Source organism: Triticum aestivum, chromosome 4D (genome assembly GCF_018294505.1).
Source record: "Triticum aestivum cultivar Chinese Spring chromosome 4D, IWGSC CS RefSeq v2.1, whole genome shotgun sequence".
Lineage (NCBI taxonomy): Eukaryota > Viridiplantae > Streptophyta > Magnoliopsida > Poales > Poaceae > Triticum > Triticum aestivum.
Window position 1 is genome coordinate 455006765 of NC_057805.1, and position 72089 is coordinate 455078853.

A 72089-nucleotide genomic window follows, 5' to 3' on the forward strand; every position below is an offset into this window, starting at 1 on the left:
TCCATACCGCTCAGCGACGGACATGATGACCTATATATAAGGGAGACCCTCCATTGCTGTCTAAATACTAGAACCTCACAAAGGCTAGTGATATAAGCGTGCACACATATGGCTCCTACGCCAGCGTGTATATTCGCGAGTAGACTTATGACTGGCAACGGTCGATGTTACTAACTTTTTTTCGTATCCTGTAGCTTATTTTGAAAAGGTAGAGCAGAGTCATTTTGGCGTTCTCGAATGGAAAGATTCTGGGGTTCCTGCGTCTTCGTTTTTTTGGGAGAAGAGACGATGAATGCATATTGTTCATGACCATGGGGCTCCCTTGTATACCACAGTAATATAAACTCGCTGTAACATGTCAGCCACTTTTCATTAATTAATTATAAAATAAATAAGGGAGCATGCTAATGGTTGGTGACAAGAACCTTGAAAATATTTTGTTGTATTTATGTAAACTTAATCATAAAATATAAACCGATATCACGATATCTGTGAGAACATACACTTTAGAGATCTCTACCAAGATATTTTAAGCATTTGTTCAGAGATATATACACTCTATTCATAAGAGTATCACAAATTATTTTGCTAAAGCATGTGATGTAGATTTTTCTTATTTTGTCGTATTTGTAGTGATTTCTTTCAAATATCTCTTTATGCACAGTGTGTAAAAAAACAAATGTAACTTCTAAAAAACACATGACTCAAAGCTAGCACATGGCTGGCTGGCGCGACTGAGGCAGCGCGTGCACGTCTCGGGCGAGCAACCCAACCTGCCCGGGCCGGTGGACGCTAACAGGCAGATAAGGCTTTAGCTTGGACGCTGACAGGCAGATAAGGCTCCGGTCGCGCGTGGAGTGGCACACAAGGCTTTAGCTGGGACGTTGTCTTTATCGACTCTCGATCATATCTCGGATAGGTCCTCAGCCGCCAAGGATAGCTTCTGCTCGGGCCTCAATGCAAGGGCTGCGGTTTCGTCCTCAGTTCTCAGCGACCGATCTGGTTCTCGACCATCTGGGTTTCCTTTATATTGACAGCATCTGCTCAATCTGGATTGCTCGTAGCTGATGATTTTGATTTCAAGTGTTGTCTCTTTGACTGAATCGCAAGTTCTGGTTCCGAGATTGTGCCAACTTGTTGGATTGAACTCAAGAACTTGTGTTCAAGCTGAAGATTTGAAGGCGGCCTAATCCTTCCACCAAGCAAGGATAAGGGATCCGAAAGAAACTTCTCATTCCATATGTACCCAATGTGTGTTTTCCTCTCTTTTTTAGTTTTGAGTTTGTCATGGCGTGCTCGATTTTCTCCTAGCCCAGTTCAGTGTTCATGAATAAGAGAGCATGCTAATGGTTGGTGACAAGAACCTTGAAAATATTTTGTCATATTTATGTAAACTTAATCATAAAATATAAACCGCTATCACGATATCTGTGAGAGCATACACTTAGAGATCTCTACCAAGATATTTTAAGCATTTGTTCAGAGATATATACACTCTATTCATAAGAGTATCACAAATTATTTTGCTAAAGTATGTGATGTAGATTTTCTTGTTTTGTCGTATTTGTAGTGATTTCTTTCAAATATCTCTTTATGCACAATGTGTAAAAAAATAAATGTAACTTCTAAAAAACACATGACTCTTAGCACATGGCTGGCGGGCGCGACCGAGGCAGCGTGCCCGTCTCGGGCGAGCAACCCAACCTTCCTGGGGCCGGTGGACGCTGACAGGCAAATAAGGCTTTAGCTCGGACGCTGACGAGCAGATAAGGCTCCCGTCGTGCGTGGAGTGGCACACAAGGCTTTAGCTGGGACGTTGTGTTTATCGACTCTCGATCATAGCTCGGATAGCTCCTCAGCTGCCAAGGCTAGCTTCTGCTTGGGCCTGAATGCAAGGGCAGCGGTTTCGTCCTCGGTTCTCAGTGACCGATCTGGTTCTCGACCAATCTGGTTTCCTTTATATTGACAGCATCTGCTTTTTTTAGAAAAGGAGGAGGACCCCCGGCGTCTGCATCTGGAAAATGCATGCAGCCACTTTATTAATTATTCACACAAGACCTTACAAAGTCATACATACAACAGTAAGACTAAAGCCACTGTCTAGGCAACATCTGTCGCTACTCCTATCCAATTGATGTAGGGATGTTGATAGTTTGGGCCGAATACCAAACAGACCTCGCAGTCAAGCCTAACATCTAAGACCTGAGATCCCAACCAGGACGCCTGCCGGGTATGGGGCACCCACCAGTCCGGCGCACTCCTCAACCAGGACGCTTGCCGGGTATGAGGCCGCCGCAGCCACCTGCCACCAATACATCTTCAGTGTTGTACTGTTGCATCTACCTTGCCCGGTCTAGCTGCTGTCGACGCCACCATGACGCCAGACAACTTCGTCCTCCTGCGCAAGTCCATCCCCAAACATCGGAGACCAAATCTACACTGCGCCACGCCGTCAAGATCCGTCGCCATCAATGTGTAGGATGAAGCACCACTCTACTAAAGATGCGGTCCGCTGGTCCCTCGAGCTCGTGTACACCTCCAAGAATGACGCCTCCAAGGGGGAAACGACACAGGCGCGCCGTCGTCTTCCGATCTACCGATCTAGTGTTTCCCCCGGAGGTAGCACATAGTGGTCTAGAACTTCTCCACTGCGATGCCTTCAAGAAGGGAACGACACCGAAGAGCGCCGCCATCGCCGGCCTTGGCATCTAGCCAAGAGCAGGTTTTCACCCAGATCTGTTCAAAGAACTCAATCAAGCTTCCTATGCACGGATCGCTGCCTTCTCTGCCGGAGACTAGATCTGGGCCAGGGGTCCGAGATCCGCCGCCGCCCGCCGCCACAACCGGCTCCCACGCTGCCCTTGCAACCGTGGTGGCACATCCTCCGCCGGAATTCCCCGGGCCACGCATCGGTGACCAGGGACACGCCAGCCACCGCCGCCGATCAGGCCAAGTCAAGCCGGCTACAGCATTGACGCCATCGCGCCGAGCTACAACACCGTCGCTGGGCCGCACCACCATCTCCCGGCCTCGCGGCCACCGGATCCACGGGCGCCCGCCACCAGGAGCCCCGCCGATCCCGTGTCCCCCACATGGAGCAGTCACCCCGCGCTGCTGAGATCCCGTGCAGGGGAAGGAGAGAAGAAGCCCCGCCGCCGCCAGCGCCGCGCACGGGCTTCGCCCGGCGGACGCCGTCCGGCGGCAGCGAGGAGGGGGCTGGGACGAGGAGATCTAGAGGACCAGCGGCGGATCTGCATGGTCTCCCGTGACGCATGCGGGGAGCGCGTCGCGGGAGCAGAGGTGTACGTCCCAGTTGACTACGTCGATGGTTGTAGTCAGACAGCATCTGCTGAATCTGGATTGCTTGTAGCTGATGATTTTGATTTCAAGTGTTGTCTCTTTGACTGAATCGCAAGTTCTGGTTCCAAGATTGTGCCAACTTGTTGGATTGAACTCAAGAACTTGTGTTCAAGCTGAAGATTTGCAGGCGGCCTAATCCTTCCACCAAGCAAGGACAAGGGATCCGAAATATGTTTGGCCTGTGAGACGTAGTAGTGCTCAATTGACTCGTAGAAAAACATAACAGCGGGAACTCATACACAAAGATAATTCTATTAATTGCCCCGGATGGAGCGACTTTCCCAGCCAATGATATGAGAATGGTGAGCCAAAGAGTGAGTGCGCTTGGTACCAGGGGAAACGGCGGGAACAATGTCCGTGGCACCAAGGGCGCCGTTGTCGGCTACAGTAAGAGCCATGGTTGGTCACTGGTCATCGGCTTTCTGTTCACCACTGTCCACTGGCATTGATTGGGTGCACCCTGCCGCAACAAAATCAAAATTAGTATGTAAGAGACATGACACAATCACATTAGGTTAACGCATGCATGTGGCATTTCTGACGATAAGTTTCCAAAGTTCACATTTTAAACAATGAGCTAATGACAACAAAACCAACATTAGTAAGAGACATAATACAATCACATTAGGTTCATGCATGCATGTGGTGTTTGTGACGATAAGTTTGTGAAGTTCACATTTTAATCAATGAGCCGAGGACGTTCCTCTTCTTTATCACAATTCTACAGAAGAGAATATACTCAGTGCCTGATAAATAGATTATGTTTGGTTCCAACTTTCAAGCAAATATTGCATAAACTTTTGATTTACATATAAGCTGGATGATCTTTGTAATTACTAGGAAATCTTCATAACTAAGTTAATGGTTTCTCTTAATCGTTTGACACATCAGAACATGGTGCGGTGCTCGAAGTAGGCGAGGAAGAACCCGACAGGGTGACAAAAACCGACACGGACGGTGGCGTTCCCGCGTCAAGGGAGACGGCGCAACGCCGTGGAGGTCGACGTGTGGGGTCGGCGGAGTATATATAGAGGATTACAATGACTAATTTGGAAATTGGTTATGTATGTAAGTGTAGAAAAGAATAGAAAAGAAATTGCCAAAGTTTATAGTGAGCATACCAAGTTGTTTTGAGCAATGCTGTCCGAAGAATGATGATAGTTATGTGCCCCACTGGGTGCACGTTTGACTTCATGAGCACATCACGTGAAGCTACTCATGACGCTCATCTTCTTTATCACGTATTCTACAGAAGATAATACATTCAGTTTTACTACAGTGCTTGATAAAAATATTATATTTCGTTCCACCTTTAATTCAAGGAAAGATGGCATAAACCTTCAATTGATTATATATGTAAGTTGGATAGTCTTTATAATAAGTAAGAAATCGGAATAATGTCTTTGGAGGCTGAGCTCCATGGAGCTCGGTTTTGAAAAATTCGAATTTCGTCAAATTTCATATTTTCTACATTTCAAAAAAATCTGAAAAAACAAAGATATACATGAAGGAATAACATACATGTGTGTAAATTTTCAGGGCAAAATACATCAAAATGGTAACTGTGCAAACATAAAAAACCAATATGGGGCTTTTTAACACATGATACTATTTATCCTCCCAGACCATGAATTTGTCTTTTTTGTACATGTCGCATTTCAACGTTTTTCGTCCTGAAATTTTACACACGTACTCATAACATCCTTGTTTACTTCCATTTGTTTCAGATTTTTTCTAAACCAAAAAGGTAGAACCTTGATTTTTTTTAAAGGCCTCCATGGAGGCTGAGAGCCAAACGTCTGTTCTCGTAAGAAATCCTCATACTTTAGTTAGCGACTTCTCTTATTTATTGCACATATCAAAACAGAACATTTTGCTAGCTACTTGAATACTATCTCAATCCCCGTTTCCCAAAAGAAGGTATTACATTGTCGAATATCCAATTCTGAGCCCGGGCTCATCTGCACCTGGTCAAGAAAACATTCATAGAGAATAAAAAAATCAAAAAAAATCCAATTTTTTTATGGAAGTTGGTGCGTGAGGTTCGCTCCAAATTTCAAAGCATTTGCACATCTGAGTAGCTCTCAGCAAAAAAGACTAATTGGGTCAGAACAGTATATGAACAGTACACTTTTTATCAGACCCCAAATTTGTCTTTTTTCCAAGAGCTACTCAGATGTCCAAATGATTTAAAATTTGGAGCGGACATCACCCACCAAATTATCTACCATGCCAAAAAAAAATTGAAATTTTTTGAATTTTTTTAGTATTTGTTTTGAATTTTTTATTCAGCGTGGGTGCAGAGCCTGGGAGCCAAAACGCCTCACTCTTACATTGTATGTTTTTTGCTAACTACTTAAATACTATATGCCAATCCCAGTTTGATAGTGGTGCCCAAAATAATAACATGGATATGGTCAGTTCTTGGTATGATTTTCAATAATATGAACTGTTCAAGAAGGAAGTCGAAGCTGCTAATGTTTTTCCAGCCGATGTACAATCTGCGGACCATGTTTCTTCTATAAAGTCTGACTCGAAACCGAGGACGGTTTCGCTTAAAGGGAGGGAGGATGATACGGCCACGAGTCTCTCTGATATTACCATTGTTACTGCTGCTCAAGAAAATATATTCGTTGTTGCCGTGCATCAAGAAAAGATGGAAGAAAATGTTGCTCTAGTTGAAGGTACGTACATGCATACCATCTCCTTCATGGAGATGCACTCACATAAGAAAGAGGGGGTGTTTAACATGCATGCATGGTCTAAGGAGAGGTGCATGTGCGTGCATGTAGGAGGCGACCTGTACACTAGTACGTTTGAGCCAGAAAACAAAAGAGATAAGCCGGATATACAGAGTCCGGGCTGGTTTAAAGAAGTGGCGGTGCATATTGATTTTCTGTTTCTGTTCTTACCTCGTAAGGAAAATATTACTGTTGTAATTAGGCTTGCCGGATCATGGGATTATCTTTGTTTATGTGCGTTAGGTTGGGGGCTACCGAACGGAGCAAAGTCACAGCGGAAAAGGTGGCACGCACAGAATCCATCGTATCTATAGTTTAGGTTGTTTTGGTAGTTCAGATATTTGCCCAGATGTAAAAGGCAATATCCATTATAAAGAGTCCAGGTTAGTTTATTTTCATTATTTGATTTCCAAGTTAGTTTAGGGTCCGGCCACCATATAAGGCAAGTCAATACATGATTAAAGGGGAGGTTATTTTGAGATGAATTAGACACCGTGTGTGTTTTGGCCGCCGGCCATTATCGAGTTTTGAGAAATCTTGTTAAAAGTCTCTACTGGCATGTGAGTTCCTGCGACGCGACACGTAGGAGATTACAAAGATCGAGGGGTTGGCGTGTTGTTTCCTTGGGATTTGCGAACATCTTCGTAAACCCGCGACTTGTTCTTGCTGCGATGGAGGTTTGTGCCGTGAAAGATCGGGCCAACAACGAATCGACCCTCGTCTCGAGGTTCGCTCCTCATCAGTATAAATGGTAGTCTTCAAAGCAAGAAGCGCAAACCTCCACTCTTGTGTCATATTATTCTAAGAGCATGTCCTTGCATCATGGAACACCGCTATCATACAAATGATGCACTTCCATGCAGCAGATAAAGCTAGAAGTCTATTGTCACAGCTCATACATCCCAATATGACTTGCTTGTCAGACTTACTAGAACATCAGCAACAATTTTTAACAGAGTAATAACATTGTGCTTGACCAAGATCAAAATTTGACTAATAAACGTGGACGAGTATCTATTGTGTTTAGTATTGGTAGTTGGTAAATATTCCCTTTCTGAATAGAAAATCAAGAGTTTTGGCATTATTTAAGACGGTTAAAGGAGATGCTTATGATGGACAATTTTAGTTTGTCTAATCTTCAGACTCGTGTGTTTTTTGATACAATATCATAGCTTTCTTTTGAAGAAAAAAAGAGCGCTCCCCTCTCTGGTTTCCTTTATATAAAACCAATGTCTTACTAGTTGCTACAGAGAAGGGAAAAAACATCTAAAGAACTCTGGAGTGTTTCGGTTTATTTAACAGTAGAGCAAGTCTAAGGCCCTGTTTGGTACATAAGACCTAAGACTTTTTTTAGTCCCAACTTATAAGTCCCAAGTCCCTAAAAAGTCCCTACCTGTTTGGTTCATGGGACTTAACATGGACTAGAAGACCATATTACAACTATAAGTTCCTATAAGTCCCTCCTTGAGAGTCTTATTTCATAAGTCCCAAATGCCCACTTTAAGTCCCTATAAGTCCCTCCTGTTTGGTTTAGATGGGACTTATAAGGACTTTTTTAAGTCCCTAAATCAATAAGTCCCTGGAAACAAACACCCTCTAAATAACCCCTACACTGGGTAAGCTCAAATTTACATCACTTCCGCTGATTGGAAAGCAGTTCAACAGTGATACACCAAGCTTGTCATCAGCCAGTAGCAATACACATTACCACAACTAAATCATGCACTAATCAACATGCTATTGCTGATTCTCAAAAAAAAAAACATGCTATTGCTGGATCCGGAACGTATAGATCAAGCATAGACACTCAGACAGGAAGTTAACAATTGAAAATCTAAAAAATGTTATAAAATAGGAATTCAACAACATAAGCACATCCCATAATGAGTCCCTCACTGTGGGGGTCGAGGAAGAAGACCTGGCACGTGCGGCCGTCGATCCGCGTCATCGCGAACACGTCCGTGCTGCGGATCTTCCGACCAGTCACCAAACCGTCATAGTCCAGCACGGTGAAGGTCGGGTGGTGCTCCTGTGGAGCAGAACGTGGCGGAGATGGATGTGCCCGAGCAGATGATGTGCAGCGCGACGTCGGGGTGCCCGGAGGTGGATCCAGACGGCCTGGGTGGCGGAGTAGTTGGGGGAGGGGCCACGCACGGCGGCGGCCTCCCGCCGGATCTGGATCGCCGCCACAGTCGGTAAAGAGGACGGAGATGTGCCAGAGGGTTCAGCCGTTCACACAAAAATATTCAGAATCGGGGGACCTTTTGCACAAAATTTTGTGACTGTGAGTACAGATCCTACACCCCATAATATGTGCCATCGATTTCTAATCCGACGGCCTAGGTTACTTTTTTCTATTTTTGCATTGTAAGCTCAGATTCTATACTAGTCGCTCCTGGAAAAAGAGCTCAGAATCGTGGATGATATCGACACTGTCATGATTATCCTCTCTTGTCTTGCTGCTCTTTTGAGTAATAAGCTCCAGCTCGACAAACTTGATATAACCATTGGAGCAGGTGACATCCCGGACGAACCACGGGCCACTTATCCGTTGCTCGTTAGAGTATGCAAGCATGGGTATCGGGATGAAACTTAGAGCCGGGTTCTTGTCAAAGACATTGCAGGTGACAATGCCAAGCCAGAGGTCGATCCAGCCGACAGCACCTCCTCCTAGCGCGACCGCCTTGTCAAAAATATGGCCCGGCAGGTCTTCTTTCCTCACCCCGGGATATGCGCTATGTGTTTGCAACCGCAACGTCGTAGTGGCCCACTTGCCTGTCCTGAAAGAGAAGACGTGGAGCTCGTAGTCTGATGGGGGCACTGTCATGGAGAGATCTGCCAGGACAAATCCCCCAACATCATCGTCGATTGGCAAGACGCACACATGGAACAAGTTTGTGGTGCCCGGAGGAGCACGTGGGATCAGTGTGAGTGACGGCTTGCCGTGGTTGGCCTTGTAGACGAAGTACTCCAGGAGGCGAGATCCCGGACCGCTTCTCCGGGAACTGAAACAGAGGAGCACGAAGTCCTTGACCGAGGAGACGACCAGGGGCTCAGTCGCTAAGTCGTCGCGCTGGAACTCGGGGCCGTGGACGCAGAAGTGGGAGATGGCCGGCGGGTCGGCCAGGCAGAAGGTGACCTTGAAGGCGTTGCCGGTGCTGGTAACGGCTTCGACGGTTGTGGCGTTCTCGCGGACGGCGAAGTAGGCCTTCTTGTCGAGGAGAACCCGGGGGGCCTAGCGGGCGCTGGCACGAGTGACAACGGGTGGCTGGAAGGAGCAGGCGAGGAAGTATCCCTCCATTGTTGCCAGTACTTGCCAGTCGCGGCGGCGGGCGGAAGGCGCAGATTGGATTTTGGAAAGAACCTTGCTTTCGTTTTGGAAACCAATGTATGTACTCCCTCCATTTGGAATTATTTGTTGTAGAAATGGATGTATCTAGACGTATTTTAGTTTTAGATACATTCATTTCTGAGACAAGTAATTCCGAACGAAGGGAGTACCTCATATACTACCTCCGTTCCTTTATATAAGGTGTATTTGTTTTTTGATAAAATTCTACAATGTAAGGTGCATTTGTTCTAATTTTTCGTAATTTTGATCTTGGCCCTCCAGAAAAAGGAAAGTACTTTCCTCCTGATTGCATATATCTCCTTGTAGAGAAAGAAAAGGAAACTATCTCTCTCCCGATTGTGTGTATCTTTTTCTTTTCTAGCCTAAATGATTTATTTGCCGCTAATTTACAAATTAAAGAAGGGCAATTTTGTACATAATTATGTGCCTTGGTCACCGTGCTGAAAATAATACAGCTTAGATAAAGGAATGAAGGGAGTATAACAGAAGGACATCAGATCATGGCGACAAGTTCTCTGGAAAATTCAAAGGGTGGAAGCCGAAGATGCTAGCCACGGCGGGCCGCCTCTCCCTTACACGATCGGTGCTGATGGCGCTGCCGATCCATTTTATGGCTGTGCTACCACTCCCGATGTGGGCCATTAAAATCATCAACAGAAAATGCAGAGGGTTCATTTGGAAAGGAGAAGAGCAAGTTAGTGGGGGGCACTGCCTCATGCCTTGGGCAAGGGTTTGCATGCCAAGGGAATTTGGAGGACTAGGGATCATTAACCTTAAGTGCTTTGGGATGGCCCTGCGCTGCAAATGGTCGTGGCTGAGGCGGAACTTGGAAGAGCGGCCGTGGCATTGGCTTCCGGATAGCACAGAAAAGGAAGTGCAGGCCATGTTTGCTGCTGCTTGCCATATGACATTGGGGGATGGAGCGAGGGCCAAGTTTTGGACCGACAATTGGCTTCCGGACAGACGCTCAATCGCGACCATGGCGCCGGCCCTCTACTCTTTTGTCAGGGACAAGGGCAGATCGGTCAGAGAGGCTCTCCACAACAGATCTTGGATCAGGGACATCACTGGAGGGATTTCCCTCGTTGCCATAGCACAATACCTTCAAGTCTGGGACTTGGTTCAGGAAACAGCCCTGGCTCCAGACTCCCATGATCACCTTGTATGGAAACTCACTTCGGATGGCCAGTTCTCCGTCCAGAGTGCATATCAACTCTTCTTCATGGGCAACACACGGTTTGCCTGCTCCAGACCAATATGGAGATCCAAGGCACCTCCAAGATGCAAGTTCTTTATGTGGTTGGCGGTCCACCGGAAGTGTCTCACGGCGGACAATCTTGAGCGAAGGGGTTGGCCATCCAACGACATTTGCCCCCTTTGTGCGCAGGAGCCGGAAAACTGCTCGCATTTGTTTGTAAATTGCAGATTTACACAGCAGCTCTGGTGGAGCTTCAGAACCTGGACGGGGGCTAATTTCCAGGTGCCCAGCGAGCATTTTGGCACGACGGAAGACTGGTGGCTTTAGGCGAGGTCGGCAATCCCGAAACCGTTACGGAGGAATTTCGACACGATCGCTATCCTGATACACTGGAGGATATGGAAGGAGAGAAACGCGAGAATTTTTGATAATGTAGCCAGCACCGTAGACAGGGTGCTGGAGTTAATTAAGGAAGACATTAGAATGTGGCGGGCTGCAGGTTGCATCTGCGACCTGCCGGCGAACGCCTAATTTTGTGTTGGGTCCCAGCTCTAGTCCGCCTAGACTGCTTCCCGGCTGTACTATTGACTTCTCTTCCTATCTAATATAATTCGGCCACCGGCCCTTCGAGAGTATAACAGAAGGAAAACCCTTTGCGCCGGCAGACCGGTCGAGCGTTCGACCGGTCCCTCTCGCTGGCTTCCTTCTTTTCACGCGGAGACAGGCTGGCACTAGGTGGGCCTCAAGCTAGACGTCATTTTCACGTTTTTTTTTCTTCTTTCTTCTCTGCTTCTTCTTCCTCTCGCCTCCTGGTGATTCCATCTCGTCTCCCGCGCTACGAGTTCGCCAGCGTCAACAGTGTGCCCCCTTGCTGCTTGCACAAGCACCTCCTCCCCCTCCGCTGCAAGCATCTCCTCTCCCCCATGAAACCTAAAAGCTACTCCTCCATGGTGCTGCAACCGACGACCCAAAAGCTACAACCGGGGAGGAGAAAAGCTTCAACCAAAAGACGACCAAAATCTGCGGTTAGCCATTGCTCAAAACACTAAAAGCTGCATGGGGTGATCGAGGAAGTTACAACCAGCGTCACCAAAAGCTTCAATCGATGGAACAAATTTTTTGGGGTGCTGGCACTACGCAAACACGAAAGCTTCAACTGACGACGATAAAAGCTTCAACCGGCGACGAGAAAAGCTTCAACCGGCGACGAAATAAGTTTCAACGGTAGACGACGCAAATTACGGATGACCAAGAAAGCTGCAACTGTTGGTGACAAAAGCTACATACGGCAATGGAAAAAGCTTCAACCATTCATGTCGCAGCTTTGACCTACGATGGCGGCGATGCCATTTTTGTTGCATCCATCATCGGTTTTTTGCTACTACCCGCGTTGACATATGCTGCAACCATTCATGACGACGATCCCAACCTGTGACAGCGGCGACGACATTTTGCTGGATCCATCACCGTTTTTCGCCATGACCAGCGTTGATGATTGCTCCGACGGGGGCTCATCATGGGAGGTGGAGCTGCAAGCATTTTGGGAGGTGGAGCTGTGAGGCTACTGGACAAGTTCTTCCTATGACAGCGACGGACAGATAAGATACATCGACGGCCTCCACGCTTTTTGCGGCGACGACCTTGGGTGCGGGCGCGGCGAGCAGCGGTGCTGCAAGCGGCCGGCGATGGGGTCGTGCACCGTCGTTTGCTACGAAAGGTGAGCCCCGAGGTGCTACAAGCTGGAGGACACGAGGTGATTTCAGGCGTCTTCTGCCATGCGCGTGGGAAGGAAGCTTCGCTCGGGGGAATTGTTTTCAGATTGGGGGAAGAAGATAAGGCCTAAACGGTTCAGATGGTACCAATCCGACGGCTGCTAGACGACCGGCCGTAACGTTGGGCCGGCGCACCGGCGCCCGGTACTGCCCATAACAGAAACATAACCGTATATCCACAGACCATACATGACCTCAGATTCGTTTCCGTCGTGGACCCATAAGTCCCAGCGCCCCTCCCTCCAGGATTCGAGTGTCGCCGCTGGCTATGGCACTCCGGGATGCCATGATCAATTTCCATTGCATGGGGCATGTCGACTGACTTGCAAACTAGCATGAGAAGCCAGGATAAGAAGGAAACCCTAAGGCAGAAGATCTATGGTTGTCATGTTTATTCATTTTCATCCTTATTACTACTTTTATTTCCAAAAACACATGCTAATATCCACTATATTGAACATATTTAATATGAAAATATATACATTTTACGATGAATCTCATGAAATTGATTTGATGTTGTAGATGTTGTTATATTTCTCTAGAGATTTTCTTAAACTGGAAGAAGGTTATTTTTTTGCGGAAGAAGTTTGACTTAGGATAAACCTTCAACTTTAAGTAAGTTGAAACAAAGGGAATAGTTAAATATTATCCCTAGTTATCACAATGCTAAAGGTGTCAAAAAGAAGGTATAATTTTTTCACATAAAATATAAACCGCCATGACGGCATTTCCCTAAAAAAAGAAGGTATAATTTTTTCAGATTGATTGATGAAAAGAGCTATTGGAATCATAACATGGAAATCACCTCTTCATCACACATATTCTTTTCATATGGTAAATTTCTGATGCGATAAAAATGTTAGGTAACAACAAAAAGGAACAATTCAATATATGCCACTGCAGAGGTAGCCGGAGCTTGGGTGTGAAGCATCTGCATATCCATATAAACTCTTATTGTACCCTCTCAGTTCCAAACCAGAAGGTGCAATAATTCTTTTTTAAAGTCAAAAGGATCCTATGTATGACCAAGTTTATAGAATATTATATCAACATTTATAATACCAAATAAATATAATATGAAATTGGCAAAAGCTAAATTCCTGTCGACTGTCTGTTTGCAACAGATCCGCACGATTCAAACGCCATTAGATTCGGATTCGGATCGAACGGATAATCTGCATGCTTCGATTTTTAACGTAATTCCCGCTCCCGCTCCCGATCGGGACTTGTTTTTCCCTCTTCCCCTTTTCCTTTCTGAAGGTAGTAAAAGTTTGGGAGAAAATGGAATCGAACCCAATACCTCATTGGTATCCCGCAGTGCCCCTAACCACCAGGACTAGATTAAGGCTATATTCAGATTAGGTATTTTTGTACCTTTAAAAAACGTGGCGCGATAATAAAGTGTCCTTTTCTTCTTTCCTTTTTTTACACCGAATTTTCCTTCTTTTTCCTACTATTTTTTCTTCAATTTAATAGCCAAATGGCTCGGCTGCTCTGTTTGTATTTTTAAGTTGATGCCTTTTTAACCCCAAATTCTTGCGTTTAGTATGAAGAACACTTACAAGAAAACAAATGCATAATATTGGGTATAAAAGCTATTAGTTCATCATGATTTTTTGCTACATTTCTCCATTGTATCATTCGCATGGTACATACACTTTGTTGTACCCCTTTGAACACTACAATGATAAGAAGGACAATTTCTCGATGAGCCAATGAGGCGTACGAACACCATGATAACTTTTGACCCGGGGAAAAAATTGTTGATGTATACCCTCGTAATTTCTGTGGAAGTAGCATTATAATATAGGAACCGCGGACCTGATAACATACGTACAAATACCGCGGTAACTTCGACTGCGGGGGAAAAGTTAGTTGAAACCTACCCCTGATTGGGGGGGGGGGGTTGAAAACATATCCCTGATAACTTCTGTGTGAAGAGCATGATAATTTACGCATCACACATCTGATAACTTATGTACTAACACTATGATAACTTTGGCAAGGGTGGGGGTTGTTCTAATTCATCCCCGATAACTTCTGTGTGAATAACGTTCCACCCCTTCACTTCTTTAACCATGAGTCATTAACGTGCCAACCGCCGCCTACACAAAAAACTAGGGTTTCTCTGCCTCCCGCCGGCGCCGGTGTCGGTCCGTCCCATCTACCATGGCCTTAGGGCCATGGGGACGGAGTGGATCCCGGCCCTTGCCGGTGGGAGGGCTCCGTTTTTAGATCTTTTTTCGAGATTTGTTAGGGTTTGTGTCCTGCTCAGGAAGGCGAGACGGCGGCGACTCCCTGAAGATGGAATCAAGGTCTCCCCGCCTAGTCCCCGTTCCGGTGATGCGTCTAGCATCGTCGGTGGGCGTGTGGAGGTGTGTCTCCGGTGGATCTGTCTCTAGTGGATTTGCTCGGATCTGTTCGTCGTTCGCCTTTGTTCGTATGTCTTCAGGTTTGATCCTTCTTTTCTACACTCTTCATCGGGCGACGGTTGCTGTTCTGGTGCGTTTGTTCTACGGGGCCTTAGCACGACGACTTCCCGACTGTCTACTACAACAAAGTTTGCCCGGCTCCGGCGAGGGAGGGGCGATGATAGCGGCGCGCCTTCGGCTCGCTTCAGTGCTTGTAGTCGTCGCTAGGTGGTCTACGGATCTGGATGTAATTTTTATTATTTCTAGTGTTCGCCGTACTACCATGATTGAAGATGAATAGATCGGAAGTTTATCCCGCAAAAAGAATAAAAAACTTCTGTGTGAATAGTATGGTAATTATGCACCGTAGACCTGATAACTTTTGTGCAACACGTTTGATAACTTTTGACCTGTGAAAACAAAGTTGAAGAAACATGTCCCCGATAATTTTTGTGTGAATAACATGGTAATTTATGCACCGCAGACCTGATAACTTGCATACAACCACGGTGATAACTTTGACCCATAACTCATGATTAAATAACATTATAATATATGCACAACTGACTTGATAACTTACTTAGTCTAGGTGTGATAACTTTTGACCGGAGGGGGGCTTGTTGAAAAACACCCTTCGGCAACTCGTGTGTGAATAGCATGGGAATACACACACAACAGAGCTGATGACTTAGTTAACCCAGGCTTGATAACTTTTTGACTGAAAGAAGTTGTCGAAACATATCAACATGAGATCTAGTTCGAAGGGCTCGTCGCAACAAATTTTTATGTGAAAATGATTTTTGTATCAGAGCGACTGTTTGAGTTATAAAACCTTTTTTTTCGAGTTCTGGTGGGATCCTCCATGACATTAGCATTTTTTGTTCCCTGGGGCACATGAATGTGCTTTTGTGGAGAATGTTGAAGAAATCATTTTTTATGCCCGGGTAATTTATGTGTAAACAACATGATAACTTACGTTCAACTAGCATGGTAACTTGTGTTGCACATGCGTGGTAATTTTTTATCTGGAAAAAGTCGTTGGAACATACCAACGTAGGATCTAGTTTCGAAATTCTCGTTGCGACGAATATTTTATGTGAAAAACAATTTTTTGATCAAAGCGACGGTTTGAGCTATAGAACATTTTGAAATTTTGAAATAAGAAGAATCTAGAATGGCATCATAGTTTCGTCATCTAGTGCATATATGCATGTGCACATGGAAAGAAAAGCTGAAAGACCATCTTTTCGTACCCGGTAATTACTATGAAAACAGCTTGGTAACTTATATGTCACAGTCGTGATAACTTACATAGTACATGTCTGGTAACTTTTTACCCAAAAAAAGTCGTCGAAACATACCAACATGGGATCTAGTTTCGAAGGTCTCATCGCGACAAATCTTTTATGTGAAAACAGTTTTTTGATCAGAGCAACGGTTTGAGCTAGAAATTTAATGGAATCTTTGCTGATGCCAGCAATTCTGTCCTACATGCATGCATTTTCTGAGGCATAAGAATGCAGTATGCGCTTATTTTTTCATCTACATGAGCCACATTTAAGAAAAGAAAGGAGGTCTTATCAGCAAGGGAGATCAATGAAATATTATAATCATGCGGATCTGTTACTAACGACCGCACGGTAGGACGTTAGTCGCGTCCTATGAAATTACTAGTAAGACGCCCGTGTGTTGCCACGGGCTTTTTATTTATTCTTTTTTATTATGCATATAATGTATGACCTCCGTCTAGAAAAATTTGTCGGAGAAACAGATAAAAATAGATGTATCTAGAATTAAAATACGTCTAAACACATAATTTTCTCTGACAAGTATTTTTGGACAGAAAAATTATGTCATATTTCGCATGCATAGAAATTATAGCGTATAACAATTGGAAAATAACTAAAGTCCACTTCACCTACAAGGTAACTTGATGATATACACAAAGAGACATGATGCGCTTAAGATATTATATATTACAAACTAAGATTTACTTACAAGGTAGGAATGTTGTCTTTAGGTTCATGTGCACAGTACTTCGACAAGTATAATAAAAATCTATTATATAATTAAGACAGGCAAACAAGCCATCACGACGGTGCCACTGGAAGGTGGTGACGCCCAACACGATGGTGGCCATGGCGTTCGGCCCTCTGGCCGCGCGACGATACGGCCCGGACATGACGCTGCGGGAGGCGCTCGACGGCCGCGATGACCCCTATCGGACGCTCCTCCGAGAGGCCACGGCGGCGCTCCTCAATGCCTACTACAACGTGCCGGGGTCGCCCTTCCTGTACCCGAGCACCGCCAGTGTCATCGACCACCTCATCGATGCGGCTGACGTCGGCGTCCATGTGCGGGCGGCGCTTGCGCGCGAGGATGGCGTGGGAGGGGGCGCAGGCGTCGAGGCCGTAAAGGCGGACGCGCAGGCTGGCGGTGGCGGTGGCGAGGGCGAGGGGGCGGCGGCCGGGTGCAGAGGGTGGAGCTGGCGGTGGAGGAGGGATGTGGATCTTTATCGGGAGATTAGGAAGGGAAAATGAGAGATGGGGCCGGGACTCGGGATGAGATTGACTTCCTTCGACGGTGGGGGATTTCCTTTCGATCGACTCGCGGCTTCGATCAATGTAGCGAAACGAAATGACTACGGACTGTTTCATTAGGAGTCTCTCAGCCTCTATTGGAGCCTAGCCAGCTGCCGTAGTATGCATATGTGGAGAGTGGTGGTCCAGGCATGGTCGACACGCGCTCACTCTCGCTCAGGCCTTTGGAGGTGTGGTTCCTATGGCTGATGAAATTGTTGTGGCCGGAGTGTTGTTGCCTAATCTTGGGCACCTTTTAGCCACCAAGATTTGTGAGTTCCTTGCGAACTTTAACTCTGAGAATTCTGGAAAAGACGATTGGATGCATATTGCAGGAAAAAGCTTTTGTGGGAGAAGCACAAAAAGAATGACTCTTAACCCTAGATCAGATATGATCAGAGACGGGGAACGAAGGATCGACAACATGGAAGGATGGTGTGTTAGGAAGGAGTGTCGGGTTTAGGAAGTTGATCCCAGGCTGATTAAGTTAGCTGTCCTGGTCAGCATTTCGTTCTATTGTTCCACCTATATCAGTAAACATACTGTAGAAAATTATTGATTAAATACTTCAATTGATCTAAATTTCTTGATTACCAAAGTTTTCTTTGTAAAATATGTTTCTTAGTTTTTTTACCAAAGAAATATGAGTTTCTTTGGTAGATGAAAATGTTTCTTAGTTGGCTTACCAAACAAATCTGAGTACTTTTGCTTACCAAAGATTGCCGTGATATTGCTCCTTAGTTACAGATATTATTTTTTTGAGATCAAAACGTTTCTTAGTTGGCTTACCAAAACCAGTCCAATAATAATGGGTTAAATGCATGAAGACTTAAAACCTAAGGAATGTTACACCATTTGGTTGTTGTTGATGGGAGCGACAGGCTCAGAGTTCGTCACGGGGCTTTTGATGGCTGCACATCCGACTCCTCATTAGATTCTCCTTCACTGAATCTGAGTAAAGTTATATAGAAATCATTTTAGATGTGGTCAAAAACACATTTCACCACACATGTAGCAAGTCACTCATCTACATAGAAATCATTTTAGATGTGGTCGAAACTCAAATCTCGTATAAAGGTTTGCAAACCTGTCATTCAAGAAACCAAGAAACCATTCGAATTGGTATCCTCGAAACATACATGTTCATCAGGAATGGACTGTAAGAGCAATTTGTCTTGCTGAATACTCATTTTTATTTCAAATTAAAGAAGCTTGCATGAGTAAACTGTAAATAAGGTAGAACATTCAAATTGTCTTGTCATCACAGTACATGACACACGACATCAAAGTACTTGTACGGTTCTAGTTCTACCTCTACTTTAACTTCATATGCTGCTAGAATATGTCAGTTATTTAAGTATCGATTTATCCTTCAAGAAATAGAGTAGTGACCATACTGTAGCTTGGGAGAAATCAAATTAGTTATGAATGTGATATTACCAGTATTTAAGTGAGCATCAAGCTTGCAAAAACTTAAGTCCAATTTCATCCAAATATCTCATCTTGGGTTAAGTAATTAGTTACTACTTTGTCGTGTGCGATGAAAGAAAATGAATTGCATAACCAAAAGGAAGATTTATACAGAAGGCCCGTGCGTTGCTACGGGCTTTAAAAATAATAAGATACTATTCATGAAGCTAAAATAATATAGAACAATGTCACTTCAACTAATACACATCTTTTTTTTACAATCAGCATCATAGCATTCCCTAACAGAAAACACCCAGTTCTCTCTACATCGTATCAAATATATTATTGACAAATAAAAAATGTTATTAAAACCAACCAGTAGTCGAATGGTTATGCTACTGATGGTACCCATCCATGTAGGGACGGAGTCAACCCAGCAGGACGCCTTCATAAAATGTCACATGTATAATGTATAGCCTCATGCCGCAGGCCTTGGCCCTATCTCCGCCACTGCATCCATGTGTGAGTGCGCAGAGACTGTTATCTGTATTTCTTTAAATTTTATCCAGACATAGAACAATTTTAATTATCTCACCCTTTTCTTAATTTAAATACAAACACATCACATAAATTTGGAATTCGTGTCGCTATTCTCATTCTCTAGCCGGTCAATTTTCCGTGGGGAGAACTAATGCATGCTTCCTAATATATCAACGTTCCAACTTTCTAGACTGGAGACTGCCCAAAGAAATTATTATTTTCTACCACCAACTTCTTCATATGGTAGAAAATGCCATCTTTTTACAGCATTATGACATAAACTTTAAAACACATACAATGGTATTATTTTCATTTTGCATAATGCATTTGTACGTCAAGTCATACAAGTTTGATTGCACACTCGTGGACCATCCAATGAATTCTCTAAATTCAGTTTAAAACCCAGGCATGACATGATTTCTTATTGTGCATCTTTCACCATGTAGTGACCCCTATAAAAGAATCAAACAAATACCATGCTTATTTTGACATAAGCTCACCTACTATTTGACCCACCTAAACTGGCAACCTTCAAATACTCCGGACGACATTCCATCATGGAAATCCATGTGTTGCCATAGAACAACACAATATCACTCAAGTTGTATTTATCATGCTTACCGTCCTTAACTGGTTCTATATATTATTTCTGAATATGCACCTATTTCACACCACCACCAGACGAACATTGCTCTTCGTTCTTCATTATTTATCTCAGCACACCCTTTGACATGATAAGTTACTTCTTACAATACTTTTCATTGTTTTTCCATGGATTGGCAACACTCATGTTTAGGTGTATCTTTCTCCAAACAATCCGAATTTGGACTAATGGGATATTCAAATAAATGATTACTGTGATTTGCCCAATTCATTTACTATGCTCTCTTGTGCTCCTCGTTGGCTTTACCTGAACTCATTGCCATCGTTTCTGATCAAATCACCTAGCAAAAGCAAATTAAGTTGTTAAGATAGAAATAAAAAAAGAGAAAGTCTTTACTAAAATAGAAATCGAATACAATTCGACCAGTACATGCTTGCTCACTTAGCATAATTTGAACCACAAAGGGACATGTGAAAATAATTCAAATGCATGATGGATGCTAACTTATTTGAATTACTTAATTTGAGGGCTGATATCAATGGACTAATTACTAATTAAACTTGCAAAACATATCACACTAAAAAGTATGTATAATATTTGATTTTACCAAAGAGGTATGGGAATATCTATAATCAATGTGTTTGCTAGCTAGACAATGTCACCGCTTCAACCTAAACTAATGAAAAGGCACCAGCCTGGTCCTGGCTAGATTATTTAACAGGTACTATCAACTGAGGTATGATACTAAGGCATTGCCACTGAAAAATGAAAATAAATTATTATCATGAGTACTCAAGGCTCAGCACAGATTGAGATGGAGATCGGAGGAGGCACACAGGTGGTGGATGATGGAGTGGCCCAGTGGAAGAACGGCCACGTTGTCGCCAGAGCAGGAACACGCGGAGGCTCGCATCCCGTTGGGCGGTTCTGGAGAAGGATCCGCCCTCGAGCATCTTCTCGCGGTGGCGGCGAACGGATCCACGATGAGGTCCGCAATGAAGGCGGCGGCGGCTCCTCTCGTACCTCCGCGTGGACGAACGGCTCCGCGATGAGGTCTGGCAGCGGGTCCTCTCGGATGTCAGCGGTGGCGATCTCGTACCTCGGCGGCGGGCGAGTGGCTCCATGATCGACCTAGCAAATAGATAGATCGAGGGCAGTCGTGTTGTATACCTAGAATACTTTAATATTCACATAAGAAGTGTCCTTGTAGGCTGTTAGCTGAGTCAATCTTGACCCTTTAATAAACTCAGTTATATTCTTCATTTACACCCAGTTTAGTTAGAAGTACTGGCAAACAATTCAGTATGCTATCGTCTGATAATATACTGAAATTGTAGATACGTAGGCACCTAACGATTGAACTACTTTATTTATTTTTCCACACTACAGAGACAGGTGCTTGTAGAAATTCCAAACTATACGCCAAAAAAATTCTTTATGAAAACATTGGACAGCTATGCTGCAAGGTAGCAAGTAATCTCACGACAATTTCAGAAGCAAAACAAGGGAAAAGGATGTGCAAACCTCTTAAGGATTTGAGAAAGCTCATAGCTCCTCAATCAAGTCAACCATTAATTTCACATAGCGCATAGGAATCAGCCGCCTCAGCAATCTCCTCCCCGTTGGATCTGGTACCAGCAAGGTCCTCGAGGCTGAAAAAAACCATCATCCATATGGGCAACTACAATGACTAAAAAATATCTGGTCATTAATATGGGCAGCAAGAAAACATGCACAGAACTGGAAGGCTAACTCTAAAACCAAACTTAAAATGGGAGCTAATTATTTATGTGCTCTAAATCCATATAAAAACTAATGATCATTCTCTGTCTGAAAAGAAGTAACTTCCATGAATGGGGGAGGGGGTCTGTACCTGAATGAAATCATTGCACACAACAGAGCAAAGTTGATATTGTTATAAAAAAGTACTTCTTGCTACAAGGACAAAACCAAGAAAGACCATGTGCAAAATAAACTTTCTCGTCAATCTAGCCAGGGGCCTGTTCATATGAACAAGAGAAGGATCAGCAAAGGAAATAACATATCAAGAAAACAAAACAAAAAATATTAGAATGTAAATATGTTTGCTCATCTATTACACCTTCTGCCTTTTTGATAAACATAATTATATTTTAATTTTCTCCATTGTTTTCTTATTTTGTTACCAAATTGCCATATATGGTACACGACGAAGCATTTACCTGAAGGCATTAATATCTTTTTCAGCTTTTTAGTCTTACTGAATACTCCTGAAGGAGTCAAGGACTTGTTTGCTACTGTATATTAATAGGAGTAGGTAAAAGGCCAGTGTGGGCGAAAATATTATAAGGACACATACATTAAATTCAATGACAAAATCAAGCTTTCAAATGATACTTATGTGGTATTGCAACTAACTCCGACATCCAAATGTACTTTAAAATAAAACAATTTAACATCTGCTGTGAGCGAGCACAAGTATTGATCAATTTTACAATTGTTGATTTAGATCCCAAGTCTAACACCCCAAAATTTTGACCTTGTTTTATTAATTAAAATTTTGCCAGGAAATCAAATTTTTTATTTTCTGGATTTATCTTTTGATTTCAGAACCCCTCTTCTCTTTAATATTGTGGGTTTTTACCTCTAGTGGAAACTTTTCAAAAATATTATTGGACTTATATACCCTCTCATGAAAACATTTCTGTTATCAGTGGAGTTGTTTGCATAATTATTTCTTCTGAGCTTTATTTCCTTAAAAGGGATTTGTCATGAGTCTCAGAGCTCTATTTGCACTACAACCCTTTCAGAAAATTCTTGAAAATTTTCACCAAAATTTGGGGATCTCATGTGATGTTTCCACATCACTTTTATGCAAAAATATCTTTTGGTTATTGGAGATTTTGAGCTCTACATCAACTTTTCAAATCTGGTCCAGTAGGTATTTTTGCACTACGACCTATTTAAAGATTCCTTTAAAAATTCTCCCAAGTGTTTGGAGATGTCAGTAGATGCATATAATTCAACTTTATGCAAAAAGCCATTGGTGTTCTTTGAAAAATTTGACAAAATCATCATCATCTTCATTCTGGTCCAGTTTGGTGATTTGTACTGCAACCATATTTTATCTTGCTCTTGTTGCCTTGGGACTTATCCTTCTTATTGACCACCCTACCAAACCCTTAAGTCCAGGAGAGTGGACCCATTGGAGTATTTTTGGTTCATGAGATCATAGCCTTTAGTTTCTGCCCAAAATTGGCTTTCTCAAAAACTTGCACTAACAAGTTTCTGTTTTTGCCAAACTAACCTTACCACCTTCTTTAGCACCTTAAGAGACTAGGATCTGGAGTTTTTGGCCACTCCAAGAGTTGCCTAGATGCACTTAGAAATCTGTCGAGCACCTTGTGTGCATGGTCAGTTTTGACATGACTTTTGCCTTTGCACTGTGACCTTGCACCTCTGGGCAAAATAGCATGTCCACTAAGCTCCTAGAAGACTCTAACCTAAACCTGCTACTTGCCAGCCTCAGCCAAGCCCTATGGCATGCATTGGCATTTCGTCGAGCAGCTAGCGTGCGTGCTCTGGGTGCGCCCAGAGCGCACGTTTTGCACGCGCACGCACCAAGCCGTCGCGTCCCTCTGCCATCGCCTCGCGCTCGTTCTGGCCCTCCCCTACCCGCAACCAGCACGCTCGCCCCTTCCCTCGCCGTAGAGCCGCCCCTGGAGCCCCACAGTGCCGCCGTCAGGTCGGCCACGGCGGCTAGCGGCCGGCCACAGCAGGCTCTGCCATGGACGGCGCCGCCCAAGCCACCAGCGCGCGCCAGCTGCCCCCTAGAACAGCCCGGGCTCATCCACAAGCTCGTCGGCACGCGCTCGTCGCCCCCACGTCGTCCTGCAGCTACAGAACGGCGGTCGCCGGCGTTCTTATCCACGGCCGCCGCGGGAACCGACCTCGACCCCTATAAATAGGAGCTCCCGAGCCCGTCCCTGCACTCAGGCAACCTCCTTTGCACCCCAGCAGTGCCCCCACGGCCAGCAAGCGATGGTGGGAAGCCTTCTTCCCCGTCTCCGGCCAGTTCGGCCGCCGCCGCCCTCCGGTCCCGCTCGTCGCAAACAGAGCCTCCCCCATCCTTCCAGCGCCACCGTTCAACTCCCCATGATCTTGCGGAGCTGCCCCGCACCTCAGCCTCGATCGGAAACCACCGGAGTCCAAACCCCCTATCACTCCCGAAACGCCGTCCGCCGCGAAGCTCACCGCCGGCGTCTCTCTCCGTCCCCACCTGCCTAGCGACCACCAGGAGGACCACCCTGGAACCACGGATCCATCCCTGCCCTCCGGAGCCCGCGAAGAGCCACCGTTCGCCGGCGTCGATCACCGGAGTCCCGCCTCCGCTCGGGCAGAGGAAGAGGAGGGAGAAGCGACTGGTCAAACCTGACCAATGGGCCCCCTGGACCCACTGTCAGTGACCCCGAGCCGGCCCGCACTGTTTTAAGTGAAAGCGTAAAGTCTCGAGTACGTATCCCCTACCCCGAAAGCGTATTCTGTATCGAAGCGTTTTCCTTTTTCTGTTTTATTTCAAAAACAGAACTTTGACTGGCTATATCTTTTTAAATACAGCTCCAAATGAATTAATTCTTTTTCCTACCTCTCTCAAATTTCATCTAGTTTATTTTGAGATTTATTTCAAAAATATTTAGGACAACTTTTTGTACTATTTTTGAAGTGTATGTTATTTGAATTTTTTTTTAAATAGGAAATGGAGAGAGAAGAAAACTTTCAAAAGTTTTGGAATGCACCCTTCCTCTCCGCAACCTGAAGGCAAGCATTCTGAACCCTGGCATAATATTTTTGTGTGTTGTTTGATACGGTCACAACACCACCTTGGCATGGAGCATTCGTTATTTTATGTGACGATACGATCATACACGTGAGTGCATAATGAGATTCTTTGCTGTTGGGAATGGATATGCTGGTGATAGTAATCATCCTCGTGAGCTTTTCATGCATACCGGAAGGAAGCCGGGAAAGTCGCTGTCTTGCGTAGACACGAGCTTGTCCCTAGTTCCTCGTCGAGACGAGTGTGTCCGGTATGGCATGATGAGGTGTGATGAGCGGTGATTCTGTCTGTTAGTTGAAATATATTTGTTATGCTAATCATACAGGGAATACTTGAACCTCCTGAGTCGGCCTTAGATCGAGTCTTGTTCCAGTAACCCCCATACTTGTTTCGTACTACCATTTGTCCCTGCCGCAGGTAGGGTACGGTTCAGTAAGTTGTCAACCCCTTCCTAGCACACACCGTACAGAGAGGCCATGGTGGAAGATACCGGATGCATCCGGTAGGCATGCCACCTGGTCCGGGGGCATGGGTGTTTCCGGTTGGGACCGAGAGGGGGGCACCCCTTAGAGCGCGCGATATAAATTTGATCCCATGCTAAGTCGAGGTTGTAGCCTCCCCACTTAGAGTTTTGCTTGACAGGTGTCGTGGGTGATTCCAGACGCCGGTAAGTTAAGCTGGTGTGTGCGGGTCAGGTGTGTTATCGATTAAAAGACCGTAGACGGAATTAGTCCCGATGGACTAAAGAAATCCGTTACTCGTGGGTAAAGAGTACACCCTCTGCAGAGGTTAAATCTATTCGTATAGCCGTGTCCATGGGTAAGGACTACAATCTGAGATGGTCTTAGTGTCGGTCTTCGGAGGAAGAACTGCTAAACCAGAACATTGATTATGACCTATGACATATGAGGATTATGATCATTATTATTGTGGACTAACCATTTACATTATTTGAATTATTAAGTATCCCTGGGACGGTTCTACCTCCTGGATACTCACTGCGATTATTCTCTTATAAGCCCTTTATGTGGTGTCGCATAGACGCCCGACTGTGGCATGCTTGCTATTCCTTTTACATTATAAGCCCTTTATGTGGTGTCGCTCAGACGCCCGACTGTGGCATGCTTGTTATTTCTATTATTTATAAGCCCTTTTTGTGGTGTCGCATAGACGCCCGACTAGGGCATGCTTGTTATTTCTTTTATCTATAAGCCCTTTATGTGGTGTTGCTCAGAGGCCCGACTGAGGCATGATTTATCTTTTATCCTTCCGAGGCGTCGCTTCAGACACTCGATCGGTGCATTCTAATTCTACTCCTGTATTGCATATTCATATTTTATATGAACAACCTGCATGCGTGCATCAAGGATTGTGTTCATTCCATGACGGACGTTATGATCATAAAATATTTCGGAGCATGATTATCCCTTGTCATATTATACCCGTGTTCATAATGTTTGCGAGTATACATTCAAAAGTACTCACTGGCTTGTCCCTGGCTATTGTCTTGGCTAGATCTCTTGCGTGGAGAGGAACGTTGCGATGATAGCCCCTGAACCTACGCAATGGAGATAGCAGCCTTGCGAAGATAGGAGTTATCCTGGTCAGCTGTTCTTGTGGGAAACGGAGTCCCATAGACGCAGATGAACCACAAACCGCTTCCGCCATCAACCACTAGAAACCATTTGTTGCACTCATAGGCCACAATGGTCTTGTACTACATATTTTGTACTTTGCTTGGAATTTCTGTATCAAGTTGGTGCCTCATCAGCTAACAGTAATCCTGGGGCTGGTGAGCACAAGGGCCATTTTGCGGGAAATTAATATCCCAAAAACCGGTCCTGACACCAAGAGGCTATATTTCTTTATTCAACTGCTAGAAATAAACTAAATAAGATGAGAGTGAGACTACATACATAAAGCTGAATGTGCAAGATCGACATCATCCCCTAAGTGCTTCTCTTCTCAACTGCTTCCTTCTGGATGTTTTGAATGTTCAATGGAAAACAAAATTCAAAAATACATGGTCAGATAAGTGCAACCTCAGTTTATAGAAGAATGTTATTGAAAGAACTGCATCCCACCAAAAACAAACCTTAATTTGAGACATATAGTTTGATGCCTTACCTATAGTTGTAACCTTCTGAGCAAGTATGCCAATCTGCATGTTCGAACAGAAATTTCTATCGGAGAGCAAGCAGAGGTTTATACATCAGAATCTTCTATGAGAAGCAAGCAGAGGTTATACATTATATAGAGGAGACTAATAGAAGTACCAACTCGATATTTCTTGCTGGTCCATACTTCCATTGTCGGCATGAAAATGAAGCACTGCCACCGTTGCCGGCTCCTCCAAATGCCCATCGGTGTAGGCATGCTGGAGAAAATACAGTACTGCACGAGTCAAACCGAAGAAGCAAAGAGCGTAGGAAAATAGACAATTGAATACTGAAAGAAAGGAGAAGATAACCACCATATGCATAGTTCATTACATGAGTCAAATTACAATGGTTATATTCCAAGGCCATCTCACAGTCCCTATTTTACAAAGCATGGCTTTGATGAACATACCAATCAGCTACTCTTAACGTTCCACATCACCTAAGCTAGCAATGATTGCAGAAAACTTACAATATTATTTAGAGGTGCTAGTTCAAACTATGACGAATTATTTGCATGGCTTATCATCAGCAGTTATGTTTTTACTGCCTTTAGTATTTTAATTAGGCTTCATTCAGAACTGTTGCTGCACATTAAGTATGAGAAGGTAACAGCAGGCAAAATATCACTCTAGGCACTGGTCAAGTTTCAGTTGAGAATTCACACATCATATAAGAAGTATATTTGATGATAGATTTGAATCTGAAACGAGATCAGCATATGTATACCTTGTAAGAACATCGTCTGCCAAAGGGGCAAGAGTATCCCTTCTAAAGTCAAAGTACCTACAATCAGTCGATGTGAAATAACATGTGTGGCTGAGACAAATGTTTCATGAATCAACCTCTACTCTGAAGAACATACAAATGAAAAGTACCTACTATTAACCTAATGATCATATAGTGAGATGCATGCAACCATTAGATTTATTGTTACTGGCCTAAGAATTTCTGTATTTCCGTCTCAAAAAGTAAAAATTCAGTCCTGAATCCGCCCGCCACCCACGCATCTATCACAAACCTCATCCCCTGCTGCTCCTTGATGGTGCAACTCCTCCCCTGCTGCTCCTCGATGCTGCAACTCCTCCCCTGCGGCACCTCGATAGTGCACCTCCACCCACGACGGCGCAACCAGCAGCCCTTGCTCCATGACACCGGACCGACCAGTAGTGATGGATATGGGTTTTGGTGACCTCCAACCTGAACTGCTGCGGCTCAAAAAATCAACAAAACAAGATTAGCACGTTGGAAAGAAAATCAAAGAAGAAATCACACGCATCAGTACATACAGCCAGCGTAGTACAAGCAACAAGCGCAGCTAGCAAGGCCGGCAACCGTACGCGCAGCTTGCAAGCAGTCAGCGCAGCACCCGCGCATGGGGCGCACAGCATGCGCACCTGCCGAGGAGAAGCAGGGCCGGCGCAGCACGCGCAGCACCTGCGGACGCGGCGAACAGCACGCGCACCGGCCGGAGAAAAGCAGGGCCAGCGCCGCCATCCACACGCCGCGACGCCCCAGCACGGCGCCACGAAGGACGGTTGTGCCATGAAGGATGGTTTCCTTCTCCGCCCCAGCACGGCGCCACCGCTGCCCTTGCTTCTCCACCCACGCCGCGACGCCCCAGCCGCTCCACCCACTCAGCGACACGCCCGCCTCGCTCCGCTCCTCATTGCCTGCAGCACAACTCGGCGGCTAGGGTTAGCCGCAGGGGCGCGCGTAGGGACTTAACGAGAGATGACGGCGGCACCGTTTAATCGAGGGGATGGAGAGCCGACGGCGGCGCCGCTTACTCGAGGGATCGAGAGCTGAGGGCGGCGGCACCGCTTACTCGAGGGATCGAGAGCTGAGGGCGGCGGCGACGGGAGGGATGGAGAGGAACGGTGTTTCCTGCGGGGTGCGGGATGGTTTTTTTGCGTGCGTGCGTGGGATAGGTTTTTTTATCGCTGGTTAATCGTCGTAGTTTTTTTTCTTCGTCGTGATCGATGGTTACGACCTGAAGAGCGAGGGGCTGCTGGAGGACTCGGTACCTGGTTTTTTCGGTTTGTGGCAGATCAGCGTGAGGTGGGAGGAGGTGGGAGGTACCAAAATAGGTACAAAAAAAACCTGGTGAGGTGGGACGAAAATAAACCTGGAACGGAGACTACCAACTGAGACATTAGGAGTAGAGATATGTCATGGTGAATCTAATCATATTGATTTCAAGTTGTAGTTATTGATATCTTGCTCTCTAAACTTGGTGAATTTTCCAAAAATGAATGCACCTTATATTAGAATGAATAGAGTAGTATCTACTGGTACACATAGTTTAGTTTAGCACTGTAGAAAAGAAATGCGTCAACGTTTATAATTAGCATAGAACAATGCCCGTGCGTTGCAATGGTATATAAATATTCTAGTACGTTAGCTTGTGATTTACCTGCCCATAATATGTGATTGTGTAAATAAATGCATCATTAAATTATGTTCATGATTTAAATTATATTTTGATCATAAGTGATTTACCTGCTCATAATATGCGATTGTGTAAAAAAATGTTCATCAAATCTACCCGTGATCTACCTTATATTTTGATCAGAAGTTTGGAAAGTAAATTAAAAAGAAATTGGTTCGGAAGGTAAGAAATTAAGATGATTGATTATTATACGGGGAAGTTTGGACAAATGGGTGGTGGGAAGAAATGTGAAATGGGAACCTTACGTTCTTATTAAGTATATAATACTAAAACAATGCCCGTGCGTTGCAATAGGATATAAATCATTTAGTATGCCGGCTTGTGATTTACCTGTCTATAATAATGTGATTGTGTAAATAAATGAGTATCAAATTCTGCCCATGAATTACCTTATATTTTGATCTGAAGTCTGGTCAGTAAATTAAAGTAGAACTGGTCCAGGTGGTAAGTAAATTATGTTGATTTATTATCATACTAGGAAGGTTGGACGAAGGAGTGGTGGGAAGAAAGATGAAATTGGAACCTTACGTTTTTTTTTAAGTAGTAGAGATAACAAGTTGTTTTGAGCAATGCATTCTGCAGAAAGATAGTTATGTGCCCCATTGGGTGCACGTTTGACTTCATCAGTACATGAAGCTCGTGACGCTCGTCTTCTTTATCACGTATTCTACAGAAGATAATAGATTCAGCTTTACTATAGTGCTTGATAAACATATTATATTTCCATGCAAAAAAATAATTATATTTGCCACCTTTAAAGGAAAGATGGCATACACCTTCAATTGATTATTAAGAAATCCTCATACTTAGTTAAAGATTTCTCTTATTCATTTGACACATCAGAGCATTGTGCAGTTCTGAACGAAACTTTTTGCTAGCTACTTGAATATTATCCCAATCCCGGCTGATAATGGTGCCCAAAAGAAGCTACAATATAAGGTTTTTGCTATCCACTTGAATACTATCCTAATCCCCGTTGATAATCTATATACCTAATACCTAATACCTAATAATATTAAAAGGAGGATTGTTTCTCCATTTTTTTGGTCTATAAATATGTTTCGTACATTATAACCTAACCAACCCATCTAAGCGTTATTCCTGTGAAAAAAGAAATGCAGGCAGGTTAAAAAGAAGGCGACCTATACCCCGCCACCATTGGGCTGGCCCTTGACCTGGCTGGGACACCCCCCTCATTTTTCATTTCGTTTTTTTTCCTCTTTTGCTTTTCTTATGTTTTTTACTTCTTTAAAATAATTCTTGATTTAAAAAAAGTTCCATTTAAAAAAATCAGATTTTCCCCCGGAAAGCCTAAAATATTTGCGGATTAAAACAAGATCATGATTTTGGAAAAATGTTCTCATATTGAAAAAATATTTGTGGATTTGAATTTGCGAATTCAGAAAATGTCCATGTTTTTTTAAATGTTCAAGGAAATGAAATAAATGATTGTCAATTACAAAAAAAAGTTCAACGATTAAAAAACTGTTCATGCATTTCAAGAAAATATTCGTTAAACAAAAAATGTCATTTATTTCAATAAAATGTTCGTCCAAACAAAAACTGTTCGTGAATTTCAGAAAAATGTTCGTTGATACAAAAAAAGTTCACTGATTCAAAAAATGTTCATCGATTCAAGAAATGTTCATCAATTGATAAAAAGTTTGCTGATTCAAGAAAAAATTGCCTATTTAAAAAATATAGTTTCCTAAAATTCTCGCCAATTTAAAAAATGTATACAATTTCATAGAAAATCGTTGTGAATTCAATTCATGTGTTAAAAAAATCTCAAATTTGAAAAATATACCAGTTTAAAAAAATATTTTTGTGAATTTCAAAAAATGTTCAAGAATTTGAAAATATGTTCGCGGCACGAAAAAGAGAAAAATATAAAAATATAAAAGAAAGTTAAAACTAAAAATAAAAAACAGAAAGGAAAAACGGAAGAAAAGACAATAGAAAAAGATGTTCCCTAAACTGGTATGGGGAAGCACCCGGAATGGGCCGGCCCAGAAGAGGACCTACAAGCGACCTACACACAAAATTGGATTCCCCAGAAAGAAGAATTGGTCTGCCAACATTCGCCCGATTCGTACATTCGTATGTGGTCTCAAGTAATCAAATAACTCGCTCTGTCGATACAGTTTAGGCCACTCACAGGCATGTTCTATTGGACTCCAGCTTTGCATTGGGCCTCGGGCAACCTTTAATTATATTATATCAGACAAAAATAGGTGTGGGTCGTGCCAAGCTAGCTCCCATGTGTACGTCGTTCCTGATGGGAAGACTGGATTTGTTTGATCGGGTCGGCCTCCTATGTTTTTTTACTGATCACTCCTCCTTCCGATCCCAAGGGTTAAGAAACACCACTTCTTTCTAGGCATATATGTTTTTTGTGTGAAATAATTCTTTATTACTTAAAATCAAATGTTACAATCATGATGGATAATATCAATGAATTTTTTTGACAATCCGATAATATCAATGACTTCCTCTTTTGCGGGGGACCATGTCTTCATTGTTGATGACCATGTCGACCAGCTAGTGTCCATCATTGTGTACTCACCTCATGAGCACCCGATGATTGAAGACCACCCGACACCATATGCATGACAAGTTGCGCTCATATGTATTTCATAGCAAAACACAAGTGTTGTCCATAGAATTACAAGTCGGTGTGTTAACGACGAAGCTTGTCATCTTGAAATTGACCACATTCATCGCAAATAGGTGCACAACCTAACAACTATCAACGATGGTATTGAAGATGAGAAGTGGCACTTCTCATTACGGATGGATCGATCTGGAAGTGCGAGGATTTTGTTTTCAACCAGTGCAATGCATGGGCATATTTGCTAGTGGTACCCAAAAGAAGCTACAATATAAGTTTTTTTGCTAGCTACAATATAAGTTACAGATTGATTGGTGAAAAGACCTACCTGAATCATAACATGGAAGTCATCCTTCGTCATCGTACATGACATATTCATATGGTCAGTTCTTGATATTATTTTCAATAATATGTACATCACTATAGGCTTATCCATAGCCTGTGCAACATTAGCATATCTATAGGTAATCATTTTTTTTTTCAGAAACACTGATTACAACGTAGACGCACACGCTCACATCACCCCCTGACCCACCCACCCCACACACACATCGCCTATTGAAGACTGACAAAGTCACCATGGGTGTCTCGCTATCCATAGGAACGTCATCTCCCACTGAAAGGATAATCTGCATTTATGAGTCAAATGTCCTGATGAGCTGCAGGTACCACCATCCTACTAACAATCCAACCAGCGGTTCATTCTCATAGGAACTCTGATTGTAGTAGCTACTGTTCCAAGGTACAAGCACACAGTTAAAATTGCACTGCTTCAAATATGGGAAATTAACCCACAGCAGAAATTATGATGACCATAGTGTACCAGATTGTTTTCAGTAATACCGTCTGATCAAAATTGACAATTATGTTCCGCATCTGGCACACGTTTGACTTCACCGGTACTTGAACTGAAGCAAATAAGAAAGGAACATATATGTCAAGTGTAGAAATAGGGAATTACAATTAATTTTTACAATCTTGTATTGTTGTGTAACCAGCAGGAAACATGTTACGTATAATAAAGATAACCAAAGAAATTTACCTTGGAGTTGCATTTAGATATTCAGAGAATTCACAGATGAGGAGCTCCAGATTGAAATAGCGGACTCTCGCACCAGAAACTCGTACACGCACGTCCGTCGTCTTCTTTCCAAGGTTAACACCAACCATCCATGCCTTCTTATCATCATGTGACAGTTTCGACATCATGTAAACAACATCCTCACTGTCCATGCCTAGGGTGGTGGGGCAAGCCGAACACTGATTTCTTGGTGTCGATCTTCCAGCCACAGCATTCCAGAGCTGTGGGAGCAACATAAAACGAATAGGGTTGCCAGCCGGGATGCCACCTATATCAATAGGTTGCCCCTTGCACCAGTAGTTCCAGGTGGTATGCCTAGTACATGTCCGGAGCTTCCAACCAACACAAGCGTCAATTAGGCACTTTTTTTTGTTGGTGCGGGCATTCTCATTGTGGAAGAACAGCTCAGAATCGTGGATGATATCAACACTGTCAAGATTATCATCTCTTGTCTCGCTGCTCTTTTGAGTAATAAGTTCCAGCTCGACAAACTTGATGTAACCATTGGAGCAGGTGACATTAGTCCTGGCCATCTCCGGCCCGACCCTGTCGGCCCACCCAGGCCCGGCCCTAAAATTGAGGGCCTAGGCCCAATGGGCTTGACTGTGGGCCGGGCTTGGGCCTGAGTTTTGAGCCCACCAGCAGGGCCTGGACGGGCTTGAGCTTGGCATATTGGCATTTTAAGGAAGAGGCCCGGCCCACGGCCCTAAGCCCTAAGGGCTTTTCAGGGCTTTTTACCAGATGGGCCGGGCTTGGGCTTGAAAAGCAGGCCCGATGGTAGGGCCTGGGCCTTAGTTATCTACTGTGGGCTTTTTTAGGCCCGGCCCATGGCCAGGTATAGGTGACATCCCGGATGAGCCAGGGGCCACTTATCCGTTGCTTGTCACAGTATGAAAGCATGGGTATCGGGATGAAACTTAGAACGGGGTTCTTGTCAAACACATTGCAGGTGAGAATGCCACGCCAGAGGTCGGTCCAGCCGACGGCACCTCCTCCGAGCGCGACCACCTTGTTGGAAAAATGGCCCGGCAGGTCCTCTTTCCTCACCCTAGCATATGTTTGCAACCGCAAAGGCGTAGTGGCCCACTTGCCTGTTCTGGAAGAGAAGACGTGGAGCTTGTAGTCTGACGGGGACACTAGTGTCTTGCAGAGATCTGCGACGACAAATCCCCATCATCATCGTCGAATGGCAGGACGCACAAGCTTAACGAGTTTCTGGTGCTTGGAGGAGTACGCGGGATCAGTGTGAGCGACGGCTTGCCGTGGTCGGCCTTGTAGACGAAGTACTCCTCGACTCGAGTCGAGATCCCGGACGGGTTCTCCCGGAAATAAAGCGGAGGAGCACGAAGTCCTTGGCAGAGAAGACGACCACGGGCTCGGTCGTTAAGTCGTCGCGCTGGAACTCGGGCCCGTGGACGCAGAAGTGGGAGATGGCCGGCGGGTCGGCCAGGCAGAAGGTGACCTTGAATGCGTTGCCGGTGCTGGTCACAGCTTCGGCGGTCGTGGCGTTCTCACGGACCGCGAAGTAGGCCTTCGTGTCGAGGAGAACCCAGGGGGCGTAGCAGGCGCTGGCGCGAGTGACGACAGAGTGACGACGGGGGCCTGGAAGGAGGAGGCGACGAAGTATCTCTCCATGGTTGCTAATCGGCAGGCTGGAAGGAGGATAACCCTGATCTTTAGGTTTTGTTCCGCTGCAAGGCGGCTGGGGATTTTAAACCTGCCCCGCAGGGATCGGACCCCAATCCTGCGCCAGAGTCCCCGTGCGTGGGTTTGACACTTTGACCTCACTCGGATATGATCCGTGATCTATGGTAGGTAATCTTGTGCCAATAATTAGGATAGGCCGATTAGTAGTACGTGTTCTAGCAGTGCAAGGTTAGATCAGGAGATAAATTACTGTTCTAGGCAGGTGTGCTTTACAAGGTTGGCTTGCATGCCATGCGTGGCGCTTGAGTTAAACTAGGAAAGCAACAACATGTTGTGTCCATATAGGCTAGGCAGCTTCGGTAGGCTTGTTTTTTTATGGTAATACATGGCTCATTTATATACGCCGTGCCAGGTCTTGTGAATTTCTCCCCCCTCCTCGATAATTTCTGGGGATTTAAACGGCAACAAACCGCACGCCGGCGGCCTCTCCGTGGCCCTCCCTCCTGGTTGGGCGCGCAGGGCCTGGGCATGGACCGAGGGCCACGTGCAGGGACATCCAGCTCTATATGTCCATGGTTTTACGTGGCGACGGCGTGGATTGGAATTTTTGCCATTAACCCCTAGAATGTACTATAAATGCACTAAATTTATACCACCAACTTCGTGCAGCCACCGGGTTAACAAGTATTCCCACAATTTTTTTATTTCTAAAAAAATGCATGTATATGCCGAGTTCTTCACCGCAGAACACTCGGTACCATTCTGACTGGTGGGTCCAGCGAGGACGTGTCAACGGTTACTTGACTGTTCGCCTTCATATGCCGAGTTCCGAAACTCGGGAACTAGTAGACCATTCGTCTCCCCCGCCTTCATAACTGTGCGCGCGCACACTGAAACCGCAAAAACCCTCCTCGCGAAGTAGGCCTTCTTGTCGAGGAGAACCCAGGGGGCGTAGAGGGCGCTGGCGCAAGTGACGACGGGTGGCTGGAAGGAGGAGGCGAGGAAGTATCCCTCCGTGGTTGCCAGTACTTGCTAGTTGCGGCCGCGGGCGGAGGGCGCAGATTGGATTTCAGAAACTACTGTAGGTACCTAATACTATATATAGTAACAGAAACATTAACTATCTATCCGCAGACTGTACATGACCTCATGTTCGTTTCCGTCGTGGACCCATCGGAGCCAGCGCCCCTCTCTCCAGGATTCGAGTGTCGCCGCTCCCCCCGCGAGGCCTGGCCCCGCCATTGCTGGCACCTCAAGCTTGTGGAACCTGTTGCCGCTGGCTATGGCACTCCAGATTCTAAGAAAAAAAGGCTATGACACTCCGGGATGCCATGATCAATTTCCATTGCACGGGGCACGTCGACTGACTTAGCAGACTAGATTGAGAAGCCAAGATGAGAAGGAAACCCAAAGACAGAAGATCTATGGCTGTCATGTTTATTCATTTTCATTCTTTTTTTCAGCGGGAAAACTTATGATCTATTCATCTTCAATCATAGTAGTACAACGAATACTAGAAATAATAAAATTAGAGATAATATCACTGGGCATAGAACTTGCGTTGCATGTTCACTTTGGTGCTAAAACTATGAAAATACGGAATTACAGTCATTTAACTTGTCTCCAGGGTGCAAATACGGCCATTTCTCCTGTATTCAACGTATCCCGAGCTTACGTGGCGTGAGAGCGTGGCAGAGGCCCACTGTCAGTGACCGGAACCACTTGGTGTGACACATGCATTTTTTTGCACAAATATCCTTCACTTTGTATTTTGCAAAAGCCGCTGACTGGGCTCCACTTGTCAGCACAGCACGGGCGGGAGAAATGGGAACGAAAAAAGGCGCCTAATGGGATTCGAGCTACCGACTAGCTTGAGAAGCCAGGATGAGAAGGAAACCCAAAGGTAGAAGATCTATGGCTGTCATGTTTATTCATTTTCATTCTTTTTTTTCAGCGGGAAAACTTATGATCTATTCATCTTCAATCATAGTAGTACAACGAATACTAGAAATAATAAAATTAGAGGTAATATCACTGGGTCATAGAACTTGCGTTGCATGTTCACTTTGGTGCTAAAACTATGAAAATACGGAATTACAATCATTTAACTTGTCTCCAGGGTGCAGATATGGTCATTTCTCCCGTATTCAACGTATCCCGAGCTTACGTGGCGTGAGAGCGTGGCAGAGGCCCACTGTCAGTGACCGGAACCACTTGGTGTGACGCATGCATTTTTTGCGGGAAAAGCTTCCCTTCACCCGGCTGATTACAGCCTGTACGTCAACCGCTTGGGCTGTTTGACGCGTGTCCACATATCTTCGTTGCTCAACCTTATCCCCCCAGGTCTTCATATCCAGGAAATCTCTCTCAGGAGCAAGCGCCACCGACCTCTCTCCCTTCACTCCCTCCCTCGCAACTCCCATCTAGCGCCGCTGGAGGACGCAGCCTCCAGCCCCTTTCTCCTTCCTCCTCCTTCTCCTCTCTCTCTCCTGGCCGAACTCCCATGGCGCTCCACCGCCAACCCCTTTTTCTTTCCCTCCTCTCTCTCCTTACCCCTTTCTTTCTCTCCACAAACAAGCTTCCATGGCGTTCTCTCCTTGGGTGCTTTTCTGCAACAAGATCTATGTTGCAAAGTATTTCTGCAACAAGTGATATGTTGCGAAAAATTGTAAAAAAAGTTCTACAATGAGACCTCTGTTGCATAAAAAAAATTGCAACAAGATCTCTATTGCAAAAAAAAAAATCGCAACAAGATCTCTGTTGCAAAACTTTTCTATAACGACCACTGATTGCAAGGGGATTTTTTTGTTTCTGCAACAAGCTTCTTGTTGCAGAGGAAGCGAGCACAACACTACGTTTGTTGCAAAGGGGCCAACAACGAAGTATTTATTTTTTTCCGCAACAAAGGTCTTGTTTCTGAAATATAGGCTTTGTTTCAAAAAAAAGGTTTCAGCAAGAGCGCAACAAGGCTCATGTTACAAAGCGCCAAGTGCAACACAAGCCTTGTTGCAAAGATTGATGCATGCGCATAGAAAGAAGATCAGACGGTTGTCGAGCTCGGGATCCTACGGCTACCGACGCCTAGCAAGCCCCTTTTTTGCACAAATATCTTTCACTTTGTATTTTATTTTGCAAAAGCCACTGACTGGGCCCCACTTGTCAGCACAGCATGGGCGGGAGAAATGGGAACGAAAAAAGACGCCTAATGGGATTCGAGCTACCGACCTCATGCACGCATACGCATGATCACTACAACGAACACAAGTTGATGTAAGTTAATGGACACATTTTTTTATATAGTTTGGCAACTACGACGACCGGGGGAAACTCAAAAATCTTAAGCACACACTTGCAGGAGCTAACCGCTGCACTAAACACAACTCTTTTTTTTCAGGATAAACTTCCGATCTATTACTAAACAGTAAAACACAGCTAGCTACGGCCTCACACAGTGATTAGGTGTCTTAAGCCGTTCGTTTCACTAATGGGCGGACTAGATCACCCGGGTCATTCTGTGCCACTAGCTCGGCTTCACGCCATCTATATCAATAGGTTGCCCCTTGCACCAATAGTTCCAGGTGGTATGTATAGTACACGTCCGGAGCTTCCAACCAACACAGGCATCAATTAGGCACTTTTCTTTGTTGGTGCGGGCATTCTCATTGTGGAAGAACAGCTCAGAATCGTGGATGATATCAACACTATCAAGATTATCCTCTCTTGTCTCGCTGCTCTTTTGAGTAATAAGTTCCAGCTTGACAAACTTGATGTAACCATTGGAGCAGGTGACATCCCGGACGAACCATGGGCCACTTATCCGTTGCTCGTTACAGTATGCAAGCATGGGTATTGAGATGAAACTTAGAACGGGGTTCTTGTCAAACACATTGCAGGTGACAATGCTAAGCCAGAGGTTGATCCAGCCAACAGCACCTCCTCCGAGCGCGACTGCCTTGTCGAAAATATGGCCCGGCAGGTCCTCTTTCCTCACCCGGGGATACGTTTGCAACCGCAACGTCGTAGTGGCCCACTTGCCCGTTCTGGAAGAGAAGACGTGGAGCTCGTAGTCTGATGGGGGCACTGTGATGGAGAGATCTGCCAGGACAAATCCCCCATCATCATCGTCGATTGGCAAGACGCACACGTGGAACAAGTTTGTGGTGCCCGGAGAAGAACGCGGGATCAGTGTGAGTGACGACTTGCCGTGGTTGGCCTTGTAGACGAAGTACTCCAGGAGGCGAGATCCCCGACTGCTTTTCCGGGGACTGAAGCAGAGGAGCACGAAGTCCTTGACCGAGGAGACGACCAGGGGCTCGGTCGGCGAGGCTGAATAAACCCAGGGCGACCGAGGAGACGACCAGGGGCTCGGTCGGCGAGGCTGAATAAACTCGGGGCCGTGGACGCAGAAGTGGAAAGAACCTTGCTTTCGTGTTGGAAACCACTGTACGTACCTGATATACTCGAGAAACATAACCATCTATCCGCAGACCGTACATGACCTCAGATTCGTTTCGGTCGTGGACCCATCGGACCCAGCGCCCCTCTCTCCAGGATTCGAGTGTCGCCGCTGCCCCGCGAGGCCCGGCCCCGCCGTTGATGGCACCACGAGCTTGTACGCGGGATCAATTTGATTGTATGGGGCACGTCGACTAACTTAGAGCAACTCTAGCAGACCCCGTAAAACGCCCCGGCCCACAAAATAACCGCCAAATTGCGGGTCGGGGCTAGAAAATCTCAACAATCAGACCCCGCATCCCGCCCCGGCCCTCAAATTTTTTTGCGGGGCGCGGCAAATCTTCTCCCCCAACCTTTATATTCACGAGCTGGGAGGCCGACCCGAGCTCAACCCCTATCCGGCGCGAGATTTGGCGGGAGGGACATTTCCGCGCGCCCTTTCCCGCTCCCCGCACCCTCCGCCACCATTGCCCCCCCTCCGCAAGCTCCGGCTGCTCCTTCCCGGCCGTCCCTCGCCGCCATGGACGACCCCATGCTGTTCCCCGTCGCCGTCGAGGTCGCTCACGCCCCTTCCCCTTGGGCAGATCTCGTCGCCGGCCATGGTGGCCCCGCCGCTGTCGCCCAAGCACATGCCGCACCTGCCCGCAAGCGGCAGGGCAACGTGGTTGTGCAGGACGGGAATCCGGCTGCCCCCGCCGCGATGGCCCGCGCTCCGGACGCCAACGCCGCATTGCGATCCCGGCCGGCGGCGGAGAAGGCCGGCAAGGCCGCGGGCGCAAAGCAGAGGAAGGTTCCGGCTTCAAGGAAGCCACCTTCTTCAACCTCTCACTCCACCCCCCCCCCCCACAAGGAGGTGCTCCGGCGATGTCGTTCAACGGTGCCGCTCCCCCCGCGAGCGAGGTGTTCGACGAAATGGCCGGAAGGTATATCTCTTCAGTCTTGGCGATTCCCTTTCATTTTTCGCCATTATTGTCGATAGCTCGTGACTTGTTATCGTTCGCTATAGCGGTGGTTCGAACAATGCAACAACCGAGTTCGTGAACTTGTTGGACACGAACGCGGTTGACATTGATCAAGCCCCTTTCGAACCATTCGACTACAATGAAACGGAGGGCGGCGTGGACGATCATGGTTGTGCGGACGAGTTGGAGGAGATCGAAGCGGAAGCGTTTGAGCAATCACAAGCAAAAACTGGGAAAAGCCAAAGATCGAAGAACTACACGATCTTGGAAGATCAAGCTTTGATGAAAGCATGGAGTGCGGTGTCTCTTGATGCATGCACGGGTACTTCTCAAACCGCCAAGAGATATTGGCAAAGGATCGAAGATCAATACTTCTGCATTATGAAAACTACCCCAATAGGACTCCACACACATTTCGGTCGCTGCAAGGTCGTTGGGAGAATATCAAGCCTATGCGCAGCCGTTGGGCAGCTTGCTTGGAGCAAGTACGCAATGCACCTCCAAGTGGCACCGTGGAGTCCGACTATGTGAGTTTGTTTTGCCTTTGTTCAAGTTGTGCATCATCATAATGTATCATGAGAAATGATTGCATCACTTTGTTCACATTGTGTAGGACAAGATTGCTCAACATAGATACAAGGACATGGAAGCTTCGGAAGGCAGATTCTTTAAATTAGAGCATTGTTGGGAGTTGCTCCAAAAGTGCGAGAAGTGGAAGTTGATCGACAAAGAATCCCCACCAAAGAGAGGCTCACTTACAAACATGGATGAAGATGAGGATGATGATGGCCCAAGAAATTTGCACAAGCCCGATGGCGATAAGAAGACTAAAGAGAAGATGAAGAGAGAGAGCAAGACGCATCGAGCTTGAGGGAGAAGATTGATGCCATGGTGCAATCAAATGAGTTGATGTTGTTGAAGTCGTTGGAGATCAAGAAAGAGTTGGCCGAGAAGAAGGCAAAAGAGAAGCAAGAAAAATGGCAAATGCTCAAGGAAGAGGGGCTCCGCAAAGCTGCCATTGAGGAGAGAAAAGCACGCGCCTCTAAAAACAAATCGATGTCATTGTTGCTCGCCGAAGAGAACAAGATCATGTCAATGAACCGCAATGACATGGACGACGTCACCAAAACATGGCCTGATATGGCAAGGAGAGAGATCTTGAAGAGGAGAATGGTCGCCTCGGCCGGTCCGTGTTCCAGTTCCGGTGATGTTTTCTCTGCTCCATATGGTGGCAATGTGGATGATTTCGGTGCGGGAGTTGGAACAAGCGACGGAGGTGGCTACGGTGGCGCCGATGAACTTCAAGATGGACTCCATGGCGCGGAGTGAAGATCGACCCCCAAGATGATGCCGGACATGGGCGCAAACCTTTGCATGCCCTCTTTTGCGTAATGAACTTCGCTTTTATTTGCGCGCAAACTGTTTATGTCATTTGAATTTGAACTTGTTTGTGAAACCCTATGTCAAATTCCAGATTTGCAGTTTTTCTGTTTGCGAGTCGTTGCGCTGGTGCCCGAGCAGAACCCGCATAGCCGACCCGTAAAAAAGCATATTCTGCGAATATACTTTTTTACGGATCCGTTTGGGGGGTCTGCATCTGTGCGAGCCCGCGCCGGCCCGCAAAAGCGGTTTTGCGCGAATTGCAAACGCGTTTTGCGGGCCGGCGTTTTGCGGGGTCTGCTAGAGTTTCTCTTAGCACTTTAGCAGACTAGCATGAGAAGAGAAGCCAGGATAAGAAGGAAACCCAAAGGCAGAAGACCTATGGCTGTCATGTTTATTCATTTTTATCCTTATTACTGCTTTTACTTCCAAAAACACATGCTAATATCCACTATATTGAACATATTTAATATGAAAATATATACATTTTACGATGAATCTCATGAAATTGATTTGATGTTGTAGATGTTGTTATATTTCTCTAGAGATTTTCTTAAGCTGGAAGAAGGTTATTTTTTTTCCGAAAGAAGTTTAACTTAGGATAAACCTTCAATTTTAAGTAAGTTGAATCCCTAGCTATCACATTGATAAAGGTGTCAAAAAGAAGGTATAATTTTTTCACATGAAATATAAACAACCATGATGGCATTTCCCTAAAAAAAGAAGGTATAATTTTTTCAGATTGATTGATGAAAATAGCTATCGGAATCATAACGTGGAAATCACCGCTTCATCACACATATTCTTTTCATATGGTAAATTTTTGATGCGATAAAAATGTTAGGTAACAACAAAAAGGAACAATTCAATATATGCCACTGCAGAGGTAGCCGGAGCTTGGGTGTGCAGCATCTGCATATCCATATAAACTCTTATTGTACCCTCTCAGTTCCAAACCAGAAGGTGCAATAATTCCTTTTTAAAGTCAAAACGTTCCTATGTATGACCAAGTTTATAAAATATTATATCAACATTTATAATACCAAATAAATATAATATGAAATTACATGTCATGGTGAATCTAATCATATTGATGTCATGTTGTAGTTATTGATATCTTGCTCTCTAAACTTGGTGAATTTTCCAAAAATTAATGCACCTTATATTAGAATGAATAGAGTAGTATCTACTTGTACACATAGTTTAGTTTAGCAGTGTAGAAAAGAAATGCATCAACGTTTATAACTAGCATTTTTTAGAAAAGGAGGATGTACCCCCGGCCTCTGTATTTGGACGATTCATGCAGCCATATTATTAATTATTCACAAAGACCATACTATGTGATACATCAATAAGCCTGAAGCCACCATCTTGGCAACATTGTTGCTACTCTTATCCCCTTGATGAAGGCGTGCCGAATGTCCGGGCCTAATACCAAACAGACATCGCAACAAAGTCTAACATCTAAAGCCGGGTGTCCCATCCAAGCCACTACCTGGATTGGGTCCCACACCGGTCTGGCACACTCCCAGTGAGCACCGCACGCTGCAAGGTCCGTCACCTTCATCTTCCCTCGGTCCATCCTCAGAGCAGAACTGATGCACCGACCTTGCCAGGCCTCTCTTCCATCAACGCCACCATGACGCCAGACAACTTCCTCCTCCTGCACGAGTCCATCTCCAATACGTGCCCATCGCCGAACATCCGCGGCGCCAATGCCGCCGGGATCCGCCGTCGGCCTTGCAGTAGATGTAACTGTTGGGGAACGTAGTATTTCAAAACAATTCCTACGATCACGCAAGATCTATCTAGGAGAAGCATAGCAACGAGCGGGAGAGTGTGTCCACGTACCCTCGTAGACCGAAAGCAAAAGCGTTAAGTAACGCGGTTGATGTAGTCGAACGTCTTCGCGATCCAACAGATCAAGTACCGAATGCACGGCACCTCCGCGATCTGCACACGTTCATCTCGGTGACGTCCCTCGAACTCTAGATCCAGCTGAGGTCGAAGGAGAGTTTCATCAGCACGACGGCATGGTGACGGTGATGATGAAGTTACCGACGCAGGGCTTCGCCTAAGCACTACGACAACATGACCGAGGTGTGTTTCTGTGGAGGGGGGCACCGCACACGGCTAAAACAATTGTCAACTTGTGTGTTCTAGGGTGCCCCCTGCCCCCGTATATAAAGGAGCAAGGGGGAGGCCGGCCGGCCCTATAGGGCACGCCCAAGGGGGGCAATCCTACTCCTAGTAGGAGTTGGATCCCCCCTTTCCTAGTCCTACTAGGAGAACAAGGAAGGAGAGGGGAAGGAGAAGGAAGGAGGGGGCGCCGCCCCTCCCCCTAGTCCAATTCAGACTAGGCCCATGGGGGGGGGGGGCGCGGCCAGCCCTTGGCTGCTCCCTCTCTCTCCCTTAAGGCCCAATAAGGCCCATAACTTCCCCGGTGGTTCCGATAACCCTTCCGGCACTCCGATAAATACCCGATTCATCTCGGAACCATTCCGGTGTCCGAATATAGTCATCCAATATATCAATCTTTATGTCTCGACCATTTCGAGACTCCTCATCATGTCCGTGATCTCATCCGGGACTCGGAGCTACCTTCGGTACATCAGAACACATAAACTCATAATACCGATCGTCATCGAACGTTAAGCGTGCGAACCCTACGGGTTCGAGAACTATGTAGACATGACCGAGACTCATCTCCGATCAATAACCAATAGCGAAACCTGGATGCTCATATTGGTTCCTACATATTCTACGAAGATCTTTATCGGTCAAACCGCATAACAACATACGTTGTTCCCTTTGTCATCGGTATGTTACTTGCCCGAGATTTGATCGTCGGTATCATCATACCTAGTTCAATCTCGTTACCGGCAAGTCTCTTTACTCGTTCCGTAATGCATCATCCCGCAACTAACTCATTAGTCACATTGCTTGCAAGGCTTATAATGATGTGCATTACCGAGAGGGCCCACAGATACCTCTCCGATACACGGAGTGACAAATCCTAATCTCGATCTATGCCAACCCAACAAACACCTTCGAGAACACCTATAGAGCACCTTTATAATCACCCAGTTACGTTTGATGTTTGATAGCACACAAGGTGTTCCTCCGGTATTCGGGAGTTGCATAATCTCATACTCAGAGGAACATGTATAAGTCATGAAGAAAGCAATAGCAATAAAACTCAACGATCATAATGCTAAGCTAACGGATGGGTCTTGTCCATCACATCATTCTCTAATGATGTGATTCCGTTCATCAAATGACAACACATGTCTATGGTTAGGAAGCATAAATATCTTTGATTAACGAGCTAGTCAAGTAGAGGCATACTAGGGACACTCTGTTTTGTCTATGTATTCACACATGTACTAAGTTTCCGGTTAATACAATTCTAGCATGAATAATAAACATTTATCATGATATAAGGAAATATAAATAACAACTTTATTATTGCCTCTAAGGCATATTTCCTTCAGTCTCCCACTTGCACTAGAGTCAATAATCTAGTTCACATTGCCATGTGATTTAACACCAATAGTTCACATCACCATGTGATTAGTTCACATCTCCATGTGACTAATACCCAAAGGGTTTTACTAGAGTCAATAATCTAGTTCACATCGCTATGTGATTAACACCCAAAGAGTACTAAGGTGTGATCATGTTTTGCTTGTGAGTGAAGCTTACTCAATGGTTCTGTCACATTCAGAGCCGTATGTATTTTGCAAATTTTCTATGTCTACAATGCTCTGCATGGAGCTACTCTAGCTAATTGCTCCCACTTTCAATATGTATCCAGATTGAGACTCAGAGTCATCCGGATCGGTGTAAAAGCTTGCATCAGCGTAACTCTTTACGGCGAACTCTTTATCACCTCCATAACCGAGAAATATCTCCTTAGTCTTCTAAGGATAATTTTGACCGCTGTCAAGTGATACACTCCTGGCTCAATATCGTACCCCCTTGCCAAACTCATGGCAAGGTACACAAAAAGATTTGGTACACAACATAGCATACTTTATAGAACCTATGGCTGAGGCATAGGGAATGACTTTCATTCTCTTTCTATTTTCTGCCGTGGTCGTGTTTTGAGTCTTACTCAACTTTACACATTGCAACACAGGCAAGAACTCCTTCTTTGACTGTTCCATTTTGAACTACTTCAAAATCTTGTCAAGGTATGTACTCATTGAAAAAACGTATCAAGCGTCTTGTTCCATCTCTACAGATCTTGATGCTCAATATGTAAGCAGCTTCACCCAGGTCTTTCTTTGAAAAACTCCTTTATGCTTTCCAAAAAAATTCTACATTATTTCTGATCAACAATATGTCATTCACATATACTTATCAGAAATGTTGTAGTGCTCCCACTCACTTTCTTGTAAATACAGGCTTCACCGCAAGTCTGTATAAAACCATATGCTTTGATCACCTTATCAAAGCGTATATTCCAACTCCGCGATGCTTGCACCAGTCCATAGATGGATCGCTGGAGCTTGCACACTTTGTTAGCACCTTTAGGATTGAAAAAACCTTCTTGTTGCATCATATACAACTCTTCTTTAAGAAATCCATTAAGGAATGTAGTTTTGATATCCATTTGCTAGATTTCATGAAATGTGGCAATTGCTAACATGATTCAGATAGACTTTAAGCATTGATACGAGTAAGAAAATCTCATCGTAGTCAACATCTTGAACTTGTCAAAAACCCTTTTAGACAAGTCGAGATTTGTATATAGTAACACTACTATCAGCGCCTGTCTTCCTCTTGAAGATCCATTTTATTCTTTATGGCTTGCCGATCATCGGGCAAGTCAACCAAAGTCTACACTTTGTTCTCATACATGGATCCTATCTCAGATTTCATGGCCTCAAGCCATTTTGCGGAATCTGGGCTCATCATGGCTTCCTTATAGTTCATAGGTTTATCATGGTCAAGTAACATGACTTCCAGAACAGGATTACCGTACCACTCTGGTGCGGATCTTACTCTGATTGACCTACGAGGTTCGGTAGTAACTTGATCAGTAGTTTCATGATCATCATCATTAGCTTCCTCACTAAATGGTGTAGGAATCACTGGAACTGATTTCTGTGATGTACTACTTTCCAATAAGGGAGCAGGTACAATTACCTCATCAAGTTCTACTTTCCTCCCACTCACTTCTTTTGAGAGAAACTCCTTCTCTAGAAAGGATCCATTCTTGGCAACGAATATCTTGTCTTCGGATCTGTGATAGAAGGTGTACCCAACAGTCTCCTTTGGGTATCCTATGAAGACACATTTCTCCGATTTGGGTTCAAGCTTATCAGGTTGAAGCTTTTTCTCATAAGCATCGCAACCCCGAATTTAAGAAACGACAGCTTAGGTTTCTTGCCAAACCACAGTTCATATAGTGTCGTCTCAACGGATTTAGATGGTGCCCTATTTAACGTGAATGCAACTGTCTCTAATGCATAACCCTAAAATGGTAGTGGTAATTCGGTAAGAGACATCATAGATCGCACCATATCTAATAAAGTACGGTTACGACGTTCGGACACACCATTACGCTGTGGTGTTCCAGGTGGTGTGAGTTGCGGAACTATTCCACATTGTTTCAAATGAAGACCAAACTCATAACTCAAATATTTGTCTCCGCAATTAGATCGTAGAAACTTTATTTTCTTGTTACGATGATTTCCACTTCACTCTGAAATTCTTTGAACTTTTCAAATGTTCCAGACTTATGTTTCATCAAGGAGATATACCCATATCTGCTCTAATCATCCATGAAGGTCAGAAAATAACGATACCCGCCGCGAGTCTCAACACTCATCGGACCGCATACATCGGTATGTATTATTTCCAATAAGTCAGTGGCTCGCTCCATTGTTCCGGAGAATGGAGTCTTAGTCATCTTGCCCATGAGGCATGGTTCGCAAGCATCAAGTGATTCATAATCAAGTGATTCCAAAAGCCCATCAACATGGAGTTTCTTCATGCGCTTTACACCAATATGACCTAAACGGCAGTGCCACAAATATGTTGCACTATCATTATCAACTTTGCATCTTTTGGCATCAATATTATGAATATGTGTATCACTACGATCGAGATTCAATAAACCATTCACCTTGGATGTATGACCACAGAAGGTTTTATTCATGTAAACAGAATAACAATTATTCTTTGACTTAAATGAATAACCATATTGCAATAAACATGATCCAATCATATTATGCTCAACGCAAACACCAAATAACATTTATTTTAGGTTCAACACTAATCCTGAAGGTAAAGGGAGTGTGCGATGGTGATCTTATCAACTTTGGAATCACTTCCAATACACATCATCACCTTGCCCTCAACTAGTCTTTGTTCATTTTGTAACTCCTTTTTCGAGTTACTAATCATAGCAACTGAACCAGTATCAAATACCCAGGGGCTTACTATGAACACTAGTAAAGTACACATCAATAACATGTATATCATATATACTTTTGTTCACTTTGCCATCCTTCTTATCCGCCAAGTATTTGGGGCAGTTCCGCTTCTAGTGACCATTTCCTTCGTAGTAGAAGCACTCAGTTCCAGGCTTGGTTCTAGATTTGGGCTTCTTCATGGGAGTAGCAACTTGCTTGATATTCTTCTTTGAAGTTCCTATTTCTTTCCCTTTGCCCTTTTCTTGAAACTAGTGGTCTTGTTAACCATCAACATTTGATGTTATTTCTTGATTTCTACCTTCGCCAATTTTAGCATCGCGAAGAGCTTGGGAATTACTTTCTTCATCCCTTGCATTTTATAGTTCATCACTAAGTTCTAGTAACTTGGTGATAGTGACTAGAGAACTTTGTCAAGTACTATCTTATCTGGAAGATTAACTCCCACTTGATTCAAGCAATTGTAGTACCCAGACAATCTGAGCACATGCTCACTGGTTGAGCTATTCTCCTCCATCTTGTAGGCAAAGTACTGTCAGAGGTCTCATACCTCTCGACACGGGCATGAGTATGAAATACCAATTTCAACTCTTAGAACATCTTATATGCTCCGTGGCATTCAAAACATTTTTTAATCCCGGTTCTAAGCCGTAAAGCATGGTGCACTAAACTATTAAGTAGTCATCATACCGAGCTTTGTCAAAAGTTCATAACGTGTGCATCTGCTCCCGCAATAGGTCTGTCACTTAGCGGTGCATCACGGACATAATTCTTCTGTGCAGCAATGAGGATAATCCTCAGATCACGGACCAAGTCCGCATCATTGCTACTATCATCTTTCAACTTATTTTCTCTAGGAGCATATCAAAAATATACTGGAAGCTACATCGCAAGCTATTGATCTACAACATAGATATGCAACTACTATCAGGTACTAAGTTCATGATAAATTAAAGTTCAATTAATCATATTACTTAAGAACTCCCACTTAGATAGACATCCCTCTAATCATCTAAGTGATCACGTGATCCATATCAACTAAACCATGTCTGATCATCACGTGAGATGGAGTAGTTTTCAATGGTGAACATCACTATATTGATCATATCTACTATATGATTCACGCTCGACCTTTCGGTCTCAGTGTTCCGAGGCCATATCTGCATATGCTAGGCTCGTCAAGTTTAACCCGAGTATTCTGCGTGTGCAAAACTAGTTTGCATCCGTTGTATGTGAACGTAGAGCTTGTCACACCCGATCATCACGTGGTGTCTCGGCACGACGAACTGTCGCAACGGTGCATACTCAGGGAGAACACTTGTACCTTGAAATTTAGTGAGAGATCATCTTATAATGCTACCGCCGTACTAAGCAAAATAAGATGCATAAAGGATAAACATCACATGCAATCAATATAGGTGATATGATATGGCCATCATCATCTTGTGCCTTTGATCTCCATCTCCAAAGCACCATCATGATCACCATCGTCACCGGCTTGACACCTTGATCTCCATCGAAGCATCATTGTCGTCTTGCCAACTATTTCTACTACGACTATCGCTACCGCTTAGTGATAAAGTAAAGCAATTACAGGGCGATTGCATTTCATACAATAAAGCGACAACCATATGGCTCCTGCCAGTTGCCGATAACTGTGTTACAAAACATGATCATCTCATACAACAATTTATATAATCACGTCTTGACCATATCACATCACAACATGCCCTGCAAAAACAAGTTAGACGTCCTCTACTTTGTTGTTGCAAGTTTTATGTGGCTGCTATGGGCTTAGCAAGAACCGTTCTTACCTACGCATCAAAACCACAACGATTTTTCGTCAAGTTTGTTGTTTTAACCTTCAACAAGGACCAGGCGTAGTCACACTCGATTCAACTAAAGTTGGAGAAACAGACACCCACTAGCCACCTGTGTGTGAAGCATGATCGTAGAACCAAACTCATAAACACGGTCATGTAATGTCGGTCTGGGCCGCTTCATCCAACAATACCGCCGAATGAAATTATGACATGCTGGTAAGCAGTATGACTATTACCGCCCACAACTCTTTGAAAGAAATATGCCCTAGAGGCAATAATAAAGTTGTTATTTATATTTCCTTATATCATGATAAATGTTTATTATTCATGCTAGAATTGTATTAACTGGAAACTTAGTACATGTGTGAATACATAGACAAACAAAGTGTCACTAGTATGCCTCTACTTGACTAGCTCGTTAATAAAAGATGGTTAAGTTTCCTAGCCATGGACAAAGAGTTGTCATTTCATGAATGGGATCACATCATTAGAGAATGATGTGATTGACTTGACCATAAACAAGGTTTATTGCTATTGCTTTCTTCATAGCTTATACATGTTCCTATGACTATGAGATTATGCAACTCCCGGATAGCGGAGGAACACTTAGTGTGCTATCAAACATCACAACGTAACTGGGTGACTATAAAGATGCTCTACAGGTGTCTCCGATGGTGTTTGTTGAGTTGGCATAGACCGAGATTAGGATTTGTCACTCCGATTGTCAGAGAGGTATCTATGGGCCCTCTCGGTAATGCACATCACTATAAGCCTTGCAAGCAATGTGACTAATGAGTTAGTTGCGGGATGATGCATTACGGAACGAGTAAAGAGACTTGCCGGTAACGAGATTGAACTAGGTATTGAGATACTGACAATCGAATCTCGGGCAAGTAAGATACCGATGACAAAGGGAACATACGTTGTTATGCGGTTTGACCGATAAAGATCTTCGAAGAATATGTAGGAACCAATATGAGCATCCAAGTTCCGCTATTGGTTATTGACCGGAGATGAGTCCCGGTCATGTCTACATAGTTCTTGAACCCGTAGGGTCCGCACGCTTAACGTTCGGCGACGATAGGTATTATGAGTTTATTTGTTTAGATGTACCGAAGGTAGTTCGGAGTCCCGGATATGATCACGGACAAGACGAGGAGTCTCGAAATGGTCGAGAAATAAAGATCGATATATTGGAAGGCTATGTTTGGACATCGGAAGGGTTTCGGGTGAGTTCGGGCATTTACCGGAGTACCGAGGGGTTACCGGAACCCCCCGGGGAGTAATTGGGCCCTAATGGGCTTTAGTAGAGAGAGAGGGGGGCGGCCAGGGCAGGCCGCGCGCCCCCTCCCCCTTGGGTCCGAATTGGACTACGGTAGGGGGGTGGCGCCCCCATTTCCTTCTCCCTCTCTCCTCCTTCCCTCTTCTCCTACTCCAACAAGGGAAAGGGGGAATCCTACTCCCACCGGGAGTAGGACTCCACCCTTGGGCGCACCATAGAGGGCCGGCCCTCCCCGCCCTCCACTCCTTTATATACGGGGGAGGGGGCACCCCATAGACACAAGTTGATTGTTTAGCCGTGTGCGGTGCCCCCCTCCACAGATTTCCACCTCGGTCATATTGTTGCAGTGCTTAGGCGAAGCCCTGTGCCAGTAGCTTCATCATAACCGTCATCACGCCCTCGTGCCGACAGAACTCTCCCTTGACCTCAGCTGGATCTAGAGTTCATGGGACGTTACCGAGCTGAACGTGTGCAGATCGCGGAGGTGTCGTACCTTCGGTGCTAGGATCGGTCGGATCGTGAAGACGTACGACTACATCAACCGCGTTGTCATAACGCTTCCGCTTTCGGTCTATGAGGGTACGTGGACAACACTCTCCCCTCTCGTTGCTATGCATCACCTAGATGGATCTTGCGTGTGCGTAGGAAAATTTTGAAATTACTACATTACCCAATAGTGGCATGCGAGCCAGGTCTATGCGTAGATGTTATATGCACGAGTAGAACACAAAGAGTTGTGGGCGATAATAGTCATACTGCTTACCAGCATGTCATACTTTGATTCGGTGGTATTGTTGGATGAAGCGGCCCAGACCGACATTACGCATATGCTTACGCGGGACTAGTTCTACCGACGTGCTTTGCACATAGGTGGCTGGCGGGTGTCAGTTTCTCCAACTTTAGTTGAATCGACAGTGACTACGCCCGGTCCTTGTTGAAGGTTAAAACATCACACTTGACGAAAAATCATTGTGGTTTTGATGCGTATGTAAGAACGGTTCTTGCTCAGCCCGTAGCAGCCACGTAAAACTTGCAACAACAAAGTAGAGGACATCTAACTTGTTTTTGCAGGGCATGTTGTGATGTGATATGGTCAAGACATGATGCTAAATTTTATTGTATGAGATGATCATGTTTTGTAACAGAGTTATCGGCAACTGGCAGGAGCCATATGGTTTTCGCTTTATTGTATGAAATGCAATCGCCATGTAATTGCTTTACTTTATCACTAAGAGGTAGCGATAGTCGTAGAAGCAATAGTTTGCGAGATGACAACGATGCTACGATGGAGATCAAGGTGTCGCGCCGGCGACGATGGTGATCATGAAGGTGCTTTGGAGATGGAGATCAAAGGCACAAGACGATGATGGCCATATCATATCACTTGTATTGATTGCATGTGATGTTTATCCTTTATGCATCTTATTTTGCTTAGTTCGACGGTAGCATTATAAGATGATCTCTCACTGAATTTCAAGGTATAAGTGGTCTCCCTGAGTATGCACTGTTGCTACAGTTAAATCTGAGAATGGGTGGGTAACCAAACCAAACCTGAACCAAACCCACGTGATGACATTTTGGAAACTGAACCAAACTAACCCCACGTAATTGGCATTGGCACCCAGCCCAAACTAAATCACATGACAAATTCCCCAAAACCAAACTAACCCATTCTAGGAACTATGGTTTTAGCCTATGGTTCTATATCAGTTCCCCGCCCATACATGTACAGCTCAATATATGAACGATCCTGCACTTGGATAGCTAAAAACATAGCACCAGCTTAATAACAACTTACATATTCTACACTACCAATACTTAAATTGATGAACACTTGACAGCTTCATAACATGTACTAGTACAAAACACAGATTCTGAAGCACAAATATCACACTTGACAGCTTACATATTCTGCACAACCAACACTTGAAGTCCAGAGGTAATAACAAACGGAGCTGAATTAAGGGTGATAATTGATTCCAAGCCGGGATTGTGTTACGCCATCTGTTGATGATGGATGTCACCGAGTTCTCTTGGCGGTAGTAGTCAGCTTGTACCTTGATCTGAAAAGACAAATTTTTTAGAACTTGTAACCATGATATATCTTTACGTTGACACCGAGTTCTCATTCACAATATGGCAAGTCATCTCTAGCCAATTTCAAAAACTGTTCTTAATAATTTTAATCAAACAGGTTTCCCCTAAGAAGAGGCCTAAACAAATTTTAAAAACTATTAGAAAATGGAAGTTTTATTACCCCTGAACATTTGCATCATAGATGCATATAGCCACAATTAACATGGTTCAAAAAAAGGGGGCAGTATTGCTGCATCTTTCCATGCAAGATTCAGACACTCTATCATGCAAGATTCAGACATTGTATCATCCAATGCTCATATACATTTACTTTTAGTCTGAAGATTATTTGCATAGATGGGTCACTTGTTTCTACTACTGCACATACCCCGAACACCACAACAACTGCTACTGCCGGAGGTAATTCTTTGCGGGTCTGATTTCTACCAGCGCCAAAAATATACAGTGTCTAATGGATTGATGGGTTGGATCGAGGAAAAAATGGGGGCGAGGGGGAAGATGGATCGATGGCTCTGTACCTGCGGCGGCTGCGGCTGGAGGACGGCACCGTTGACGAACTCGAGGGCGGTGGCACCGGATGCTCCTCTCATTTATGGGGGAGCGAAGGGGCTGGACGCGAACCTAGTCGCCAAGCGCATGAGTGCTGCGGCTAGGTGGAGTAACCTCTGCCGGAGACGACGGAGCAGGTGGCCGACGTCGTGGTTGGTGAGGAGATAGGATGTGCAGTCGAGGGAACCAGCCAGGCCCGCGAGGCAGAGCGCGAGGAAGAGCGCCCCGTGCGCGATGACGGGCCGCTTGCGTCGGCAAGGCGGCGTTGCCTCTGAGGCTTTGCCTCCGAGGAGGTGGTTAGTGCCTTGGCGGCCGGCGACGGCGGAGGCCTGGAGGATGGAGGGACCGGGGGAGAGAGGGTATGCGTGATTGGGCTTGCTCTAGGGCGAGGAACCGGTTGGACCTATGGTTTACACCCGTGTTAGACCAAACTTATTAAGCCCATAACCAACTGTACCCGAATTAGTTTTTCTACGTACCCAAAACCAAACCGAACTAAGAAAAGTTCAGCCCCCAAAAAACTGAACCGATCAAAACCAGAAGAAAAACCAAACCATTTTACCCGGTTATCTAAAAATTGTTCTCAGATTTAGCTACAGTTCGTCGTGCCGAGACACCACGTGATGATCGGTTGTGATAAGCTCTACGTCACATACAACGGGTGCAAGCCAGTTTTCCACACGCAGAATACTCGGATTAAACTTGATGAGCCTAGCATATGTAGATATGGCCTCGGAATACTGAGACCGAAAGGTCGAGCGTGAATCATATAGTAGATATGATCAACATAGTGATGTTCACCATTGAAAACTAATTCATCTCACGTGATGATCGGACATGGTTTAGTTGATATGGATCACGTGATCACTTAGATGATTAGAGGGATGTCTATCTAAGTGGGAGTTTGATACGTCTCCAACGTATCTATAATTTATGAAGTATTCATGCTATTATATTATCTGTTTTGGATGTTTATGGGCTTTATTAAACACTTTTATATTATTTTTGGGACTAACCTATTGACCCAGAGCCAAGTGCCAGTTCCTGTTTTTTCCCTTGTTTCAGTGTTTCGCAGAAAAGGAATATCAAACGGAGTCCAAATGGAATGAAACCTTTAGGAGAGTTATTTCTGGAACGGAAGCAATCCAGAAGACTTGGAGTATACGTAAGGGAAGCAACGAGGAAGGCACGAGGCAGGGGGCGCGCCCACCCCCCTGGGCGCGCCCTCCACCCTCGTGGGCCCCTCGTGGCTCCCCTGACCGACTTCTTTCGCCTATATATATCCATATACCCTAAAACCGTCAGGGAACAGAATAGACCGGGAGTTCCGCCGCCGCAAGCCTCTGTAGCCACCAAAAACCAATTCGGGCCCTGTTCCGGCACCCTGCCGGAGGGGGGATCCATCACTGGTGGCCATCTTCATCATCCCGGCACTCTCCATGACGAGGAGGGAGTAGTTCACCCTTGGGGCTGAGGGTATGTACCAGTAGCTATGTGTTTGATCTCTCTCTCTCTCTCGTGTTCTTGAGGTGATACGATCTTGATGTATCGCGAGCTTTTCTATTATAGTTGGATCTTATGATGTTTCTCCCCCTCTACTCTCTTATAATGGATTGAGTTTTCCCTTTGAAGTTATCTTATCGGATTGAGTCTTTAAGGATTTGAGAACACTTGATGTATGTCTTGCATGTGTGTATCTGTGGTGACAATGGGATATCACGTGATTCACTTGATGTATGTTTTGGTGATCAACTTGCGGGTTCCGTTCATGAACTTATGCATAGGGGTTGGCACACGTTTTCGTCTTGACTCTCCGGTAGAAACTTTGGGGCACTCTTTGAAGTACTTTGTGTTGGTTTAAATAGATGAATCTGAGATTGTGTGATGCATATCGTATAATCATACCCACGGATACTTGAGGTGACATTGGAGTATCTAGGTGACATTAGGGTTTTGGTTGATTTGTGTCTTAGGGTGTTATTCTAGTACGAACTCTTGAATAGATCGATCCGAAAAAATAACTTTGAGGTGGTTTCATACCCTACCATAATCTCTTCGTTTGTTCTCCGCTATTAGTGACTTTGGAGTGACTCTTTGTTGCATGTTGAGGGATAGTTATATGATCCAATTATGTTATTATTGTTGAGAGAACTTGCACTATTGAAAGTATGAACCCTAGGCCTTGTTTCCTAGCATTACAATACCGTTTACGCTCACTTTTATCATTAGTTACCTTGCTGTTTTTATATTTTCAGATTACAAAAACCTATATCTACTATCCATATTGCACTTGTATCACCATCTCTTCGCCGAACTAGTGCACCTATACAATTTACCATTGTATTGGGTGTGTTGGGGACACAAGATACTCTTTGCTATTTGGTTGCAGGGTTGTTTGAGAGAGACCATCTTCATCCTACGCCTCCGACGGATTGATAAACCTTAGGTCATCCGCTTGAGGGAAATTTGCTATTGTCCTACAAACCTCTGCACTTGGAGGCCCAACAACGTCTACAAGAAGAAGGTTGTGTAGTAGACATCAAGCTCTTTTCTGGCGCCGTTGCCGGGGAGGTGAGTGCTTCTAGGTATATCTTTAGATCTTGCAATCGAATCTTTTAGTTTCTCGTTTTATCACTAGTTTAGTTTATAAAAGAAAACTACAAAAAAATGGAATTAAGGGTGCCTCATATGCTTCATCTTTCTAATGTCTTTCGTGAAAATGATGGGAAGGCAAATTGTGCTCAAGTACTAGAAGAAGAATTGCATACAATGCTTGGCATAAAATATGTGAATGATGAGCATGATTGCAATGTTGATAGTATGAATTCTTTGAATACCCATCATGGTAATGATATGCAAAGCCACAAGCTTGGGGATGCTATGTTTGATGAAGATGATATGTTTAGTCCCCCAAGTTTTGATGAGCAAATTTATTGTGATGAAAGCATGCCTCCTATTTATGATGATTATTGTGATGACATGTATGCTATAAAGAATAAACATAACCATGAAACTTGTCATCATGATTTTAATTTTCAATTGGATTATGCTTCACATGATAGTTATTTTGTTGAGTTTGCTCCCACTACTATTGATGAGAATAAATTTGCTTATGTGGAGAGTAGTAAAATTTCTATGCAAGTAGATCATGAAAAGAATGTTTTCTGTGCTGGTTATATGTTTGAATTCATTCATGATGCTACTTAAAATTATTATGAGAGAGGATCATATGCTTCTACATATTGCAATAATATCAAGTTTCCTCTCTATGTGCTTAAAGTTTTAAAGTTATGCCTGTTTTGCCTTCCTATGCTAGTTGACTATTGTTCCCATAAGTTGTTTGCTCACAAAATCCCTATGCATAGGAAGTGGGTTAGACTTAAATGTGCTAGTCATATTCTTCATGATGCTATCTTTATGTTTCAATTCTTTTTTTGTGTGAGCATCATTGAAATCATCATGCCTAGCTAGGGGCGTTAAACGATAGCGCTTGTTGGGAGGCAACCCAATTTTATTTTAGTTTCTTGCCTTTTGGTTCTGTTTAGTAATAAATAATTCATCTAGCTTCTGTTTAGATGTGGTTTTGTGTTTTAATTAGTGTTTGTGCCAAGTAAGACCTATAGGATCTTCTTGGATGATAGTTATTTGATCTTGCTGAAAATTCCAAAAACTTTCTGTTCACGAAAACAATTGTTAAAAATCACCAGAACGTGATAAAACTGATTCCAATTGCACCATATCAATAAACAAATTATCTAGGTCGTCCTATTTTGGTAGAATTTTTGAGTTCCAGAAGTTTGCGTTAGTTACAGATTACTTCAGACTGTTCTGTTTTTCGTGTGTTGTTTGCTTATTTTGATGAATCTATGGCTAGTAAAAGAGTTTATAAACCATAGAGAAGTTGGAATACAGTAGGTTTAACACCAATATAAATAAATAATGAGTTCATTACAGTACCTTGAAGTGGTGTTTTGTTTTCTTTCGCTAACGGAGCTTACGAGTTTTCTGTTGAGTTTTGTGTTGTGAAGTTATCAAGTTTTGGGTAAAGATTCGATGGACTATGGAATAAGAAGTGGCAAGAGCCTAAGCTTGGGGATGCCCAAGGCACCCCAAGGTAATATTCAAGGATAACCAAGAGCCTAAGCTTGGGGATGCCCCGGAAGGCATCCCCTCTTTCGTCTTCGTTCATCGGTAACTTTACTTGGAGCTATATTTTTATTCACCATATGATATGTGTTTTGCTTAGAGCGTCATTTCATTTTCGTTAGCTTTGCTTGCTGTTTGAATAAAATACCAAGATCTGAAATTCTTAAATGAGAGAGAGTCTTCACAAAGCTACATAATTATTTAACTACTCATTGATCTTCACTTATATCTTTTTGGAGTAGTTTGTCATTTACTCGTGTGCTTCACTTATATCCTATGAGTAAATGGTTGAATAAATTGAATATTATAAATCTGAAATTGTATATGTTTCATATGCTTATCCCATGGGGAGTAATGACTTCACATATAAGAAGTAGAGGTGGTAAATCTATTGAAGGTTAGCAAACATTGTATTGGTCACTTGAATAATTCATGAAAGAATATTGAAGGAAGAGAGATTTCACATATAAATATACTATCCTGGACATCTTTTATGATTGTGAGTACTCATTAAAATATGACATGCTAAAAGGTTGATGTTGGACAAGGAAGACAACGTAATGGGTTATGTTTTCTTATATCCGAAATAAAGTATATTGTCATGGATCGCCCAACACGTTGAGCTTGCCTTTCCCCCTCATGCTAGCCAAATTCTTTGCACCCAGTAGAGATACTACTTGTGCTTCCAAACATCCCTTAAACCAGTATTGTCATGAGAGTCCACCATACCTACCTATGGATTGAGTAAGATCCTTCAAGTAAGTTGTCATCGGTGCATGCAATAAAAATTGCTCTCTAAATATGTATGATCTTTTAGTGTGGAGAAAATAAGCTTTGTACGATCTTGTGATATGGAAGCAATAAAAGCGACGGACTGCATAATAAAGGTCCCTATCACAAGTGGCAGTATAAAGTGATGTTCCCTCGCATTAAGATTTTGTGCATCCAACTATAAAAGCGCATGGCAACCTTTGCTTCCCTCTGCGAAGGGCCTATCTTTTCTTTTACCTTATGCAAGAGTCATGGTGATCTTCACCTTTCCTTTTTACATTTTATCCTTTGGCAAGCACCTTGTGTTGGAAAGATTCTGATATATATATCCAATTGGATGTAAGGCATCATGAACTATTATTGTTGACATTACCCTTGAGGTAAAAGGTTGGGAGGCGAATGTATAAGCCCCTATCTTTCTCTGTGTCTGATTAAAACTTTGAACCCATAAATATCGTGTGAGTGTTAGGAATTGTGAAAGACTAAATGATAGTTGAGTATGTGGAGTTTGCTAAATCAAAGCTCTGACATAGACTCTTCCTGAAAATAAGATGAATTGTAATTGTTTGATGACTAATAACACGGTTTGTTAGTTTTCAAGAAAGTTTATGATCTATACTTTAACATGTGAATAGCTAGTTACTTGATCATGAGAAGTCCTATGAGTTGAGCTACTGTTATGATATATAATGATGCTAGAAAAGGTGATTGAAATTATCATTGATCAAACTTGTGCACCTGCTAGCATTCACACTTCATAAATTATTTCTTTTATCATTTACCTACTCGAGGACGAGCAGGAATTAAGCTTGGGGATGCTGATACGTCTCCAACGTATCTATAATTTATGAAGTATTCATGCTATTATATTATTTGTTTTGGATGTTTATGGGCTTTATTAAACACTTTTATATTATTTTTGGGACTAACCTATTGACCCAGAGCCCAGTGCCAGTTCCTGTTTTTCCCTTGTTTCAGTGTTTCGCAGGAAAGGAATATCAAACGGAGTCCAAACGGAATGAAACCTTCGAGAGAGTTATTTTTGGAACGGAAGCAATCCAGAAGACTTGGAGTATACGTAAGGGAAGCAACGAGGAAGGCACGAGGCAGGGGGGCGCGCCCTCCACCCTCGTGGGCCCCTCGTGGCTCCCCTGACCGACTTCTTTTGCCTATATATACCCATATACCCTAAAACCTTCGGGGAACAGAATAGATCGGGAGTTCCGCCGCCACAAGCCTCTGTAGCCACCAAAAACCAATCAGGACCCTGTTCTGGCACCCTGCCGGAGGGGGGATCCATCACTGGTGGCCATCTTCCTTATCCCGACGCTCTCCATGACGAGGAGGGAGTAGTTCACCCTCGGGGCTGAGGGTATGTACCAGTAGCTATGTGTTTGATCTCTCTCTCTCTCTCTCTCTCTCTCTCTCTCGTGTTCTTGAGGTGATACGATCTTGATGTATCGCGAGCTTTGCTATTATAGTTGGATCTTATGATGTTTCTCCCCCTCTACTCTCTTGTAATGGATTGAGTTTTCCCTTTGAAGTTATCTTATCGGATTGAGACTTTAAGGATTTGAGAACACTTGATGTATGTCTTGCATGTGCGTATCTGTGGTGACAATGGGATATCACGTGATTCACTTGATGTATGTTTTGGTGATCAACTTGCGGGTTCCGTTCGTGAACTTATGCAGGGTTGGCACACGTTTTCGTCTTGACTCTCCGGTAGAAACTTTGGGGCACTCTTTGAAGTACTTTGTGTTGGTTTAAATAGATGAATCTGAGATTGTGTGATGCATATCGTATAATCATACCCACGGATACTTGAGGTGACATTGGAGTATCTAGGTGACATTGGAGTATCTAGGTGACATTAGGGTTTTGGTTGATTTGTGTCTTAAGGTGTTATTCTAGTACGAACTCTTGAATAGATCGATCCGAAAGAATAACTTTGAGGTGGTTTCGTACCCTACCATAATCTCTTCGTTTGTTCTTCGCTATTACTGACTTTGGAGTGACTCTTTGTTGCATGTTGAGGGATAGTTATATGATCCAATTATGTTATTATTGTTGAGAGAACTTGCACTAGTGAAAGTATGAAGCCTAGGCCTTGTTTCCTAGCATTGCAATACCGTTTACGCTCACTTTTATCATTAGTTACCTTGCTGTTTTTATATTTTCAGATTACAAAAACCTATATCTACTATCCATATTGCACTTGTATCACCATCTCTTCGCCGAACTAGTGCACCTATACAATTTACCATTGTATTGGGTGTGTTGGGGACACAAGAGACTCTTTGCTATTTGGTTGCAGGGTTGTTTGAGAGAGGCCATCTTCCTACGCCTCCGACGGATTGATAAACCTTAGGTCATCCACTTGAGGGAAATTTGCTATTGTCCTACAAACCTCTGCACTTGGAGGCCCAACAACGTCTACAAGAAGAAGGTTGTGTAGTAGACATCAGAGTTCTTAAGTAATATGATTAATTGAACTTTAATTTATCATGTACTTAGTACCTGATAGTATTTTGCATGTCTATGTTGTTGTAGATAAATGGTCCGTGCTGTTGTTCCGTTGAATTTAATGCATTCCTAGAGAAAGCTAAGTTGAAAGATGATGGTGGCAATTACATGGACTGGGTTCATAACTTGAGGATTATCCTCATTGCCGCATAGAAGAATTACATCCTGGAAGCACCGCTGGGCGCCATACCCGCTGCAGGAGCAACGCCAGATGTTGTGAACACCTGGCAGAGCAAAGCTGATGACTACTCGATAGTTAAGTGTACCATGCTTTACGGCTTAGAACCGGGACTTCAACGATGTTTTGAACGTCATGGAGCATATGACATGTTCCAGGAGTTGAAGTTAATATTTCAAGCAAATGCCCGGATTGAGAGATATGAAGTCTCCAATAAGTTCTACAGCTGCAAAATGGAGGATAATAGTTCTGTCAGTGAGCATATACTCAGAATGTGTGGGTACCACAATCACTTGACTCAACTGGGAGTTTGTAAGTGCATCTAGTGCCCCTTAGTGATTTTGGTGTATTGAAGACTTATACGTTATTTATGAGTGTACACAGGTCTGTAAGTCTATGAGGAGTTTGATATTTACAGAGAAAGTCGACCCCTAAAAATGAAGTTCTTCGACTGAAGACTTTGGATTTCTGAAGACTTTCTGAAGATTTTGAAAGTGAAGAAATTGGTGTGACCTTGAAGACTTGGTATTCATTCGAGGAACATGAAGCGTGAACACTTTTGTTTTCGTAGTTTCATTTTCTCTTTCTTGAGTCATAGGAAACACCATACTGTTAAAGGGGGTCGAGGAAATACTAAGGAAAAATTTCCATGTGATGCTCAACTCAAAATCCTACACCTGCCAATCCCTTCGAGTGAAGCCATTGGAAATCTCATACAGTTCAGTCATATTCTTCAGTGACAGAGACGAAGTTCTTCTGGTCTCTGAGGAATTTGTTCTGACTGAGGAGTTAGGAATTCGCCAGTGCGGATTGCCTACACAGTGAGGAACATGATAGCCCTGAGGAATTTGAACCTCAAATTTCCGACCGTTGTTGTGCTATGCGCCAGCTGTCCCAAAATATCTACCCACCTAACGGTCATATCATTGAAGGGCATTTATGTCTTATCATGTCGGGCTGCTCCCTAGGCTATAAATAGCCGCCCCCTACAACCACTAGCTGGTTGGCTGCTCCGAGAGAAACTGACACTTGTCATTTGAGAGCATCCCATCCTCCGAGGACTTTGAGCGAAAATCATCAAGTGAGGAAAACCCAAACCCAAACACCTACAAACCCAAAGTGATTGAGCATCACTGAAGAGATTGATCCTGCGTGGATCCGACGCTTGTTACCTTTGAAGACTGTGCTTCTTCCAGACGGTTAGGCGTCATGGTCTAGAGCATCCAAGAGGAATTGTGGATCGCCGAGTGACCGAGTTTGTGAAGGTTCGGAAGTCACCTGAAGACTTACCACGAGTGATTGGGCGAGGTCTGTGTGACCTTAGCTCAAGGAGAATACGGTGAGGACTGTGTGTCCTCAGGTTTAAATACCTAGCCGCTCCAACCAGATGTACAACTGAGACAGCAGTTGGAACTGGTCTACCAAATCATTGTCTTCACCAAGCCTACTGGTTCTATTTCCTCAACTCTTTCATTTCCTCATACTGTGTTGTGTGCTTGTCATATCTGTGTTTGAAGACTTTGACTGAAGACTTTCTCAATTTCCTCAGTTCAATTTCTTCAGTCTGTTTGTCTTCATCCTGTGTTATCCTGTGTTTACGCTTTCTGTACTCTGTGCTTGTCTTCATTTCATCATGATGACCATGCTTGTGTTCTGTTATGTTTACTTCTGAGCACTTATTCCGCTGCAAGTAGTTCTTCGCTAAGGAATTTCCTCACCGGCAAATTCCTCAGTGAAGATTTCATAAAAATCGCCTATTCACCCCCCCTCTAGTCGATATAACGCACTTTCAATTGGTATCAGAGCAAGGTACTCCCTTGTTCTGTGTGATTTTGGTTTAACCGCCTGGAGTTTTAGTTATGTCGACCGCAGGTATGATCAAGGTCTCTGCTGGGTGTCCTACCTTCGATAGGACGGACTACCCCTACTGGAAGAATAAGACGCAAATGCATCTTGAGGCAATTGATAACGATCTCTGGTATGTTGTGGAAAATTGTGTTCCCTCAGTCACACCTTCTCTGAATGCTGCTGATGTGAAGAGATTCAAGCAACTCGATTCTCAAGCGAAGAATATCATATGTGGCCATCTGAGCAAAGGACAGTATGGAAGAGTGAGTGCTTTGGAAACTGCTAAGCTTATCTGGGATAGGCTGTCCAAAGTGAATGAAGGAGTCTCAACACAGCGTGACTCTCGAGTTGATGTTCTTCGCAATCTCTTCAACCGCTTCAAAAGACTCGACAATGAAAATGTTCAACAAACCTTCGATCGCCTCACTGACATCTCAAATGAGCTTCAAGCGCTTGGTGCCACTGACATCACCGACCATGAGGTGGTGAAGAAATTGTTGAGATCGCTTGATTCCTCATTTGATACTCTGGCATTGATGATACAAGAACGTGCTGATTACAAGTCACTTGATCCCGCTGATATCCTCGAGAGGCTAAATACTCATGAGTTCCAGCTTGCTGAAAAGAGAGATCTCTATGGTTCGAGCTATGGCAGATCACGTGCACTGAAGGCCAAGGCAGTTTCTGAGTCTGAAGATGAAGACTCTGGCAGCAGCCTTGGTGATCCTGAAGAACTGAGCCATGAACTAGCACTGCTCGTGAAGAAATTCCAGAAGTTCTCAAGACGTGGTCGCTTTGGAAGACCCTCAAGGAGCAATGATTCCTCATCCAGTGACTACAAGAAGAGGCTTTGTCACAAATGCAAGAAACCTGGACACTACATTCAAGATTGTCCTCAGTGGGAAAAGGAATCAAAGAAGAAGAAATACAAGGATTACAGTTCTGATGATGCGAAGAAAAAGAAGAAATCCTCAAAATCTTCATCATCAAAATCCTCAAAGTCTTCATCTCACAAGAAGAGCAGCTCCAAGAAGGCTCGGGCATTCATTGGCAAGGAAATGGACTCTGAGGCTGAATCTGAAGAAAATGAGGAAGAGGAGGCATCTGAGGAGTCCGAATCCGGTGTGGCGAGCCTAGCTCTCGCTACTGCATTCGTCAGCAAGTCTATCTTCAACTCTGAAGAAAATGACTTCACCAACAAGGCTGATGAAGGCAATGATGACTACGCTCCCACCTATTGCTTCATGGCAAAGGGTGCCAAGGTACTCAAATATACCTCCTCTGAATCAAGTGAGAATGAATCTGATGAAAACCTCAAGCCCAGCTATTCTAAACTTGCTAAGATTGCTGTGAAACAACAAAGGGCTTTTGAAAAGGTTCAAAACATGCTAGACAAAAGTGATGATATGTTGGGTGAAGAAATGGATCGCACTAAAACCTTGACTGAAAATCTTCAGAGACTTCAGACTAGGTTTGACAACCTTCAAGGTCATCATAACACTCTCTTATCTGATCATGAGAAGCTTTCTTATGAATTTCTTCAAAGAAAGCAAGATCTTGAGAAGCTAAGAGTGAGTTATGAAGATCTTCAGAAGGAGCGCGATTCATTACTTGCTCAACAAATCAGCGCTGCTCAGGAAGAATTTGTTCCTCCATGTTTGAAATGCATTGAACGTGAATCTGCTAATTCTTCACCTGAATGTTCAAATGCTTCTAATGTTACAAATTCTTCACCTGTCTCTGCTATCACTAATTCCTCATCTGAGGACATTGCTAGTATCACTGATGATGCAGGGCTGAAGGAATTGTACATGACAGGCATGTACAAAAGCCTCAAAGGGCATCAGACTCTTTGTGATGTGCTTAAAAAGCAGATCCTCAACAGGAACCCTAGGAAAGAGGGTATTGCCTTTGAGAGGAAACTCAATGCTGATGGTACATATTGGAAGCCTGAGCAGTACCCCAAAACCTCATGGGTTGCTGCAAAGGGACCTCCAGTTGATCCATCCAATTTATCTGGCTTTACATGTGAATCTCCTCATTCTTCTGATGAGTCATTTGACTCCAACTATAAACTGTTCAAAAATCAGAATGGTGAAGTATTTGCTAGATATGTTGGCACTAACTGCAGGAACGGTTCCCCTATGAAGAAAATCTGGGTTCCCAAAAGGTGCCTTGAAAGTCTTCAGGTGAATGTCCTCATGACACCACCTGTGAAGAATAGGAACCCCAGATCAAATTCTTCATATGGACCAAATTCTTCATATGGATCCAAGTCCTCATACGGACCAAATTCCTCACGTGGATCAAATTCCTCAAAAGGATCAAAGTCCTCATATGAATATCATCGTGCTAACAACTTTGTTTCGCAGGGAAGGACTAAGGGCTATGAATATGAGCATTATTCTTCTAATCATTATGTTCATAAGTCCTCGAAGAATTTCTCTGCTTATTCATATGCTTACCCTAACCCCTCTTATGTGAAACGAAATGGATTGGCTTCTATGCCACCTTTCTCGTATGGAGCTCGCAGAGTGATGAACTCTTTGCCACCCCTTCAGATGTGGGTGGTGAAGAAAAAGAACTAATCTCTTCTGCAGGGTCAGGTCTCCAGACGTGCGTCAAACGTCTGAAGAATTTGCTGGAGACCTGAAAAATGCCTGAAAGGACGCGGGCTAATCATGAAGAAATGAACTTTCATTTCTCATGTCCTCATACTGCTATATCTGTCTTACTACTTGATGAAATTGATCTGATGAATTGTGATGTCATATTCTTCACTGATGAAGTATATGAAGTTCGTAAGCTGCACTAATTCATCTGCAGGATGATCAACCCCAAAGCCACTGAGTGGGTCCTCGATAGTGGATGTACAAATCACATGACTGGTGACAAGAATCTATTGATGGATGCTCCCTTATCACCATCGCATCTGAAGCATATCATCTTCGCTGACAAAGGCAAAAGTCAGGTATTGGGTCTAGGTAAGGTTGCGATCACAAAGGATCGACACATGGACAAAGTCATGCTTGTCGAGTCCTTAGGATACAACCTCATGTCTGTCTCAATGCTTTGTGATCTTGATATGGTTGTTGTCTTTGGCAACTATCGTTGTGTTGTGGTTATGGAAGCTGACAATTCCAAAGTCTTCGAAGGCTTTAGGAGAGGAGACTTGTATATTGTTGATTTCTCTACAGGACCGCAACCAGCCGTGTGCCTACTTGCAAAAGCTTCAGAAGGCTGGCTATGGCATCGACGACTTGGTCATGCAGGCATGAGGAATTTGCACACGCTTGCGAAGAAGAAGCATGTCATTGGCATTGAGAATGTCAAATTCCTCAAGGATCACTTATGCGGAGCCTGTGAAGCTGGAAAGATGACCAAGGCTAAGCATCCAGCGAAGACTATCATGACCACTACTCGACCATTCGAATTGCTTCACATGGACCTCTTTGGTCCTAATCATTACTCAGCAGTCACAAATGATGCATCTCTCTATGGCTTTGTTATTGTTGATGATTACTCTCGTTACACTTGGGTACACATTGTCACTTACAAACATGAAGTGCAGGAAGTCTTCAAACGATTTTCCTCGAGGGCTTCAACCAACTTTGGTGTGAAGATCAAGCACATCAGAAGTGACAATGGAACTGAGTTCAAGAATTCTGGTCTTGATGACTATCTTGATGAACTTGGTATTACTCATGAGTTATCTGCTCCTTATACTCCTCAGCAGAATGGCGTCGTGGAGCGCAAGAACAGAACTCTTGTTGAGATGGCTCGCACTATGCTTGATGAGTACAAGACGCCTCGTCACTTCTGGATTGAGGCAATTTATACTGCGTGCCACATCATCAACAGAGTATATCTTCACAAATTCTTCAAGAAGACTGCCTATGAACTCCTCACTGACAAGAAACCCAATGTGAGTTATTTCAAAGTCTTCGGTGCTAAATGTTGGATTAGAGATCCTCATCACAACTCAAAATTTGCACCGAAAGCACATGAAGGTTTTATGCTTGGTTACGGAAAGGACTCGCACACCTACAGAGTCTTCAACAACGTTCTTCACAAGGTTGTTGAAACTGTAGATGTGCGGTTCGATGAAACTAATGGCTCGCAAAGAGAGCACCTGCCTTCTGTGATAGATGAACCAGCACCTGAGGAATCTATCAAGTTCAAGGCTACTGAGGATGTCATTCCTACCGAAGAATCTGCTGAAGAATTCATTCCAGAACATGAAGAACGTCGAGCTAATGCACCTGAAGAAAATGCTGAAGAAAATGGTGCTGAAGAAAATGTTGATCAAATTCCTCGACGACAACCAGCTCATCCTCGCGTTGCAAAAGAAGTGCAAGTTGAAAAGATCATCGATGACATTGAAGCACCAGGTCCTCTCACACGCTCAAAAGCTTCACATTTATCTAACTTTTGTGGGCACTATGCTTTTGTCTCTATCACAGAGCCCACTAAGGTAGATGAAGCATTTCTGGAGCCTGAGTGGATTCAGGCCATGCAAGAAGAATTACATCAGTTCGAGCTCAACAACGTCTGGGAACTGGTCAAACGTCCAGATCCTCGCAAGCACAATATCATTGGCACAAAGTGGATCTACCGCAACAAGCAAGATGAAAATGGCCTTGTGGTGAGGAATAAGGCACGGCTTGTAGCTCAAGGCTACACACAGGTTGAAGGAATTGATTTCGATGAAACTTTTGCACCTGTTGCTAGACTTGAGGCTATTCGCATATTACTTGCTTATGCTAACCATCATGATATCACTTTATATCAAATGGATGTGAAAAGTGCATTCCTCAATGGTAAGCTTGAGGAAGAAGTATATGTTGCTCAACCCCCAGGTTTTGAAGATCCAAAGCATCCTGACAAAGTCTTCAGACTCAATAAGGCCCTCTATGGCCTCAAGCAGGCCCCTCGGGCGTGGTATGATACTTTGAAGGAATTCCTCATGAAGAAAGGCTTCAAACCCGGTTCACTCGACCCTACTCTTTTCACTAAATCTTATGATGGTGAATTGTTTGTGTGCCAAATATATGTTGATGATATTATCTTTGGCTGTACTGACCAACGTTATAGTGATGAATTTGCCTATATGATGAGTGAAGAATATCAAATGTCTATGATGGGAGAATTGAAATTCTTCTTAGGTCTTCAAATTCGTCAACAGCGCAATGGCATATTCATATCTCAGGAGAAATACCTCAAGGATGTACTGAGGAAATTCGGCATGCAAGATTGCAAAGGCGTCAAAATTCCTATGCCCACAAATGGCCATCTGTGCACTGATGAAAATGGTATTGACTTCGATCATAAGGTATACCGCTCCATGATTGGTTCTTTATTGTACTTATGTGCATCTAGGCCAGATATAATGCTTAGTGTTTGCATGTGTGCCCGATTTCAAGCTACACCGAAGGAATCACACCATAAGGCTGTGAAGCATATTCTTCGATATCTAGCTCACACACCAACACTTGGATTATGGTACCCCAAGGGCTCGGCTTTTGATCTCATTGGATATTCTGACTCTGACTATGCTGGTGATCGTGTGGACCGCAAGTCAACATCTGGTACATGTCATTTCCTCGGACGATCTTTGGTCTGTTGGTCCTCGAAGAAACAGAACTGCGTATCACTGTCTACTGCTGAAGCTGAGTACATTGCTGCTGGTTCTTGCTGTGCTCAATTGCTGTGGATGAAGCAAACTCTCAAGGACTACGGCGTCAACGTGAAGAATGTGCCTCTCTTCTGTGACAATGAGAGTGCCATCAAGATTGCTCACAACCCAGTTCAGCACTCGAAGACAAAGCACATTCAGATTCGTCATCATTTTCTTCGTGATCATGTGTTGAAGGGCGACATTTCTATTGAGCATGTGAAGATTGAAGAACAGCTAGCCGATATCTTCACAAAGCCCTTGGATGAGAAGAGATTTAGCAAGTTGCGGTGTGAGCTAAATATCTTAGAATCTTCGAATGTTCTTTGAAAAGGACACTCATCCTAACACTTATGCAAAATTGATGACTTAGATGTGCAACACATGAAGAAACGTTTTTCTTCAATCAATGAAGAATAACACTCTAAGTGTGAAGAAATTAATGAAGAATTTGATTCTCAGAGCCCTACGACAATTGTACATGGTGTCTGAAATCATCATTCTTATACGGTGGGTCACGCCACCACAAAAGTTGAAAATCTTAAATTTGAGTTTTTCTCAGTTTTGAAATTCCTCAATTGTTCATGTTCTTCAACTTTGCATTGTCTTCACCATTTCCGTTGTTTTTCTTCATTGGCTATATATATATATATATATATATATATATATATGAGTTTATGTCCTCTACAACATTCACTTATTGCTATTTCTTCAAGTTGATATTTCTGCTAAATGAATGTGATCGGACCCTTCCCTCCTCTATGCTAAACTCAACCCAATCTATTCACAAATTCTTCATGTGCGTTCTATTTGAAACTCGTTCAAAATCTTCACTGTGTCCTTGTCAGCTGAAGAATTTGCGAAAGGAACGTTAAAACTTATCTTATCCAAATTTTTGGCTTTGCCGCTCAAACCGTTCCGCATCCCACGAAATACTTATCTATTCACCCACGATCTAACACGATCTCCACATCTCAGTACGTGGGTGACACATGTCAAGCGAATGAGAAGGGTCAGGGGCACGTTCGTCCAATTTCTTCGGGCGAACAGTTTTGCACCGTGGCTATAAATACCCCTTCCCCTTCCTCACTTCCTTTACTCCGCCCGACCTCTCTCCAGCTCGAGCTTCTCAAACCCTAGCACCGCCGCTACTTCATCGTCGCCGGTGAGGAAGAGCTTCACTGCCTCGACCTCTTCGCCGTCGTACTCGCGCCGGCCACGGAAATCTTCACTCCGCCGCCACCGTAGCCGTCTTCCTCCGCCGAGTTAGGGCATGGAAGATCTGCACTGACGAACTTCACATCTCCACATCCCAGTTCATCGTGTTCTTCGTTCAGGGTAATTAAAAGTTACTTTTACTGCCCTATTTGATTCAAATGATTTCTACAAAATCCTCAAAGGTGTTTATTCTTCAAATTCTTCGCACACTAAACACCTCACATGTCATCTGTTCTTGATTTGTTTCTCTAAGCAATAATTTTTTCTTCAAGATTCCTCAATTGTGTGGATCTTCGATCTATACAACTCTGGAACCTAAGACAAAGAACGCTTAGTGAAATTCTTCAAAGCTCATCTGGTCAAAATTCCTCAAACTTGTTCTTTTTGAAAAATCTTCTGAGAACGCATATGACCTCTCCAAATTCCTCGCAACTATACTCTGTTCACAGGTACTCATGTCCGCTGCTGTCTCTAGGTTCTCATCAACTTATCTCATTTGCAGCGTACCTCGAAGAAAAGTTGCATACATCTTCAGAGAATTCCATTGTTCAAATTCCTCATTTCAAGAAAATGGCTGATGGTAAAAAGCCACGGAAAGGAGGAAAGAGGCCTAAAGTCAACACTGCCTTTGAGATCCCAGATGATATATACAAAGATTATTGCACTCCTGATGAGGCTAAGTTTGGTAAGGAGGACAAGAATCAGCGCAAGGTGCGCATCCAAAGGATAGAGAGGAGATGGGCAAGAGAATGGAGGGAGTACAGTTATGTAACTCCCAAATACATGAAGAAATTCGCACTCAATCCTCCATGCCCAAGACCTCCATTGGCACCTGGCCAAGAAGCAGATCCCACCAGCCTCAAGCGCGGTGAGGATTATCCTGATGAATGGGCCAAGCGCTAATCCAAGCTGGCTAGACAAGCCAGAGAAGCAGTGAGGAAATTCAATGAGGACTCTGCTGCTGCTGCTGCCGCCGCTGGGGCCTCTATCAAGCCAAAAAATCCATGGCAAAGAAGCATGCGCACAAGCCAAGTGCTTCACCTTCAATGCCCTCAAGGCCAAGTTCCTCAGCAATGCCCTCACGGCCAGAATCCTCAAAGCCCTCATGGCCAACTCCTCATGTTGCTCCCGCTCCAAAGTCCTCAGCTCCTCCTCCAAAGTCCTCAGCTGCTCCGACCAAGTCCTCAGCACCTGTGCATCTTGCCACGTGCCAAAGGACTACAGGCATCTCTATTGCCTCAGGAGCTTCTGCTAGTTCCTCAGCTGCACCAAATTCTTCAATAGGACCCTCTCTGCTGAAGACAAAGGTCATTGCTGGACGAGGTTCTCGCCCAAGTCCTCACAAGAAGCAGGTCGCCTTCCAAGTGCCATCTGATGAAGACGAAGCTGATGATGAGGAACTTGCCGAAATCATCAGAGATAGGCAAGTCAGGGCCGCTAGAGCCAAGGGCACAAATGTGCCTCTGCTTTTGGATCCAAAGTTGATCCTCGACTACATTGATCTTTGGCACAAGGACCCAAAAACTCCTATGCCTGATTTCAAGTTGACTCCTGGCCAAAGTCATATGCTGACTGCCTTCATCCAAGAAGAGAAATGGAAATTTGAGAAGGTCAGGCAGATCAAGAAAGCACAGTACAGGAAGGAGAAATTCCTGAAGAACAACGTTGTCTGTATGACGACTGACGAACTTGTGAAGATCCAGTCTGAAATCAAAGTCCTCAGCGATGATTTCAATGCTTACTATGCTGATTGGCAAGGAGCCAAGGTCAGGTTTGTAAAACTGATTGAGAAATTCACGTCAAAGGTTGCAGCTCCATCGCAACCAGAAATTCCTCAGGCTGAAGCATCTGCTCAGCCGACTGAAGAACATGCCAGCACCGCTGATGACATTCAGGCTGCTGAAGAAAATGTGAGTTGCAGGGCTGTTGACTGCATTCCAGCCGCTGATGAAATTGCCAAGGCATCCACTAGTGGTGCGCGTGAAGAAAATGAAGAGGTCAGGG